This window comes from Atractosteus spatula, chromosome 16, assembly GCF_055471065.1.
Source record: "Atractosteus spatula isolate fAtrSpa1 chromosome 16, fAtrSpa1.hap1, whole genome shotgun sequence".
NCBI classification, from domain to species: Eukaryota; Metazoa; Chordata; class Actinopteri; order Semionotiformes; family Lepisosteidae; genus Atractosteus; species Atractosteus spatula.
Window position 1 is genome coordinate 12,218,910 of NC_142721.1, and position 72,089 is coordinate 12,290,998.

At 37.9% G+C, this 72,089-nt stretch overlaps 1 protein-coding gene across 1 annotated transcript; it reads right to left on the minus strand.

Moving 5' to 3' along the window:
* Positions 1-2,728: 2,728 nt before the first annotated feature.
* Positions 2,729-47,548, minus strand: large2 (LARGE xylosyl- and glucuronyltransferase 2). Its single transcript, XM_088934597.1, has 15 exons — positions 47,305-47,548; positions 25,328-25,508; positions 19,343-19,620; positions 15,279-15,361; positions 14,466-14,589; positions 12,379-12,550; positions 12,161-12,265; positions 11,673-11,785; positions 10,773-10,898; positions 10,178-10,333; positions 9,882-10,045; positions 9,377-9,655; positions 8,550-8,696; positions 6,736-6,931; positions 2,729-6,411 (listed from the first exon to the last, which is right to left on the minus strand). The coding sequence occupies exons 2-15, from the start codon at positions 25,425-25,427 to the stop codon at positions 6,214-6,216; spliced, it is 2,241 nt and encodes a 746-aa protein (XP_088790723.1). The 5' UTR covers positions 25,428-25,508; positions 47,305-47,548; the 3' UTR covers positions 2,729-6,213.
* Between the last annotated feature and the right edge of the window lie 24,541 nt (positions 47,549-72,089).

A 72,089-nucleotide genomic window follows, 5' to 3' on the forward strand; every position in this document is an offset into this window, starting at 1 on the left:
ACAAAATATGTCTTGACAGCACAGCACTCAAGATTGTCAATCACCAGTAGTGTAGCAGTTGAGAAAGCTGCTTCAAAATGAAATATTTCCTGCTGGTAATTTACAGTTATTTGTGATATCAGACATGCAACAATTAATCAAAGACATTGTCTAGAAATGTGGTAGACTGAAGCTTCTATTTATTTCTCACACAGCGAATCATATACCTCTCAGAAGTGACAGATGTAGCAGAATTACCACTGGAGCCATTTATCACCTCAACCGTTATTTCAATAACAGAATCCATCATCTCTGGGCTTAGTGAACCAGCAGTACAGAACAAAATGTTTTAAAATTATACACTACGCCAGTTAGGAATCGTAGCTTCATGCCTTGCATTACATATAGTAGTGCCTTTATTCATATAACCCATGCAAAACTAGGCGCTCACTTTTTTTTCTGTTTTTAAACTGGAGCTGGTTCCAATTATGCCTGTTGACTGAGCTAATAATCCAATCAAGCTAATCATATTACCTTTACTGTATGTAGCAGGTGTAACAATGGCAACAAAACCAAAAGCTCATGCACAATCTAATTTTACATTCCTTTTCAGTGAATTGCACCTATTTTTTGGGGGGAAATTAGGGATAGTAATCTGCACAGCAAGTTATCCTAAACCAAAGCCTTGACCAGCAGACACCCTGATTATAATTGTTGTGCATCACAAGGCTTTCAACAGAGCCTTGCACACTGTGGCTGAGCTGCAATCAGACATGAAGTAGCAAGTATGTTCTCACGCATAAATGTTTTTTTTAAAGGGTTTTCATTAGAGCATTCACTAAATAATCCAATGTGTGCATGGATTCAGACAGTTGCTCCTCTTCATTTATGTAGTCTGTGTGTAGAAACGCATTCATGCTGTTTACAAAGACTGCGACGCTGTGAGGTTAGTGCACCTGCACCCCAGGTTTTTACACAGTAGAAATGGGGGGGCCCTGCCCTACAAGGCCCTTGCCCACGTCAGGCAGAGCTCAGTGTGGTGTACAGAGACAGCAGTTTCTGCTGGACAGCCTGTTCACTCCAGATGAAAGACAGGCCCCGAGTACAGTTCAACTACCATATCTGAACCATAGTGTAAATGAATGAAGTGCTTAATTTAAACCATACCGTGACACTAATACAGAAATGTTACAGTTTATATACATGTTTTTTCCTGAGCTTGTGCAATCCCAAAAACTCAACTTTGCTTTTCAAACTGGGTACCGATAAATATTTCATTTCTGTAATTGCATTACATAACGTCAAATGGAATGTCATCAAGTGGAAAAGATTACAAAAAGGACTTCATTGTACTTAAGCAACCCTAACAGCATGCCCCATTTATTTATCTATCTTATATTTAAAATCTTTTGTGTTCTAACAGAACCACACAAAGCTGATGAGATGCAATCTGGTAACCCATACAAATCATATTTTTGATCAAAGAAGAGAACATTATCCAGACCTTAAAGATGTTATTTCAAACCTTAAGAGAGAAACATGTTGTCAGGTCTTCTTGTCAAGAAATCAATGAGAGTTAATGATCATATCTTTAAACAACTTTAACTTATTCCTTGTTTTAAAATAATATTTCTTGTATCTTTTCTATTTATTATTAGGTTAAAATCTTGAACTTAGAAAAATTAAAGTGGTCCTCCAGCTAAAAACAAATCTGTAAAGGCTGTGCTATTTAAACTGCCCCTTTGTACACAGACAAGGTATACACAAACATTTCTTATTACCCTGGTGAAGAATTAATTTCCACTGTTTGTTTTACAGTATGAAACCTCATTCTTCCTCGCGGCACCTCACAATACTTTATAGTGAAATGCAGCACCTATAAAAATAACATAACTTCACTTTGAAAAGGTAATTAGATTTTGTCATGCAGCATTATTTTCACAAAGGTGTTCAACAAAATGAACACTGCTTATTTAAACTAATACCATACTTGCTAGAACCGTTGTATCTTAAATGATATTGCAAAAGTGTAATAAATCTCATACTATCCCAGGATATGAGACTTTAAGCAGTAGCTTTCTGATAATGTCAGATGTGATTAGAATGCACAGAGAGTAACAGAGCCTGAGAAAAGTAATGTGTACTCCTGTGCACTGCATGAAAGGCTGTTTAGCCAGAAATTACTTCTGAGCAGGCACAATCAAGGCTGTAGTGGTGAAAATTTAAACACCTACGCTACGACAACGTTACACGTCGTGAACATTGTTGGTGGGTTTTTTTTGTTTTTAGTAATCTTTTTGTGTTGAAAACTAATCAAACAAGTAATAAAACAGATTTTGCAGATTTGTAATGTCCATTCAATTGTTTTATTCTAAAACCTTTGTACTATCGTATCTAATGAGGATCAGGGGACTGTAAAACCAACTCATGCATTAAATAGTTCAGGGGCTAAAGCAATGATACTGATGTAGAAAATTCAAATGCCTGATGTCCTACAGCAGTAGCGCATATTTCAGTGCCCTCTGATGTGCAATAGGACATGACCGGTTGCACGTTTGAGGTAACTTGTGTGACAGCCAAAATCCCTATAATCTTAATAACACTGAAGCATTTTTATGGGTATATTATCCTCTGTTGGAAGCTATCATAGATCACATTCAGAAGCAGTGACAGTTTTGCTCATTAAAAATAGAAGACGTATTCACAGCAAAGCCATTGTTAAAAAAAAAAAGAGAAGACGCCTTTATATGAAAGGGCAAATTTATTTAAAGCACTTTTTTTCCCCTGGATAGAAAAATAAGTTTGTTTTAACTCAACGATAATAAATAGAGAACCCGCCATTTCTCAGGCTCCCACAGTACAGTAGTACAATCAATACCCAGTTTCACAATACAGCAAAGGCACTCGCATCACCGAACTCAGCACACTGGCAGGAAAGGAGAATTAGACAACCCAGAGGTACACAAGTCACACTGTAGTCACGAGGTGGTGGTAATATTTATACACCATCTTACTGGCCTCACCCAAGACAACATGACAAGCGACTAACGCAGTATTCTTTTCCTTCTACCTCCCTCCAGTGCTTTATCCTCCTTTTTTGATGGTATTTCCAGGAGTAACACTGCTTCATGACCAGAATTGATCCTTTGCCATTGGCTTTAAAACAATGGCCCCAGTGATAATGGCATGTGTGAAGAGAGGGGGATCTATTCAGGTTGCCAACCCTCCAGGATTATCCCGGAGTTCTGGAATTAAGAGAGTAATCCCTAGGTCTGGGCTGGGCACAATCCATGAGCAAAATCATGTGACCAGAACCCCAAAGGGGGAAGTAACTGTCGGGCGGACAATCACCTTCTTCCAAGAAATCACTCTCCTTAGACACAAGAGGGACCCTCTCCAGGACCTCACTTTCGCACCCTCCCCACAAACCTTCCAGACCAGCTTCTGGCTCAACTGGCAACCCCAGGCAATGACATCAATCATAATACCCTTTTCTTGGCGCAAACTCCGTTTCAGCTGTTTTGAGTCCTAAAATGTAAAAATTCACACAGCCTGTTTATTTTTGTCTAAAAGACAAATTCCTTGCCTAATATAACTGAGCTCAGAAACTCACCACATCAGATCTGGACATACTTCCAGTGAACCGTTGATTCCCAGGATATTGCAGACCTTCTACATGTTGTATGGGAGGCGTGACATTTGTGCACATTTCTGTTGATAATGTTACACCAATGTATCTATATTTTCCTTCCTTCATTAACAGGCTGACGATTTACATGGCATTTTTACCTTTTTCCTACATTTGTTTTCCTCTCAGGTGCTAATTGACAACTACTATGTATATTTCTTTAGTTAACTAGATATCAGGTGCTTTTACAAGGTAAAACACGAAGGTGTAACACTGGTACTCTGGGGATTTGTCCAAGTATCTTGGGAACACATCATAGTTCTGAAAACAAAGTATGTGTGTTATGGACGGATATGCAACTGCAACAGTTTTTCCTTTTAGCATCTAGCAGGTACAATACACATATACTGTGGTTTTAACTTTAGTATATCAAAAATATTACTTTAAAAATTAATCTGGTCCTTGGCTGCATACACAAAATGGAGACAATCAACAAACATGCAGTGCAAAGTTTTCAGCAGCCTTTGATATCTATTCCAAAAGCTTAAACCACTCTACAGATAATTAAATAGCATGAATGTGTTTAGCTATTAAGCTCCCTTTTTTTGCTAAGAAAGGGATATTTAAGTTGCTTTAAGGCTAAATATCAATTTTGGGAGAATTAGATGTCTACTATCAATAAGCTCTAACCAATATACTGTACTTATGACAGGGGATCAGAAGGTTGTTTTGGTCCAAGGTATAAACAGTTTCATGCAATGAAGGTCTACATTTGTAATGCATTTTGTCTCTAAGGAAAAAGGAGAAATGAATGCTCTTCTTTTCTATGCATTTGGAAATGCAAATAATACAAACCCCTCTGCTGCTAGTGATTGATTCCACATGCATCGTAAGTACCCGTTTGGCATCTTATGTAATCTGGAATTTCAGCTGATTTAATTGTAAACTAAAAGCTTGAACTAAATAAATTGTTATAAAAACTATGATTGCTGTGATTTATAGGGGATATCACAGTGCAATAATTCTTGACTTAATTTAGCCCTAAATGTACTGTACCTACATGTTGGTGTCTTTGAATGCAGCCTATCATCTGGAAGCAACACAAATTTGACTAGTTGTGCTGTATGTTTTAAAGGCAGTAATGAATATACATGAAAAATGAAAGCTGTAGTAATAAAAAAAATTCTCATTTTTTTTTGCATGGGTTATCTTTCATCATCTGAAGGACACTGAGCTTTCAGTCAAATCGGATACCAAAAGCTAAAGTAATAGATACATATAATTCTCTGAAGCTTCTGGCCCACAAATATAGTGTTTAGTAACTACATCATGCCAAATTCCATTCTAAGCAATGCGTTTCGTTCTGATTGTGAATTTGCTAATCCTTCATCAGTTACTTGATGAATAAAGGTTTGTATTACCTTTTAAAATGTATGTGTTGTGCTGTACCTCTACTATTTTATGTGGATTTTTATTTTTTAATTACATTACTGGCTCAATGGCTAATAGTGCAAATCATTCAAATGCTTTTAAGAAGTTCCTGTGAAAGGAAAGAATCCTTCCAATATTGTGGCATCAGATGAGTCAAATATAAACCAAAGCAATTCAGTTGTTCTCAGATTTAACATGAAAGGTGTGCTGAGAGCATTCTAAACCATTTTGGGCTCTTCCTGTACAAACACTAACCCTTGATTACATTTTCTTTGAAAGAACAGAATAGAGGAATACAAAAGTTACGCAATCATTATTTAACAGTAATTAAAAAGGTGTACATCATTATTTTATGAATCATTTACATCTAATAACAAAATAGCTTAAATAATTTAAATATCAAGAAAAATAATAATAAGGCTAAATATGTTTTTTTTTCCAGTGATTACTCTTATGTATCCTGCTCTAAAAGAGCAACTCATCAATTGGTGAAAACAGATCCACAGCAGGTCAAGAAAATGCTTACAGGAGTTGGCTGTCTTTACACATCTCTTACCCTAATTTCCTATTAGCACTTTTCATTTCACAGCTTTTCATCTGCTTTGGGTGCCAGTAGAAAACTTGAAATCTTTGCTGCCCAGCAATACCCCCAGACGGACGGACTTGCTTTATTCATTTGCCCTTGTTGGGGAAAAAAAAGATCCTGATTGTCAAAAAAACTTTTCTCCACCCCTCCCCCCACCCCCAAATTCCCTAAAGTTAAGGATCTCTTTAAAAATCCAGCCTTTTTGTCGGCACATGTGTGCTGTCATTGGAAAGTTTGGTCACGGACTCCAGGTTGTCCCCAGTCTGTAGTGTCTGTTCCTCTTGTGTGCTGTGAATGCAGTTTGGGAAGCAGCAGAGAAGATGGAAGGACACTCCCCCATTTCCTGTCGGCTCTGCAGCTGTATTTCGTGGTGGTTTTGAATAAGCATCCTGGGATACAGTTTCAATTTTTCTGAGCCTGTCATAATTCTCTGTATCTTTCTTCAAGGGCAGTAGTAGCATCCCAACTCCTAGAGATTACATGGTATAATTCTGAGGCAGTTTTGAACCTGCACCAGCTAAGCTGTCCCCTCAGCTGATATCAGCGTCAGGCAGGTAACAGGCCAGCAGACCGTCTGGCAAAGTTTGCTTTACAGGTTCCTCTCTGCAGTGAGGTATTTCAGAGCCGCTGAGCCATACTTGCGGGAGAGGTCCTGGTGAAACTCATCCTTCAGTGTTGTCAAGCAGTTGCGGTAGCTGGAGCTCGATCTGAATTTGGAGATATCAAAGCTGGGTGCATGAGGCATGTGAATCATAAAGGCATTGGGCAGCACCACCAGATCAAACTCCTGGAGGGAAACACAAAGGATACGAAGCATTTCTATTTACAGCTGTTTGCTAAAAACAAAACTTTCTGCAGCTGTGATTCAGCTCTTTGAAGAGTTGAAAATAAGTATCTTAAAGCTGAGCCTACTAGGGTTACAGTTCAGTATAATCATTTCTTCTTATTATATAATGAGATTGTATATCATATTATTACAATGATTATTCAATAAAAGAACGAAAATCCAAGCCAGTTTTTAAAGTGACTCTTGGTTTTATGGCTGGTTCCACTAAGAACGAAGCTTACAGTAAAAATGTTCATGAGAACAAACACCTTCCATTTCTATTACCTGTGCATCGAGCTCCATGATGTGGGACACTTTGTTCCAACCAAAGCCAACAAACCTCTGATCGTACTCAGGGCAGTCCCGTCTCACGACGACATAAGGCTCAAAATCGGATTCCCACTCCACCTTGTAGGGCATGGTCGCTGTTCTCCACTTGGCGTAGTTCGTAGGGGCATGGCCCTTGGTCCAAACATGGTACCTTGCAGACACAACACCAGCATTACTTTTTTTTCATTTAGCATCTAAAATGCACAGCTGCGAATAAAGCTGTGAGCTGCTCGGGGCAAAACAGCAGAGGATGAAAAAAAAGTGTCACTAAGGGCTACGAAACCATATATAACCATTATCTATAAAACATATAATACATAACCAAGGGAGACCACAGATGGTCTTTGTAAAACCAATCTCAGGACACCAGTATTAAAGATCTGACCTAGAATTATAGCCTCTGCCAGACCATCCTGGGTAATGATTCAGCCTTATAGCCTTGGTATGTCGATTTCTTCATAAAACATTGTGTGAAGACTTTGCCATCCCATATCAGAAATGCCCCTGATTTGATTTTGAATTTACAGGAAATACTTTTTGTGATTTACAAATGTATTTTCTGCATGTGAGTTTGTTTCACATAGACGCCTTGATGATCTCCTGTTCTCCATCAACTTTTTTAACCCAACAGGTAATTTAGATGGACCATTCTTTCTGTACTGATTGTGCATTGACCTTGAACATTAACATTGAAAGGCTCTGATATTTTGTATTGTAAGATGCATTCAGAACTACTGTACATAATTCTTACAAAATCTGTTGGGATTACATGTCATCGCATATGATTTTATTATATGTATGTTATAATGCTAGTCAACATAATTCCCCAATAGAAGGAAGAACATGATGTGAACAGCAACATTATCTATTAGTTGGTTCTGGGTTCAATTTGGGTGCATTTTGCTGTTTTTCATGTTTAAATGTACCTTGATGTTTATGTTACTTTTGCATATGCATTGCTAATGGCTACATTAAAAAAAAACTAAATTAAAGCTCCCAAAAAGTCATAAGGAATACGTAACAATAGCATGTAAGGATCTTTAAACTAAAAAAGTAAGATACAGTATTGAACAGGGTTGGAGTCGCATTTAAAAATGATCGGCAATTTTAGCAGAGAATATATATACTACTGTTTATTTACAATACACAATGCCTGCATGAAGAAGATATTTAATGTTTCCTTAATTTTTTTTGTTTTATTTGGGCAATTCATATATTTGCTGAATTCTCCTGGAGCTTTCCATGAAGGGCAATTAGATTGTGAGAACTTTGTCCAGCAGGTGGCAGTCATGTCTAAATATCTAGGTATCTGCAAATAAATGCATTAGACTAGAAGGGTTTTCTGTGTATCTCCACAACAGAATGTCCTCCCATTTCACTTGGTGTTCGAATTCAGACATCAAAATTACTGTGTTCATCACCTGTAGCATTGAAACTGATGATGTGTGTCTGTGCAGCACTACAGTAGACAGATTGTAGCAGTTACCACCAATGTAATGTATATTTCCCATTTTAAGATGATCGAAATGCAAACAACAATAATGCATGACAGCAAAAGAGAAAAATGCATTAGACTGAGAATTTCAACATCTGACTGATTACAGAGTTTATTCGTAATGACAGAGATAACTTGTCCTTGTGCGAAGAAATTACTGCACTTGAATTTTAGACTCAGTCATCGTTCTGCCTATTCGCTGTACAGAGGCACAGTGCTCTGAAGTGAGGCAGATGGAGGTGATGGACAGTGATTTGAAATCTCCAGCCCGTACCTGAACGTGTAGAGTGTCCCCATGTCCAGCATGGAGAGGAGCTCTGCTTTGGATTTGGGGAAGGACAGGCGATACCGTAGTGTTTCAAACGCTGGGACCACCAGCGCTTTCTTTGCATGAGCCATGTCCAGCTGGATGATGGATTTTCTGTAAGAAAGGCATCAGTGTCACACCTACATCCTGCCTTTTCTAACCACAAAACTGCATTAAAATACGTCTGCCCAGACACTCTAGCAATGAATGCAAAACAAAGGTTGATTTAGAGTATGTAAAAAATGCGAAGGCAACAGTGTCTTTCTGGGAACAAAAAGGCTGGCGAATTTTAAAGGTTTTTCCCCTTCAGAGATTTTGAAAAAACAAAAGTTATTCAACAGGAATTATAAGTCTACCTTGTCTGTAAAATCAGTGAGAACACTGAACAGAACAATGCCATTATCACTGGTTGATAATGAAATCGCTGGAGCAAGACTTATCGCTCACTCATGGTTTTAAGGGCAGACTAGTAAATTCAAGGACACTGATATACAACACACAGATTGAGGTGTCCTGGTAACCTTGATCCCTGGGAACTGCTGAAGATTAAGCTACACGAGTATACACTAAACAAAAATGTAACAGCTCACAGATATTCACCTTCATGCCTAAAAATATATTTTTGTTTTTGACTTTTGTTCTTTAGGTTGATCATTTCTTAGATGCCTGATTCTACCAGCTTTAACTTGCTTAGTTATTGATAAATTTGCACTTTTAAAGTTTGGGTTGGCTAAGTGAGGATGATACAACTGTCACGCAGACCCCAGCTTGGCAAAGAATGTAAATCACTTCACCTGAGGTAATCGTAGAGCCCGTACATTGGCAAAAAGTCAACGTCTGCCAGAAAGACGTAAGGGGTGTTGGCGTGATGGAGAGCGATGTTCCTCAGGAGGTTGACGGGGTAAAACTGGCCTTCTTTGTAGACGATGTGATACCCGACATTTTTGCGGTTCTTCAGCACCTCAGAGGCCTGGGCGTAACGCAAGAACTGCTGGGCCTCTGCATCAGACATATACAGAGCAAGGCTGATGGGTCCTTCCCAGTGCTTGCAGATGGCCTCCAGCATCTGTAATCTAAGACAAGGAGGGGAAATAAAAAAAACGATGGTCGCACAAGACAGATCATGGTGAGGAAAGAGACTGAGCCCATAATACAACATAGAATCTCTTAATTCTTAATTGTATTCTCCTTTTCTCCACTGAAATGTTAAATACTGTTCGGGAATAATTTCCAGTAAAGGAAGACTTTGGTTCTCTCAAGCTCTAAAGGCAGGTGAATACGCTGGCAGCCAGCCCCTACCTGTCCATCGAGAGCTGAGCCACAAGCGTGATATCAGTCTCATCCTGCGTGGCCATGTACTCGTACTGCAGGAAGTATAGATGAATCCGGTGAACCATGATTCGCTCCCGACGAAAATCGTAACACTGGTCATCCTCATCCAGCTCCTCCAGAGCTGCCTGTAACTGGAGCACAGGAGAGTCCTGAAACAAGCTTGGAGTCGATGCCTATCTTCAGCATGGTACACGAGAAGTAAGGCGCAGAACCATGTATTTCACACATGTATGCAGCCTTTCGAGACTGTGGTTGGTACTCACACGAATGCTCTCTGTGCTCGGCTGACTTGGGCAGCCAAATAGTTCCCTTCGCAACAGATTGCCATCATACTCCAGGAAGGTCAGGTACAGGTTGCGGAAGAACTCCACGTGCTTGTTCTTCACTCGCAGCTTCTTAGGAGAATTCCAGTGGATGACCTGACAAAGAGAATTAAATCATCACAGTCGGCGGCAGGGCATTTTGCACACTTTACAGGAAAGCGAGTCCTATGTACCTGCCAAATCTGTTGATCTGTTGATTTTCAAGACCCACATTGCACAGTCATTGCACTCACATTTCTCAGTTTTCTCACGTAGCGATGCTGTTTAATGAAGGGGTTATTTAATAATGTATGAGCTCAAACAAGATTCGGGGAAAAAACATATAGATTTGAAAAACAAACGACCTAAAATAAGATGGAGATGTTGAAAGAGTGCTTAATGAATTGAAGATGTTTTTTTTCTAAGCTATGGATGTTTTTGCACAACTCTACTGTCTTATTAACAAAAAATTAATTAGATTTATTCTATTTAAATTAGAGATATTCCTCTGGGACATTTGAACCAAACATCGAACACTGGACCATTAATTGCTCACCTTGAGGTCAGACACCTCCGTGTAACACTGCTCAGAGCGTGTGTGATCTGACAGTTGCACGTTCCAGAAACAAGGAAGCTGGTGAATAAGGACTGGGTTCTGCTTTATAACAGCATTGAAAATGTCCTGCAGATAATACAGGGGACACATGTTATGCATATATGTGACAACACTTACTTGTGATGCATAAAACAGGAGCCACAAGCGTGCTCCTGCCTTTTTCCTAATGAGGAAACGTTGGAAGTTGTAAGGCATCACATAAATATTTCAGGATGTTAATTTAAGAAATTTGAAAACAGTTTCTGTCTAGAGCTTGTAACATTTAGATTTTTTTCGCCTTTAAAAAAAAAAACAAAGTATAATACAAAGCACTTGATATATTGGGCTCTTTCTGTACTATACAGCAATCATTGAACTGGACAAAACCGTTTTGTGTGAAATGCACATTTGATGAAGAGGTTTTCATAACAATTAGTCACCATTTGACGTTTAAAAGAAAAAAAATGTTTAAATTCAAAACAGTCAAGCAGTTTTCCTGCTTTTGTGCTATCAGACTTTAAGAAATACATCACAATGCACATGACAAATTTTAGATGTACTGTATCACTTTACAAATGTAGGAGCCTAAGGTTTGGTTTTCTTTAAACAACATTTTAGTTACTGAAAAAGAGCTTCTCTCTCCTGAGAGCCCTCCCTCTCTGTGTCTCCTCCTCTTGCTTCTTCTTACCCTCTGTCCCAGTACCATCAATCCGCAATTTGGTCATCCAGACCAAACCAATTATTCATGCACGACCATGTTTTAGTTGAACATCAAGGAGACCCTTTGGAGTATGTGAATTCCAGCATTGTAAACTTTAACTACTGCAAAAATCAATTCGTTGTGAAGGGTGTGTCATTGACCTGATCTGCCAGCGAGGTAGAGAGCATGCTCATCAGCTCCCGCTCGGCCGTCAGCCTCCACATCTGCTCCCAGCCTATCCTGCGCAGCCTCTCTAACAGCAGGAGGATGACACCTGAGGCGCAGAAGAGAAACACAGGCCTTCCTCTGAGCAATGCAAAGTGTGATTGGGAATAGCAGGCTGGCTAACAAAGATCTACCAGTTACAGATCTTAAATTCACTGCTACTGAAATAAAAAGAAAGACAAAAACGAAATTGCTTAGCCAGCCAGCAATGTGGGCAATGTCTCTCTATTGCTGGTGCCCTCCAATTCAAGTTCAACCCTTCTCTGACTTACCACAGGGCAAACAGGGATTAGATCCACAATTCTTCCTCATTATTACTAACTTTGACTTACTGTGCAGCGGACTGACTGATTCGTGTCATGACATTGATTAAGCCCTTTATGTAGATCTGAATTGTCTGATGACGCGTGGATTATGTGCTGACCTGTGTTGAAGCCTCGTCCCAGTGCTGGCCAAGGTTTATGATTCTTCCAAAGGTTTCCCAGATACCAGTCACTCTGGTTTTCTACCAGGCCAATAGCCTGTTTATCTGAAATCACAATGACGTTAGCAGTATGGCAACCATCCTCCAGTCATCTCCATCTACAAACTGATGAGCACCCTGGTAATAGAATGGGGTAAGTGCATATGAGACGTGAGTACCTGTGAATTTCCTAAAGATAGCCCACAACTCTGCGATATCGGTGGCAAAGGTGATGTCAGTATCCAAGACGATGACCTTGGTGAGGTCAGAGGGGAGTGCTTTGGTCAAAGTCAGTTTCATCAGACCATATATTCCTGAGTAGTGCTTGTTAGGAATCCAAGCTACTTCTGACTGCAAAACAAAACAGAAGCCAAAGGGATTAATTCTAATACTTTTTTCCTTTTCACAACTGGCAGAGCAAGTGAGAAATAAAAACCCTTTTAACCCTGAGGTCTAGTGTGACACTACCCTAACGCATTAAAAACACAAGTCAGTATTAGAACCAACAGCTTTTTTATGTATTTGTAATTCTTCTCAATATATAACTCATTGTTTTTCAAGAAAAATTAAATTCACAGGCTTCTAGGTCAAATATAAACTTTAGAAGGTCTAAAATATTTATTACAAAATAAATATTATATTTATGATGAACAAATATAAAAGAGTATGTGCTACTCTGAAAGAAGGGCTGCACTATAATTATAATAAAAACAAAGTGAAGTTTTGTTTTGTTTTTTAAATTTTAAAGCAAAACAATTAACATCTACAATTTGTATTTCAGCTGATATGCTGGAGATGCTCTCCAGAAAACACAACAAATTTGTTCCACAAGGATGTATTAATAATTGTATGTTTTTGTTCCCCACAAAAACAAACTTGAATTTTCAGACTGTCCTTCATAACAATAACACTTTTCAACAAGTGACACTTAAAGGCTTTTCAGAGGAGCAGTGAAAAAACAGAAGTGATTTGATCTTTCATTTTTATTCATTATTGAATTAATAATTATTGAATTCTGGTGTGTGTCTAAGGCAGCAAGTAATTGCTTCTTTGATGTACTGATGCACAACAAAAAACACAACTGCTTTGATATTTCCATCAGCTATTCACTTGTGAATGTTACTTATATTTTAAGAAATAATCAGGTAGGTTTGTTGATTAGTTCAGTTATATTGTTCCTTGGTACATCAAAATCAAAATATTGAGCTCAATATTGTGCATAAAATTGGGATAGAATTGCCCATATTAGTTGATTGAGAATTTACATAAATATTGCCAATCAGGTTAAAATGATGCAAGATTGCTGAAAGATACTTCAACAACCAATAGATGGGTTCAGAGAAACCTTCTCATCCAGGAGTGAAAGAGTCAACACACCAAACCAGAAAGCTCACATCTGTCTGATCTTCATAATGTTTTCCAAACCACAGTAGTCACAACACAAGACATTCCATTAAGATATAACACGGGCTAGGTAGAATGATTTGCTCATGATTTGCTTCTGCATAAGCAGTCCGGGAGAATCGTTATTAGCTAAGAGACCAGATGGTCATCCTCTGTAGGCCAGAGAACATCTGAGGTGGTAGAGGGAATGTGATGACAGTGTTTAACTCACCAATGAATGTCATTTTGTCCTGGATGTAACATGACATAAGACAACATCAAGTATATGGAAATATCAAGGTGAGTGTTATGCCAAATGTTATGGTGGTCAAATCAACTGGTGGGATGAAGAAGGTAAGAATGCACTTAATCTCTCAGCAATAAATTGATGAAGGGGTCATTGAGTCGACACCTTTTCTGTTTCTGCAGGTAGGTCTGGAAGTGTTCTAAAGGGCAATGGCACAGCCTCTGAAAAAAGGTCTCATCATGGCAAGTGTCTTCTTTGGCATGAGTCGACCAATATGCCTTTTACCAGTACCGCCAAGACATCTGTTACCTGGTCAATCTTTAGCTTTAGCTTTGCCAGCTGGCTGCACAGAAACACTTTCAAAGGCTGACTGGGTCTGTTTCACTATGTTTCACACTTGCAGGATTGTGTTAATGCTCTGAGCTGCACCCAAAACTAATTTTGGCATGATGTAACAGTGTGTCATGTGTCTCTATTATTGTTCAGATTTGAAGTTTTTTATTTACTTTCTATATTTAAAGTAAGTGATTAAGTCCATTAGACCTCAGTATTATGTTTCTCTTGTACATCAGTATAGATCCTGGTAAATGAGCTCGCCAGACATTCTAAAGAGAATCTAACAATTGAAAACTTTACCTTCAATTCATCTGCATCGTAGAAGCTGACCTGTACCGAAGGTACCATCCACGACTGAAACAGGGAGCTCAGAATCTGATGAGCCACTGCATCGGTGATGAAATGGAAATGGAGTGGATTTTTCCTGTGATGGAGGAAGGCAGCAAGGTCAGAATGCATCAGCGAGGCAAGGATGTAAGGGGATTTACACCTTTTCAATAATGGTACAAATGTGATTATACTTCTTTCAGAACACACGGATAAAAACGTACATCTCTTGAATTAAACGTTTTTGAAAAACTGTTAAATAAACTGTAAAAATTACTGACTTTTTCTTTAATGTTGGAATTTCAATTTTATCCATAGCATTTTTAACCTTCAATTTAATGTGAATAGAGAGACAGACAGACAAAGATCAATACACTTTCTCTAGAAGTTTATTTGGAAAGCTGCCACAGAAGATTCATTCTGCCAGTCAGCTGTCCCCACCTCCAAGCTCTTTTGCCTTAGTCAGCAAGCTCTGATTCCCTGGCATTCACTCTGAGCACAATGCCTAAGTATCCACAGAGCACTTCTGAATATAAATGACACGCTGACCTGATGTGAGTCAGGATTCCTGGAGCAATTTCACTCACCATGAGTGCTTCCTACTGCCTTCTACAGATTACTGGGAACAAAAAGGACATTTTAGGAAGGGTGTATGCATGTTGTCAGGAAAGGTGTTGGAGTCAGAAGTAGGTGACCTAGCTCAGTGTACTCCTTAGATACTTGGACCAGTCTATATCTGGGCATTCACCTCTTTAGTCTGTCAGCTGCACAAATGGAATCTCTTACCTGTGAAACAGAATGGACTTCACCAGGGTAACCACATCACGGCTGGCGTTGTGACCAGCACACACGCAAGCAACGTGGATAAGCTGAAAAACAAAAGACGAGAGGAGAGAACATGTCATTGGATAATACCAGAAATGTGCTCCTAAGTGATTTGGTTGTGGGGAAAAAGACACCAACCTTTCTGATTTTGTCTGGAAAGAAAAAGATGCCTGCTAAAATTTACAGTGTGCTGTTTTCTCAAAATATCAAAAGGTAAACTGAAAATTAAGATTATTTAAAAAATATTGAAATTAAAATGTGCTGTATCAAATCTTGTTCTTCAGACTACAGCAGACTCACATTTTATATGTAAGTTAGGTAGTGATAAGGACTGACTCTTGTCCAGTCAGGCACTGGGCACATGCAGATTATAAAAACAACTATAACTTCTTGTGAATACATGGAACATATTGAGTTGAGTTGATGTGAATAGTGGGGTACCCCAGGGATCTGTACTAGGACCACTGCTAATGCCAGTTCATATCAATAATTTAGATTCTAGTATAGTTAGTAAATCAGTCAAGCTTGTCACCTCTCTTTTCCAAATTAGAAGAATCCAAAACCAAAAACACTGCAAGAACAACAAATGAAATTCAAAAAGCTTTAGCTATGATTCAAGACTGGGCGCACAACTGGCAGATGATTTATAAGGAAGGCAGATAAACAGTGTTGCATGTGGGTAGCAAAAACAAACTAAAATGGGAAACACTGAGCTAGAAGAGGCTACTTCTAACACATCATTTAATTACTCTACACATTGTAGGGAAGTAATTAAAAGGCAAAAAATGTGAGGTCATACAGTTACAATTGTAGATTTTGCACTCAAAAGGCTTTATTTAGAATATTGTGGACAATATCAGTCACCATGTTATAGAAAAAATATAGCTGTTTCTTCATGCAGAGACATCATTTAAGATATCATTTTTTACAAGGCAGATAGTCCTAGATTACTGTCAGGTTTTGTGCATGATGACATGCTGTGCATACAGTATGAAGAATTTAACCTAATCTTGACACAGAGAAAAGAATTGAACCAAGAGCTAAACCTTGAGCTTTGGACACCAGATGTGACCAAATTTACAAAGTAGGAACATTGCCCAATTTGAATGCATTGGTTTGTATCATTTGCATAAGATTTAAATCACAACAAAGCAATAATTACTAAACCACAACAAACCTAATATTATTATTCCACTAATACCAACAACTCTCTCTCTCTAATAGTCATATACTGGTATTCTTCTAAATGGCTTTTGTTCCCAAATGAAATGTAAAAGCTACTTATTAATCTTAATGTCTAGGGGAACAGATGTTCCACAAAACCTCATTTGATAAGAAAAAATTACAAAGAGAATAAACATTGAGTGTTTTAAACATTTTTAATTGAGTAGAAATACTAATTGTTATCAAAACGAAGACTTCAATTATAATGAATCCCATCATTTGCATGCTATCACTAGACTGCATTTATTTTTCTACTATGGAAAATTATACATTAATCATAATTAAACTTCTCTGACTGTTAACAGCTATAATGAAATAAGCTCCTGTTTAATACATAGCATTTTACTTCCACTAGATGGAACTCTAAGGAACTCAAGGAATTCAGAGATGAAACTCAAACAAGCAGTAAGAAACCAACAAGTGATTACTCAAGAAAGTATCCTCATAATAAAGAAAGCTGACACCCAAAGAAACATAATTCACATTTACTTTCGTGCTGAGCGATGAGTAATGCTCTTGGCCAAATAATAAAATCTAGTTTCTATAATAGCTGTATAGGTATAGAAATGGAAAAGGCAAAAAAAAAAAACGAACACTAATATGTGGTAGTTGAAAGCATTAAAAAAAGAAGAATGGTGACAAAGAAACTTCTCCAGGTTGTTTCCTGAAAGATCAGAAGCATTAGCAGCATCGGTAATTAGTTTACTTGACAGAGTCAAGGTCTAAATACGGATACGTCATTACTTACTGTAGGAAATGACCTTGCACAGCAAAAAGGTAGCATTTACTGGGTACACTAACAGACAAACATGAATATGAAACTAGGATTAAAGACTATGATGAAAATGTTCTATAAACGTTATTATTAAGTAGCCTTTAAGAGGACCTTGCAGAAAATAGCCAGAGACATGTAACAAAAAATGAATGCGTAGCAGGACATTCATATTTGATTGAGAAATGAATTATTAAGTTTTCAGTCAGGTTTTCTAAGAGTGTAAATCTTGTCTCCCTCACCGATTTTGACGTCCAATCATATTAAAATTCCCAGAAATCAACCCCAAGGAAGCCAAGAGCAAAAGTGCGTGTTACGCAAGAAGCACTTCTCTTTGGGGAGTGGAGAGGGAGCGAGCACAGGATATCTAGCAAAATATATAAAGAGAGACTGCAACAAGGGGATAGAGAAAGTGTTCAGAGGAAATGTAGGTAAAGAGAGGCAGAGGGAAAAGCAACCATCACATGTTCTCTTAATCCCTGGTGTCTAAGAACCAGCCTGCTGGTCCATTCCCTGCATTCCCCAATCAACAATTTCTCCATTTAATAGACATTTTTGCATTTGAGGTGAATGCCTTATTCTAGATTAATAGCACCAGCACTGTACAGTTACACATATAAATTAGTTAATCCATTACAACAGTATCCTGGTCCTGGTTTACCACACTGTCTGCTGGATTTTTTTTCCAAGTGGGCCTTTAATCACCAGTAGTAATTGGGGCCTGTAGCTGATCTGTTTGCTGGTTTAGAGTTTTTTCTCAACTCGGTCCTTGGTTTAAAAAAAATACCCTAGTTACATCTTTGGCGTACAGACTTGTCTGTAGTTTCTCCTCAGCTTGGTATTTATTCTCCTTTATTTCTGACTGAACAGCTCTTACGAACAGCTCAGACGATCAACCGAATAAACACAGTCAGATATTATACTGTACTAGACCTTCCAAACAGTGAGGCTGTGTTTTTCTTCTGCTTACATCCAGTCTGTTATTGTGATTGTTCAGCTCACACACCTGAATGAGGGCAGTCCTCAAACTCACCAATTAGCAGAAGGGTCAAACCAGTTATAAAACTCATTCAACTCTTTTTTAAGAGCTGAAAGCAAATTTTAAAAAGACCTTGGATAGCAAACTGAAACAAATTAGGCAATGATTAAGAATTAGGCCAGAGCAAAAACCACTGCACTCCAGCAACTTAATTACCACTAGCTAGAATGAATAACTGTCTGACTCTTATAAAGGGCTCCATCAAAAAAGGAATTCAGTGTGTTCACGAACAATTACACATAGCATGAGATAAAGCAGCGAATAAGCCGTTTCCAATGCAAGGTTCCACTATTTAAGCCTGCAATTGTATCTGCTGGTAGACACGTAAATAAGAGATCATTACATGTAATGTATGTTTAGAAAAACAACTGCAAAAATGCTTCTAATATTTTTAAGGTCGTAGAGCCAACAGCCATATCACCCTGGAACTCAGAACTGGCATCCCACTTGAAGCTAAGGAGGTGTGAGCCTGATCAGTAGCTGGATGGGAGACCTGGGAAAAACTAAGGTTGCTGCTGAAAGAGGAGTTAGTAGGGCCAGCAGAGGGTGTTCACCCTGCAATTTGTATGTGTCCTAATGCCCCAGTATAGTCATGGGGACACTATATTGTAAAAAAGGCACCGTCCTTCGGATGAGACATAAAATTAAGGTCCTGACTCTCATTAAAAATCCAAGGGCGTTTCTCAAAAAGAGTAGGGGTGCCACCCTGGGATCCTGGCTGAATCTCTCATTGGCCCTTACCAATCATGGCCTCCTAATAATCCCCACTTATGAATTGGCTTCATCACTCTGCTCTCCTCCCCACTGAGAACTGGTGTGTGATGAGTGTACTGGCACACTATGGCTGCCGTCTCATCACACAGGTGGATGCTGCACATTGGGGGTGGTGGAGGGGAGTCCCCATTACCTGTAAAGCGCTTTGAGTGGAGTGTCCAGAAAAGCGCTACATAAGTATAAGGAATTATTATTACACCATGTCGGTTGACGTACCTCGCACTTTTCCACCATGGGTGGTCTGACGCAGTCAGTGTGGTTCCCCTTGTCCTCTGCAGTGTTCTCCCCGTCCTCTGCTCCTGTGTCGGCAGATGCCACCCACTGCTGGTTGCCATAGTTCCCATCCTGGCTGGGGCCCTGCGACTGGCCGAGCTGCAGGCGCAGTTGGCGGTTCTCCTCCTCCACCTCTCTGACCCGAGACTCCAGGACGTCCCGCTCCAGGTAGTGCTCCGACTGGTCACCGAAACACGGGGACACCAGCAAGGACCGTCCATCTACGGTAGCAGAAAGTGAACGGAGCTTCAAACCCAGCTACAGAAACATCAATCTCGTTCCACGGACAAGCAATCTGCTAAACGCAAAGTGACAGTTGAAGAACAATCTTAACCATGGGCGTGGTTATCTTTTTAAAGAAGTACCTCATTTTGCCCTGCTGGTGGCCTACAGGAAGGGGAATGGCATCTACTTGCAAATGCTGGAGATGCACTGACTTTCAAGTTACAGCAGCTGTTAGAAAGTATTAGGCTTCTGAGCCCCAAGCCAATTGAAATACATGCGGAATGTTCTCATTGCATTGCAAGCTCACAAAGCGGGTCTGGAGATGCGCGGCTCCTGAAATTGTGAAACACGCAAACGTACCTTCGCTTGATCCCCCTCACTGGAGGATACAAAACGTTCAAAAGAAAAACCAGAACAGATGTTAAGTAAAAGGTGAGCAAACTTCAGTCAGAACAACCTGATTTCAAGGCATGACTCTAGAGTACTCTTTCACACACTGTATATACAGTACCACAGGCACAGCTCCTGCGTAAATACCTGCCACATTGGGCTTATATGAAACATTTTAAAGACTAAAGCATGAGAGCTCAAATGTAATTGTATTTTTTAAACTAAAATAGTCAATTAAACATCTAATTATGTTTCCAGTTAGCCATATATATTTTTTATGAGGTCTTTTACAGTTGACTATTCAAAACAATTGCAACATGACAGAGAAAGTTACCTATAAAACACTTGGGTACTATTCTAAGTGTGGAGCATATTAAATAATTAGGTCAGCTATATAAGAGTTTGCCTGGAACAAAAAAACAGAAGACACCTCTAGGAACTGTACTTGAGAACCCTGGGCTAGGCTAAACCATCCGACAGCCCTCTTGATCTATTTTTAGTCTTTCTTTTTGATTTTGTTCTTATGAAATGTTACTGGCTCAGATTTAACAGGTCTTGTATCCCCCTGTGAACCCCTATTTTTTACCCCACAGCTTAAAACAGAAAAGTAATCCGATGTACAACCTACAATGACAGTTACAAATAACTAGACAAACAATTCTATTTTTGAAAACATAGTCTTATAATAAAGCACAGCAAGCAGAAAGCTCAAGAAATACAATATTTTACATCCTTTAGCTTACTAACTTCTAGTTAATACTAATGTATGCTTTATTGTCCTGTGAGAAACCATTAATCACCAAAAGGAAGAAATCTTGTTGTGTGTGAAATCTTGGAAAAGGATAGAATAACAAATGCATTTCCAGCATGTTATGTCTAGTTTGTGTTTGACTGCTTATGGAAAGTGGTTTTGTTTTTAAAATATAATAGTCCTGTTAGCTAGAAAAACACGAAATGCATCTCCCCAAGAGACCTGACCGAGTCTGAGCATTAACTACACTCTCAGCTCCTCTATTGAGACCTCCCTTTTAATAAAATAGTGCAGGGAAACATTTTCATCATTAATTTTTCATTTGCATTTTAAGTAGTCCTAAAGGATTAGGAAGACTTGCACAAAGGACTGAAGCCCTCTCTGCACCTCTCCCCAGACAACAGTGATGAAATGCGAAGCTAAAGGGAAGAGAATCATAGAGCAGCACAATCCCAGTGTCTGTGATGAGAGAGCACACTGCTCTTTCAGCCAGGTGCAGCTACTCCAGCTACATTCAGCACTTAACAGCAGAACATCTGACCTCTCAAGACCTGAAAGTGACTGTACCTTTACTACTGTCTGGATTACAATTAGGTTTAATTGCCTCTGAGACACAGATGCTTTTAACAAACAATTGTTAAGCTTTCCCATAGACAAACTTCTTGTGTTAGTGTTTGCCTGCATGGGTACCAAATAACCATCCCTGCAAGATTACTACTTTAAGCATTGCAATTTAACTACTTTACGACAATTAATACTTTATTGACAATACCCGAGAGATACACATGCAGGACAATGAGCTTGGAACAGATTCTGTCATATTTTTGTCACAATGTACAAAAGAATCTCCTTCAAGTTTCAGTTCTTACTCCATTTGAACAAAATGTCATAGATGATAGTAACATCACAAATTGTGCTTGAAAAAGCTTTTTTTTCTATAGAATTAACCTCTCACCCCTTCCAGGCTGCTGCCCCTGATTGCCTTTTGTACATTACCTTGCTCCTTAACAGCTCTCTGCTCTTGCACTACTTTCCCTCCGTTTTAAAACCAACCTGCATTACACCACTTTCTCTCTCAAACCTGTGAGCTGGTTCTGTACCTCAGCTGTAGACTTTAATCTTGTAGCACTCGCTGCTCGACACTTTCCAGCCTGGCTTTCACTCAGCACATTCTACAGAAACCACTCTCCTCTCTTAGTGTCTCCCTTCTCCCGGCTGCTGTGGCCTCTCCCCTCCCCCACCTCAATCCTTTTTAATGTCTCTGTCGCCTTTGACACTGTGGATCATTTTACTTTCTCATTACCATGTGTAATGCAGACATTTCTGGCACAGCTCACACCTGTAAATTCTACAACCTCAATGACTACACAAACCAGGTTTCCTGGCAAGACTCAGTCTTCAACAGTGGTGTTCCCCAAGGTTCAGACTTGGGTCCTCTTCTTTTCTCTTCCTCGACCCACTATGTGGACCTCCTAATTTCTTCCCAAGACTATGTAGATGTTTTTTCTGTGACTCATGTGCGAATCTTTCTTGCTTTTCTTCCCACTGACATCGGTGTCTTTTCCCATACCTGTCTGACTGACTCACAGTCATTTTAATCCTAATCCTCCCCAAGTATGACCCCACTTCTTCCCTTCCTCTGCTTCCCCTCTGTAGGGCTCTGTAGGCCTCTTTTCATCTCGACTCCACCACTTACTTTCCTCCTCCTCTGACAAGAACCCTCAGTGTCACTCTTCACCCCTCCCGCTCTCATTCCGAATCCATTTTTCTTTTGCACCATCCAGCCACGAGGACCGATTGCAGAATCTGCTGCTTCCCGTATAACATTATTAGAATCTTTTAAGTGAAGTGTGACACATTATCCAATCCCATTCTGCTATATGATATTGTTTTTGATCGTTGAGAGATAGCCTGTGCAATGGAGAGCCCTCAATATTTCATTTTTAAATCATCGAGTTAAATCACTTTCACATAATCTGGGGAAAGATGATACCCTTTCAGTGCTCCTGACCCGACTGCATCTCTAGTGGTAGTCTACAACAGTTTGCTGAAATAGGAGAGCACTTTTACTGTGTCCTGTATTTGACTGATCGCAAAATTGTATTAATAGGTTTTTTTCAAATTTTTTAATTATCATTAGCAGATGTCCCTTCCCAAAATTCAAAATTTTCCCTTCCCAACCTACTGAGCCATGTGGCTAAAATTTCTTATTGCCATTTTTTTGGCTTTATTAGTATCTATCCATTACAACACATTTTTAACAATTTAAAATGTTATAAAAAATGGCTGAACACATCTTTTTAAGTTGTTCATTACCACTCTTAGTTCTGGGTAATACAGTACTTTCATATTCAGTATATACTTCTTGTCCTAAATAATTTTGAAACAAATTAATCAACATATTTATTACAAATCTGTCTTTATATGATTCCTCCTTTACCCAGCTCATATTTCTTCATTTAATGCTTTATGCATTAATGATTTTTTATCATTACAAGGCAATATGCCTCTGGAAATCTGCAAATAACCTTTCAGTTCATTAAATCTAACCTCTGCTCATTTAAGAACCCTATGTGTCAGGGAGGGCGGCGAGTTAAATTCCAAATAAGCAAACTAGGACTCTTTTTTGAATTACCTCTGCAATAACTCGTGGTTGATCAGTCAAGGAAAAAACTTTGATTTCGCTATTAAGCAAGAACAGCTGTAGCCGAACAACACTATTATTTATGTGGCCCATTTTTTGCAGTTGCTTAGAGTTATTCAGAAATGCTCGGCAGGTTCTCAGTATGTTGTGTTGTCATTTGGGATTAGTTGGCTTTTAGGCAAAAATCTTCCAGCTCTATAGGGCTGGACAAGGGAGGTCTGGTGTTCCATTACGTGAAGGTCAAGTAAAATTTCCTGCTGTAATTTCTTCACTCCTACTGCTTTATTGGGAGCTCTACTGTTATAAAACCTAGCTGGATACTTTTAAAGGCAAGCCGATTATTTCTGTTCTATTTGACAATGAAACAAATTAAAGGGCAGTCCTCCACAAATGAGTTATGACATAGAAAAGACCTTGTTGTACAGATTGTCAGAAAGAGATGCTTTTTTCAAGAAAGTTACAATGTGATCTGTAGGAAATACTGTTTACAAATGCTAACCTTGAAACAAGATTACATGCTAATATCGAATGTCAACTGTCTATCTAATGTTACAATGACCACAATTAGGAATTCCAAAAGGGCACCAAGAAAAAAAATCTGAAAATTAATTCAAGTTAAAAAATGTTGACAAATTAATTATTTCATTGTATAATTATTCATTCAGAAAGAGCTCTTCAAGTAAACCTATTTTTTAGACACAATTGTGAAATCTAAATAATAACACTATCTTCTGTTTTTACAGGATGGTCACACATCAGCCTTCAAGGGATACTGTACACCCATTTTAAGAACAGCAATATGTACACACTAGTAGACATACCTTTTAATAATGAACAACTATAGGAATGGCTTCACCCTATGAAAATGGCTTTACAGAGCACATGGAACAATTGAAGCAGGACACATTTTTAACTGTATTATGATTTATTCATCTTTGTCAATGTTTCTGAGCAAAAAAATGTCCTGATGGAGGCATTCTTGCACTAAATGTTGACAGATTCTAATAAATCATAATGGAGTCGAGAGGGCACATCCTGATTTTTTAATTATTTCTAATAAACTTCCATTGCACAGAACCTCATTAACCTTGGGTATGCATTCTCTTTTTCTCCTTACTGAGTGCACGGAAACCATCGTAATCTCAAGGGGAACTGCAACGTTATTTTTATATTTCGGGGTCGGCATTAATGAGTGCATTTCAAACCACAATAAAAATAAAATGTACACAGTAACTTTGAAGTTACTTTTAAATTGAAGTAAAACCTTCAATTTACACAACAAAATAGACAATTTCCAGGTATGTGCTGTACAATATTAATAATGATAATAATAATAATTGCTTACACTTATATAGCGCTTTTCTGGAGCAATTCAGAACAAGGTAACAAAACTTCCGGCGACATGAAGCAGCCAAATTAAATTACGCTTGTGAATGCTGTGCATCTCTTTTAATCCAATAAAAATATTGCTCTTGACTTCAAAGCATGTTTTGGCGATAAAAGGAACTTAACTTGGAATTTATAATGGAACTTCTCTGCATGCTGACCATGTTGGAAACTTTCTGCGGTGAAATGTCTGCTGTACAACCTACAGCCTGTATTTATTTGCTCATACATCACATTACATCAGTTATTACATTGACTAGTGAGTAGGAAGGGCTGTATCACATCACAACAGGTGTGAACTCTTACTCTCGCCCATGGGGAGACCAGTGGTTTGCAACAAAATAACGACTATGCAGTACTTTCACAAAGTTCACAATTTTTTTCTTTATAAAATCTTACTATAACATCAATGAATTTATTTTCTTACAGAGATTTAATAACTGGTCTAAGAAACTGGGACTGCAGTTCCCCTTTAAAACTAGCAATAATTAATTCCCAGGAGTTTTAAGAAGAGGCTGTGAATTAAACTCACTTTCCAAATTGCCCACCAAGAGGTAGAGCCATGTCAGCAGGAGCACAAACGCCACAGATGCAACCAAAAGCTTCAGCTTCCCACGGCAAGGGCAGGGCATTGTGGGAAGACACGGGTTCAAAGGTCGGTAAAGTTCAGGTGGGGTTCAGTCCCACGCCGGCTAGCTGCAGCATCCTATCATCTGTGAAAAAAGAAAGCAGAACTGGCTTAGAGTCTTACACTGGACCTTTCTTTAATTTCCTGCAACCAAAAAATTTGACAAGACACACCATTACACTGGAGAAGGCTTACCTTTTGCAGATTTGATTACACTTGTAAGTTTAAATAGATCACTCCATTTTACTTTTTACTTGCAGCAAGGTTTTTTATATCAGTATATATATATAAGGAAGCAGATATATTTATTTATAGTTTTTTTGTAATTAATTAATCCCACCTGGGTTTAATTAGATAAATTCTACAGGATGCAGGGCTAAATGAAAATAATATTACTTGCTGTAAATATTAAAATGGGGTCACTGCTTTCTGCTACACATAAATCGGAGTAGAATGAAAGGAATTCATCATGACAGACAGCCTTAAAAACCGTAGAAGAACTAAATGCTATAGAGCCATTACCAATTACTATAGTCAGAACTGCCTAATTAATATCTTCCACAGGTGCTCCTAAATCCTTAAAATTGGAATACAGTACAAAATAGCATTAAATTGCAATTGTTGTATTGGAAATCATTTTCTTTTTACAATAAATCCACCCAACTGCAGAAGACAACGCATCTATTATCCAGTACAGTACCACTGTCTGGAAGAAAGGATGACACAGAAATTCATTTTATCCATTAAAAAGAGCAGCACTTTCCCTGGAAACATGGGAAAGTTCATCCATATGGTTCTGTGACTTGAGCCCATTTGATATATAAAGATATCCCCATTTGTTCATGTCCCTGCAACTATACAACACACTTGCTAGAAAAGGAAATTAAATTATGTTTTAGTTACCACTGCTGTACCTTGGGCAACCACAGCTCCTTCAACACAGGCTATGTATACAGTCACCATTCATCAAATAACTTGTAGATACAATATGATTCTGCTATTTTCCAGTATTTGCTAATGAATAGTTTCACATACCAAGTCTACCAGATTCTGTTTAATTTCACACAAATGTAAATATCAGTAAAATGGAATAGTTTCACATTTGAATCACTTTTGTGGTTCAGTAGAAGCTGGTAATTAAATTCATCCATTTAAAATGCTGTCACAGTTCTGGAACAAGATTTGTTTCTTCATGTTAATGTAGATGGAAAATAAGACTTCACTAACAAAAGTAGATAAGAAATCCACTCATGATCATCTTATAAACAAAATGACAATTTACAGCTGCTTGATTAAAAGTCTGGAAAATGTTCTTACGACAGAACACATTATTTTCGTCACAGCCAGCTTCTTATGGAGCCTAGTGATGCAAAAACATTGTGGCAACTATTCTCAGGAGCAGAGAACACGCTAGTCAGAAATGAATCAAGAAATTCATTGTTTCCCCGAGGTCTGCTTGTTTGCTTGTTGGTTTGAAAATGCCATTCAAGATAACGGGGACAGTTTAAAGAAGCTGATGGCACGCTGGCCAGCTCTGAGAATGAAGTGTGAATTAAAAGGTAACACTCTGTATTTAATGCTCTGGCACTAAACCCTATTTTATGCCACAGCGCCTGGAGAAGGGGAGGCACAGCCCGCGACGAAAGCACCAGACCTCCGAGTGAATACAAAGAAGCCGTGCCGGTCCCCTCCAACGCCGTCCCAATAACTTTCTGTCTCGTCTCATTTCTCTTGCTTTCTCAAACAATTAAAGAAGTCAATTCCAGCAGGCCGGTGGTAAATTGGCAGAAAAACGTGTCGTGATTGTGTTTACTCTTCGGATCTCCCTGCTCTCTCCATCGCACCTAATAGGGGATTGCAAAGTCCTGCTCCCTCTTTGCTCTAACAAGTCACATCTGATTTACAGCGACGAGGCGAGCAGAGAGCAGGCAATTAGGATATGTCATTTACCATCATGTAGCGGTCTGCCTGCCTTCCCTGCTTTCAACTCATTTCTCCACTTGCAGAAAGACAGCTTTCTCCAGTACCAGGGTCTCTGTGTCATAAACACTTAACATTTCTTTTATTTGGGATAAAGTAAAGGGGAAAGGGAAAAAGACTTAAGTCTGCATACTGTATACTCCCCCTGGATTCCCCCACCAATCCACCTGCCCCCACGCCTTGCTTTCCAACACCTACAAGCCACCCAGATAGCTTTCTCACGTCGAAAGACAGCTGCACCTCCACTGTTCTGCTTCACAAGGATCTAGTCATAACGATTTTGAGTCCCCATCCACAGAAAAGGGTGTGTGAGGAATAGATGTCTTATTGTTACAGAACACATGTATAGGCTATCACTCATCACATTTCCTCCATCCTCTTAAAACCCCCTTCCCCATTCACACACACACCTCCTCCTCTTGTTCCTGATTAAAGTCTTGTTGGTGATGCGGTTCATGTCGCACTATCATTGGCATTCCCCCTTTGTAGAACAGTTAAACGATTTCTCTTCAGCCCTGAGAGAGATTAGCATTTAACCCAGACTCCATAAATTGAAGTGCACAATATAAATGATGCCCTCATGAGGCAGCCTGCCCTGATATTTAGGGAATGTTGAGGCCCACAAGCTAAAAGATGGTATAAAAATGAGTGATTTTGTATTCTGGTTTAGAATTTTCCCCAGCTACTTACATGTTACCAGGTGATTTGCTGTGACTTGCCTTTCTGGCACATATTGCTGTAACTATGATTGCTCTAAGGCTGCCATTGGCAGCCCAACAGCTTTCTTATCACTTTTTTAACCCTTACTGTTATCAGGCAGCTTGAAACTGAACAGAATTAGTGAGGCAACAGTTTTAAAAAGCATTTGTTAATTTAAGATGATAAACCGTGATAATTTTTCTACTCGACTGAACTCAAGGAGTATCAATGCTGATAAGTGTTTAGAGAATGCAGGGTCATGTTCGCTGTTGTTCTTTCCCAAAGTGGAAATTATATTTCAACATAATATCAGATCAGTTTATTGTCAGATGCACAAGTGCAATGAAATGCTTATTTGCATGTATGCTCCAACACAAAGACGTTAAGGAAACATCAAAAACAAACACAGAACAGCAGCAGCAGCAGCAACAACAACAACAACAACAACATCAGTGTGAGCCACTGGTAGGGGTAGAGTTCAGTAATCTAACAGCTTGTGGGAAGAAACTGTATCCGAAACTGGACGTTTGTGCCTTTATGCTCCTATAACGCTTACCAGAGGGAAGGTGGGGGGGGGGGGTGAGAAACCAGGATGACTGGTACCCTCAGCGATCCTTCCAGCCTTCCTAAGATAGCGAGTTGAAAAAAACAGAGGGGAGCTGTACTCCAATGATGGACTGGGCTGACCTGATCGCGCCCCGTAACACCTTCCAGTCAGACAACGAGCTGCTGCCAAACCACACTGTAATACCACACGTGAGCACACTCTCAATAGTGCCCCTGTAAAATGTGGTAAGGACAGTTAAAGATAGACCAAATATTTTGAACTGTCTGAGGAAGTAAAGGCACTGTTGTGCCTCCTTTGTAGCTCCAGTTACATGCTGGGACCATTAGCGATGAAGGTACCCAGGAACTTGAAGCTGCTAATATTTAGATAGACACCACTCAGCACATTGATACTGAAGCAGCTGCACTGCACTGCAGAATCAAAGCAAAAGTGTCCCAGTGCAGTCAGATTTGAGAGTACAAAAGCAAGCTGAGAGCCACTTATCCATAGCCACAGATGGCAAAAAAATTAACAAGGCCCTACCCCAGGGAATAAAGATTAACCCCCAAACCCATCTACACAAGCAAAGATCTGCCTGCAACAGCTACACTACCGATCACAGGTTCCAAACCTGCATGGGGATTAAGTGGGCTTACTGCCATCTTACTCCATCACTGGAATGTAAGTGGTTATTATAGATCTTTGAGAGCTTATGTCACTTGCTGAGGAACAGCAGTGATACAGCCTCCAGTGCCCAGCCTCAATTCCACTCAACATCTCCTGTAAGTCGAAGGTGGTGGAGCTAATAAATGCATTACCCCCTTTATCTCTGGAGGTCTGGTCTCAAAACCAGCTGAAAAGAAATAAGGCATGGCAGTCGGCTGTAAGACCTGGGACTGCTGTGAAGGGTGAACAGGACTGGTGCCGATGCGCTATCGCAGCACACAGCCTGGAGAGGAGTGCAGCTTTACCTCCCTTGGGAGACTGAAACCTTTGGATTAGCAAAGGCACATGAGTTCAGCTGCGCAAAGCCACATTGGCCAATACCACATTCAATACAAAACACAACATCCAGCCTGCCGCAGTGGACTGTAACACAACATTGCTGAAATAAGTAAAGAGTTGCTTTATTGAAGGCAAGAAGATACTGTATGTGCAGAGTTCCCGAGGCAGCCGATACCCTTTGAGGCATACCCACCTGCAGAAATGCTTTCTTTTCCTTCATTCTTCTAGCGTACAAAGGTTATAATCTAAGAGACTTATCAGCAAGAAACCCTGGTATATAGGAAGGTCACCTACTGTTGAAATTCATACACAAAACTCGGAAAACAAACTTGGAAGCTGCCAAAAACAGTGCATAGCAAATGCAAATTGTGAGGCCGACTGAACATCAAGTTATATTACTGCATAAGCGTCAGGTGTTCACCTCCAGAGATGTCTTGATGGGAATCCTGCTAAACACCGTCATCTGTATTTCCATTACTTCATTGTATTTTTTTTCACCTTTAGTCAGAACAAAAGAAATAATTGTATATCGAGCCACTTTCGTTATCTGAGTGTCAGTAGTGTATAGAGCTATTCACCTCTAGCCCAAACTATTGTGACTACAAGTCAATTCTATTCAATGATTGCACCTGTGATAAATAGGTTTCAGTACATTTGCTAATTTACAAATGTGCCCGGCTAGCCCTTGGCAATTATGAACACATTAGAGGGCAGCTCCACAGATCCTATCAATTTCTTTTCTGACAAGCTATGAATTTGTGTATGATTACAGTTGGGTGTTTAATATTCTTTACCTAAAATGCATTGTCAAATATTTCAAAATCTGCACTGCAGGGACATATTCCCCCATTCATTATTTGCAACAATTTTCTTACTGTGCACATCAAGTACTTGATGCAGGTTTGCACTGAATGTTCTTTGCTCTAAACTGGTATTCCAAAAAGAACTTAAGTTTTGTCAACTGTGATTTGTGGTAAAATGTCCTTTTCATTTTGAAATGCCATTTTAATACAAACTGCAGCTTAATAATACTACAGTCCTGCAGCTAAACAAAGGGAATCGTATTCCACTGGCAGATATAAAATTCACCATGCGGATATACCTTGAATAACCATAAATGGAACAAAAGACCGATAAGCAACAGCAGTCTCTCTCATTTTTCCTTACTATACTATGAAAACTCAGAAAAATTCGTATTATCTTGGTTCATTTTTTTTCCCACATGCTGCGTTTACAGATAAACAAATTTCAAAAGCTCCGGTGTGGTTGAAAAACCAAAAGCGTGCTGGCTTAGTATGAGTTCATTTTTGGTTTCCTGAGTCCTTGAACATACATAAAAATCACTTCTTTGCTTGTTAAAACTCATATTTTTTTTAAGCTGGACTTTTGGATATGAAAAAATTAAACACAAAAAGGTTTAAAGAAGACCTTCATTCACCATGAACTAATGTCAAGGTATTAAATATATTTCAGGGTCACAAATGTGAAAAGGAGAAGCAATTGGATTTACATCAAGCCTTAAGAACAGCAGGTTAATTTACTGTTGAAACTAAGCAAGGATGGGCCTGGTCAGAGCAGGAAGGGAAATTCCTGACCAGCTGGTGTCATCGTCACTGTTCCTGGTGGACCAAACTTTTCACATCAATGTGTCAGTTCCAAATACTCTTGGTCATTAAACATCCTGTGGTGTTTTTCCATGTTTTTACCTTACGAGTAGGGCTGCTAACCCCAGCTAAATTCCAATTTGAATTCGAATAAATCAGCAGCCCCTAGACTGCCGCCATAACTTAAGAGGTAAAGTAGTTCTGACTACTCCACCTGGTCTCCTTCGCAGGAGGGCTGCTCGCACAGAATGGGTAGTGTGTATTACCCAGGTACATGCTGCAAGTCAACAGTGGATCAAGTGACTGCATTGACATATGTGAAATGATTTCTGCACCTTTACACTTTGCAAAAGTCAAGTAATTGTCACAAACTGACCTTCAGCACCAAGACATTATGTTTTGAGAGTAGTAAAATGATTTCTACACCGATCGGGTATATTTACTCTGTTCTCCTCTAGACTTATACGATTACAACCAAGAGAAAATTACACATGTGGACTGACGAAAGAGATGAACAATAACTTCAAACTCCCCAGAGGATGATGGAGGAGACTATACAGTATCTTGGACTAAGATCATTGTGAGTAAGGTATCGAGGAGATGGGCTGACAGTGACAAAGAATACAGAACTAGCAGAGCCAGAAGAAAGGTTAAGCAGCCAAGATTTTAATGAAAAAGCCCTCAAGCTCTGAGGTCCTTCCGCTGAACTTGATTATTTCCCTTTACTCTTGTTCTGTAATTCTGCAATGTAGCCTTAAATCTCACCACAGGATACTTTTATAGTTTACCTGAGCAACAGTTTTCACTCAAGATTCTTTTCTTAGTTAGCACAGCCTCTCAGATGTGCAGTTCATTTGCTGAATATTAACTTACCCAATAACCCCTGAAGTCCCTTATTTGCAACATATATGATGCAAGACTGATTTGTTTATCCCTTAAGAATTACTTGGTCCATCAGCAGCAGCATGATGTGTTAGCATGCATTGTGACTTTTTTTATGAACTGCAAAAGAATAGGGAAATTATCTAAGAAAGAAAGTCTTAAAAGCATCCCATTATAATTCAGAACATTTCTAATATTTACCGAAATTCAACATATCATTTTAAGTGCTGTGAAAGCAGTTTGGTTTCATAATTACACTTCTTTTCCGTTCACTGTTGTTAAGTTTGAGAATGATATTAAACTGGTAGCCTAAAATCATTTATATGTAATGAAGCTGTGACAATAAAGCAAAGTAATGTGAATGAATTATTGCAGTATTTTGAGCCTTAGTCACATTTAAAACTGAAACACTCTGGATACTTGATTTGATCCATTTAAACTGTGTGACCAACCAGTGACACAATACTGTCTATAGTGGTGGATGTTTATGAAAGTGTGATCAGTAACACAACTTTACTACTTTAAAAAATGATTCACTAAATTATTCCCATCACAAAGAGACTAACAAATATTAAAAGCCTTGCGTATTTTTTTACACTGATTTTTGTATGTAATTTTATCTAGGATACCAAAATATGTAGGCTTCCAACTCTCCAGTTTGTTTTAAAATAAAATTTCACCCATTATTGCTACTGTACATATTAGGTTTATAAATATTTACAGGAAATTTGCCAAAGTATGTAGTGGTTTTTGAGATTCAATCTCTCATAGAAGACCACCATCAAGACTAGAAAGAACTTAAAAATAAATATTAGCAGAGGAGCATATTAAGTAAGTCTCTGGACTCATTACTGGAGGGTTTTGGATTAAAAGTCCCTGCTGCACACACTGCTGTTGTACCTTGTACCTTGAGTGACGTACTTCACCATAATTCCTACAGTCCACCCATCTGTATGAATGGAGAGCAGGAATGTCTGGGGATGGGCTCTGTGATTAACTGGTGTTCCAAAGGGAGAGTTGAGTGATCTCTGATCCCTTAATGTCATGGAAACTCAGATAAGCTCTGGACCCATGAGCTGTTGTGCTCCGAAACAGAAATTGCATACCTACATCTAATTAAAAACTTGCATTCATACACTGTACCTTCAGCTAGAAACTAAAATCAAGTATTTATAACAAGGGCTGTGCAGCATAAGCAATTTAAAAGTAGACAATTAGCAAATTAGAGCTTATCAATTAATAAAAACAGGAAAACTGTAATTATTACAACAATTCATCTATAAGTACATGTAAGTCATATTTTGTTTCTGCACCTTTCAGGACTTCACAATACATGCATGGAAAGGATGCAGCTTTTGACCTTTGAAAATACTTTTCAATAGTTTTGTTTTAAGAGACGGCAATGTGAAGTCTACACTAACAGAGCAAAGTAATAGAATGAGACCTGAAACAGGCTGTGGACAAAGAACCATAACTACACTCTATCTTTGGAAAAAATATCAAAACATATATAGATCTAAACGCTATTGCCAAAGGCTACCACTTAATTTGCCACCTAAGATCATTATATGTGACCCACGGCAATCCTTTCTTCTCACTCTGAAGCATCTTAACATCAGTCCTGAGTATAAGTTTCCAAAGAACAAAAAAATCTTCTAATAGCTTCTCAGAGGTTCCAAAATCATCCCTCATGCCTCTTTTTAAAACCCTGCCTTCTCACATTAGCAGGTCTGAAGTCAATCACAATGCACCGAACAGAAGGTTAATCTCCTGCTTCACCAAATGGTTCTGCGATTGTCACGTTCTATCACATTCTGAGGTGGTTTTTCGAATCCTGACAGAAGGTGACCTGTTACAAAAACACTTTCACATAATTAGCAAGGAACTAGCTCATTTGCTTCATGAGGTAATAAATATAATAAAGAATTATAACACACTTTCCAAATCTGTGTTTGCTGTTACGGTTGGAGCTCCTTTGGTCTTTAATTTCCACTTTGACACATGTAACGCATTGTCACTGGTACCCTTGCCTGGCTGTGCTTAGTTTGACCCGTTTTTCATTTAGACTGATCTGAGAAAGGAGACCCTTTCAGCTGTCTTCTCCAGGTGGGTATCAGAATTTGCATTCTCTGCGTCACGCCAGTTGCCAAGGAGAGAGAATAACTGAAAAAAAACACAACTTTTATCATCATTTGAGATGAACAAGGTACAGAAACCATCTCTGCTCTGGCAAACTTTCACTCAAACATTTGGCCAGCAGTACACTGTCCTGGGTGATTTATTATTGAAGGTGTTATGCAGTAAAATAGCCTTATCTCAGAGAGCTGGGGGTCATTCACTCAGACAGAAGCTTCTTAACATTACAAAGCACTTTACACATAGGGATAAATCCAAAGTACATTACGGAAACAATGAGTTAAGGTTATATTCACATTGGCTAATTTCCTTCAATTGCACCCATGTTAACGCTACAACTGGCACCTGGGTAGTCTTCATCCACCTCTGAAAAACAGTTAATATGGGGGAAAAAAAGCTATGTCTCTGCTACCTCAGCAAGTCTTGACTTTTAATGTGAGATCCTATACGGCTGCATGAGACACTACAGGATCGGCTCTGTCAAAACATTTTAATCTCTTGCCAATGAGAGGACATTTTCACTGCCATTATTTATACGTCCACAATGTTTAAAGCTCATGCAAGTGGAGGTTTTGCCTCCACACTCTTTAGGGGGCTGATAAAAACGGTTAAAGAATTTATCAGGGGGACAGAAAAATACATGCTCAATCTGAAACCAGCAATACATCATTTCTCCATAAGGAGTAATAAATCTGAGCATTCTAATATACCAAGGTTCTATAAAAATACTGGATTATTGCAAAGCCAGGCAGTATCCTAAAAATGGCTCCTTCCAAAAGACAAATAAAAGCCTTAACAGCTTTTATAGCTGAAATATTTTCTTTCTGCTTCTTGTGTCTGTGGGAGGTGGGTATAAACTGATATTGGAATACCTGGCTCAAGTTGGCTATTTTAATGAAGCACAAGGCGTCATACAATTCTGTCTTCTACTGGATTTATGTTTTACTACTAACGCTCTAACAGTGCTATGATTAAAAATTGTAATCCACAGCCATGCTTTCACAATTTTATTAAGCCACTCAGTAGTCCACCAATCATCTTGCTACCACTGCAGAGCCTGGAATGTCCAAACGTTTATCTCCAGCAAAGTAGTTTACAATTATGAATACAAACATGAGGATTGTAAGCGGTATTTTATTTAACAAACAATTCTATATTGCTGGGGATGGATTTTTCTTGCAATCTATAGGGATATTATCAACACATGGCTCTGTATTAATCACCCCCATGGGAGGTGGGGGAACACTAATTGGTTAAGGGCCTTGACTGTGCTTGTTACTGCAGTTTTCACACTGTCTGTATGTTCAACTTAATATTCAACGACTCTGTGTACTCTAATTTTTAAAACCCAAGCCTCCACTCAAATACTGTATAATTATATTACTTTTGAAAGTCTGGCATTGTGGTAAACCTTCACTCTGTCTTTTGTAACAATTTGTGCAAGAATAAACACTATTCTGTAATTATCTAGGTAGCATAATTACAAATCAGCAAATGAAAAGTATTTCATATTTTCCAATTTTCTAGTCTGCTTTAAGATCTGTCTCAATTTTACTTTTCAAAAAGGTTTAAAATGCAGTAATATTTCACTCCCAATTATAGTATTTTACGTGTTACTATACAGTAAGTTTTATATTGATGTAGTGTGACAACTGTTCATCATATTACCCATTGTAGAAACTTCAGTGCAAAAAGTCTCTATTATTATCAGGTTAAATGCTGTCAATACTATCTGAAAAATCAACTGTTTAAACATAGGTCTACACTTTCAAATTGATGTACTAACTCACATAGGTCTAAGAAAGTAAAATACATCTAAACGTCATTGTTGATCATGTTCTATCAGTCTTTTATTGAATCTGCTTTAACTTTTATCTTGAATTGGTGGCTTGGAAGTATTGTCAAACTTGTTTAATTAATTCCAAATACTCCCCTCGGAACACAGAGATTTCCCAACTTAAAAACTAATAGGATTAAGTTCTTATTTATACCTGTGGCTATAACCTTGCTTAACAAATTATCCTTTTGTGTATGTACATGTGCATCGTTTGTTTGTGAGTTTTCTTTTTATTGTTTGCTGCTGTAAAACAAATTGCCCCTTAAGAATAATAAAGACTCCCTCTCTATTGCTTTTCATGGCCCCATCTTGTGTCCCATTCTTCTGGGGCTGCCTTGAACCTGAACAGGAATAAGTGGGTTATGGAAGGCTGGATGTCTAATATGTGCCAAATCACAGGATATTCTGATTGATTAACTACAAGCAACCAAGTCAGCACGATGGAACATCCCCTTACATCCTCTTGTGTTCTTCCGATTAAAAACTGTGCTCTTACTGTAGGTAACGATGACACCCACTCCTCCACATAATAAACAGAAAAACAAACAAAAAAGCCAAATGAAAGGTGGAGACTTGAGACATATGGAGCCATACGTAAATGGTCAAATATTCAGAGGACATTATTTTCTCCTTCTCCTGGGTCGCTGTAACTTAGATGTGAGCTCATTTCCCCTGCTCAAATAAATATGGTATCGATCCCAGGAGATAAGAAATAAGGCCAGGCACACAAAGCAGCACTGCAAGAAGAGATAAAAAAAACAGCAGTCACCACGTAACATTAAGCATGACAGCTCTTTAGTCTTAAAAGTGGGTAAGTCAATTACCTCCAAGGAACAGACTTTCTTCAAGGAAAGAAAGAAAAGAAAGATAAGCTGAGAAGCCTTCTCTTTCAAAATATCGGCATGGGCCCAGCTTGGGTTTCATGAAAGGAAATGAAGTAAAGTGAAATGTAATCAATGTTTGAGGAATCTATCTGGAATAGTCTGATACACAAAGGGGGGAGGGGGGTGCTGGGTTATTTCAAAGATCTTACCTTGTTGCAAATACGTTAATCAGAAAAGAAGATTCTGCTGATTAAAAATAATCAGCCTTACACTTTCTCTATTAGTAGAGACTCTGATAAGCTGGGCTGAGATAATGAACTCTTCCCTCATCAGAAGCCTTAAAAATCTTTAATCCCCCACTCTCCCCCTCGCCTGTGCACAGCTGGAGACTGTATGGACAGGAACAGTTGATAATGAGAGGCTTTTTGTTGTCTCAGATTTTATTTTAAAAGATTTGTAGTTTATTTGAATGCCGATGAAGGAACATTGAATGCATTTCGCAAGAAGTGCTCTTAGAAAACTCAATGTGATCATAGTGGTTGTGTTTTTAATAGAACTGTCTTATGACAGCATATTTTTTTTGTATTTTCTGAATTTAATGTTGCATTACGAAAATTTGATCAATATAAGACTGTAAGGAATAAAACTATGTTTGAAGATGTTGGATTACAGCACTGGCGAGATCTGTCAGTTATGAATATGTGATGTTCATGTGATAAAAGAACAAATCAATGCATCTGTAATATACTATTATGTAAAATTGTCAGTTGTGTCACAAAACTGAAATTATTTTATTGAAGAAAAAGTATTGTATTTGGGAAAAAAAAGTACACAAGTCAGTTTGATGATTCCATGCCGACTCAAGATGATAGATTAATGTGATAAAAGACAGACAACCTCTCTACTGAGCTCTGCGGGACAGAAAAATGCTAGATGTCAGTTCTCTGTTTGAACTGACAGTAGGCTAAACACAACTACAGGCACTTGCCACATTAACAAAAGCCATTTTGGTTGCTAACTTTTCTATACATGCATGCTGCGTACCAGTATTGATGACATAGGAAGAGGTAGTTAGATAAGTGAATTAACCAAACAGGACTGAATCATTAGGGGAATTCTAAAAGTCTTGATAAAATAGCAACCTTACAAATTAATCTACTTTAAAAGCTTCAATGTGCGATCAAGTTCAGAAGAAAATGGAAGGAACTGAATCTTCAGACCAAATGGAGAGTTACCACAGATATGTTAGCAGTATAATTAAGGATTTAAGTTAAATTAAATTTAGTAGCATGTTTATGAAACATATAGTAGCATGTTTAAACTCAAAACTACACATATAATTGTGGCATTGCTTCAAAATGTTGTATTTCTACAGTACAGATAAACTAATTAACATTTTTTTATTCTTTAAAGGAGAACTGCATTGCTTAGCTTTGATTTTTAAGTCACCTGGAAGTTAACAGCAACAAGGTCCAGTTCCAAGCCTTATCCTAAATGAACCACTGCACTAATCTTCAAATCACTAAAAGCTCTCTCTCCTTTATCTTTTTTTTTACAGAATTTTTGTGTCCTTCAACTACAAAAACTGGGTTAATCTACTTCCACTAGAGTGTACTCCACTATAAATCTGTCCATCTTCCAAATCCTTCAACCCCAAAACTTTCTGTACACATTTAAATGGAGAAAAGCTATTTTCTAACATGAAACAATTTTTAGGTATATGTTTCCATTGTTTCATATGATACCTTCCTCAGGCAAATCCTTAACATAATCACAAATGACATCATTACATGTTACTGTCCTCCTTCACTTAATATAAACTTGTAGAAGAAAAAAACAAAAGGAAACCAGAAGACTGGATTTATTTTGCTTAAAAAGTAAATCCATTGCTGTTTAGTCTAATAAAGATTTAAAACTTTACCTTCTATAACCATATGAAGTCATACAAGACAATATTTCTACTTTGTAATTATCATGATAAAGATTAAAACTAAGAGATTAATTTGCTAGAAATTGTGTCCAAAATGGGCTCTTTAGCGCTGCTTCACTGTGACCACATATAAAGTAAAAAATGACAGTTTCCCTTCTATCCTTATCTACCTGTGGTGTGAAGTGATTATAGGACTTTTCCCTAAATCAGAGGTGTTCAAAATCACATATCTCCTTATCAGCCCTGACCATGAATCACAAGTGTATGCTTTCTCCCCTCTGTGAACAGCAGCTAGGTACAAGGTCTTCTCTAATTCTGTTTTAACAAGGTCACTACTGGGTAAAAAGAAATAATGAGAGGATTGCAATTCTCGACACGACTGGCAAGTGGGTTAACAGATTAAAATTGGGGCCTCTTTGCCAGTCACAGGCAGATGGTACTGCTGACAGAAAACTAAGAAGGACAGAGTGGATATCACATTGTACACTGGTCTAGCATCTCCATTTTTATTTTGTGTACTGTCATTTCTGGTCCAATCTGGCTCAAAACATTACTTTTGTACTGGAATAATGCATATGCCTTTGTGGTCAATTTTTGGTGAAAGAGCAGAATGTTTTTAGAAATTTTAGCTAAAAATAAAGATACATCTAACTGTACAGAGCTGGAGGTGCTGAAGAATTAAATGCACCACATGTAAATACTCCCAAACAGGATTTTTTCAGAAAAGATTGGCCCGTGGAAGATAAAGTTTTTCTACATTTCTAAGTTTTCCACATTTTGAAACTAGATGGGAACTGGTCTTCATGTGAGCGTCATTATGAATGCTGACATGAAGACTAGCTAACACTGCATTCCTAACTTTCTCCCTATACATACTGTGGCTCAGTGACCTTGTTTCAGAAAACAAGGACTTTCCCAAGTCAACATAAACCCTCAATGAACACAAAAACATGTTTGATTAAGAGTGAAGTCAAGTGAGTGTAAATGTGATGTATGGGACAATACACTGAGTAACTCCTTTCTTGTTTTTAAAATCCTGAGCACAAAAAGGTCCCTGATCAAGTTTAAATTACTTAGCCAACACTTTTGGTTTTGGGTTCGCTCAATGACAACATTTTTCCCATTACTGTGCATTTCAAGAACGGGATCTAGCAAAAGCAGCCTCTTATTGAGAAAGAGTATAATTGATGATATCTCACAAATATGTGAAAACCAAAAGCACATACAGTACATGATCTGAAAAGCTGAAAGAGCATAAAGTATCAATTCTGAACTTTAAATAAAGCAGAACACGCAGCAAAACAATGAAACAATTTTCTGCTGTTACCTATGGTATCTTGGAAACTGCATTTTCACCCTGTTCTGTTTATTAACTGTAATTTGGGACGGAAAGCAACAAAATTATTGACTTACCCCGCAATCTTGCGGGCGAGGTAGTTTGCGGTTTATGAGAGTTGTAATATTAACTGTAACAGAGGCATTACCTTTCGAGACAGGCCAGTGTTTCTTCTTGTCTACACGAATGTATCCCAGAGAGAAAAAGAGAAAATCAATTTGTTGCATGCAATGTTATAAACCACAACCACAACAGTGAGGAACTTGGGTATAGAAGCAATTTCTCAGGAGCCACCCATTCTAGGGAAAGTAGTTACATGAGATTGCATGAGAGTCCCCCTGGCAGAAGTCGCTTCCCACTCACTTTGATTATCTCACAGAACAAGAAAGTGCAAACTCTTCAGGATTCCCGCTGAAACCATCATGTCCAAGTTCTCCTGATATAAATGCTACTCCATTAAAGTCATCACAGTCAACTAGCTTACTCTCAAAGCAGCTTAACCCCCTGGTGCCTCATCACTTGTCCCTCAGCCAAACCAGGGTTTTAGTAATATGAAAGTAGTTTTTTTAAGATTAGACAGGTTTCTACTTTATTACTTTACAATGGCCAGAAACACCATCCTGTTCTTTTCAACTAGATATATGACTTCACAGCTCTGGCACAATCCCCTGGGTGTGAAGCTATATGTTTCATTACAGGTAAACACATTACTACCCCGCCAAGAGTTTTGATGGAAATCCTACTATGGAATGCCAACAAATGAACTCCCTCATTCCTCTGCATACCAGCCAGATTAGTTGCTATGTGTTTTCAGCAACAAAGTTGTACTAAAGTGTTTCATTGCTGGGGCAGCAAAGCAGTGTGGCTGGTGCTGCCACATATTGTAGATCAGGGTCCTGGGTTCAATGCTGTTCTCAGGCACCTGGATGGGCAGAGTTGTCCCGTGTTTGCCTTGATTTTCTCCAAGTTTTCATGTTTCCCTCCACCTCCACGAGACATGAAACATGAAAGGGAAACTGTCCCTTCCTTTGTAGTCCTAAGAAGGACTGACTTCCTGCGTTGTGTCATCAGTCCCATCATGCACTCTAGAGATGGGATCCATCTTTCCACTGCCCTCACCAGAAATTATTCTTGTACATACAGTAATTGCTCATATGCGAGCAGCTGAAGGCACAAACGATCATCCTGTGCTGTTTTCAAACATCTAAGCAGATTTATGTGTGTGTACAATCCCAGTGATAATTCAGCATGGCCAGTACAAGAAAACAAACGCTGGAGTACATAAATGCCTCTCCCTCATTCTTTTCTCACATCACACCACTTATGTGTTTATATGAGGAGCAGTCCATCCCTCCACAGTGCTCTGGTTTATTCAGTCCTTTTTCATTACTATTTGCCAGAACAATTTACAGTGAAGGCCCTGAAGTCACACAATATAATATCCATGAACCCCGAAAAAACAAAACAAAGAAAACCTAAAGGACAACATTAGTTGTATGTGAAATACCATCTGCAGAGTTAATAACTGTTCATCACTCATGCCTCAGGCACAACCAGATATGTATTGAAGAATAAGGATGACAATCTGTGAACTTTGTATATTACGGAAACAAATATAAACTTTATATTGCTCTATTTTGGCCAGCCATATCTGATATACTGATGTGAAGTACTGCATATATATGAAAGTGCCTGCTGTTTTTTTTTTCATAGATGCAGTGCCCTAGCAGGATATGCGATCTGAATCTGGAATCAAGCTTCTTTCACAGGCACACCTCTCTACACCCACTTCCTGGATCCTCTCATCTTTCCCCACATTTTTTGGGATCACTTTCTGCTGCTAAGGCTCAAAACTTCCTCTTTCTTCCCCTCTGAAACTCAGACCTCTTCTCGCATCTAACTTACCTACCTCAAATTTATTTGGATGACAGTTTAATCCAAAACAAATGACATTTGCACCCATTTATTTGTGGTGGTTAATTTTACTAGAACAATTCAAGTGAAGTATATTTCACAACATTACAACAGCAGAGTTTCCTTTGGATTTGTACCCCAAACCAGTTATGAGAACCCTCTGCTCTGTGTTGCTGCCCTAATCTGCATTTTACTATATAGCTCATCTATCTCCACCTAATCGTAATATCATTTTTGTAAACTCAAATCTCACAAAAGCTCTTCTTCTTCCATTCCACTATTTTCTCCTTTTCTTCTCTGGCACATTCCTGTCATTTCTTGAGCAACAGTTTGCAACAGTTACAGAATCTGCTCCTTTTGTCTCAAATACTTCACACAACTGCTAGTCTAAGCCCTGAAGCTGCCCTGTCTGGAGCACTGTTACTCTCTCTTGGCCCATCTCCATCAACTCATTCAGGGCTATGCAGGCTCAAACAAGATATGAACTGAACCCTGGCCAATGGCACTGGATGCAACTGCCAAATGGGTCAGAAAAATGAACTTGGGGGGCCAGACCCAGCCCTGTGTTTGAGACCACTGCCCTAGTCTTTGCCTACTGCTGCCTCAATAACTCTGCTCTCGTCTTCAGTCTCTTGTCTTGCCCTTCCTGCCCTCTCCAATCTTCCCCTTCTGACAGACGTCCTGCACCCCTGCTCTCTTCCTCCATTGTCAGAGTTTGCTCATACTCCTCCCTTGCTCCTTAGTAGTGCTGTACAAGGACAAAAAAAGTCATATTCTCAGGATAAGGGTATTTGCTAAGAAAACAAATAATCTTAAAAAGAGGTCTTGGAGTATGCTGCTCCTTATCTATCAGTTTGGAGCAGTATGCATTTTTGTTATTCCAAAAAGAAATCTTGTATCTTGACTGATGTTGTTTCTAAGCCTTTAGAGCACAGTTAATCGAGTTGATTTCCTTTTGCGTTGAAGCTGACAACCTGCAGACCTCACAGACTGCAGCTCCTCATTAGACCGCAGAGAACCTGAGGGAAAAGATACCAGAGTGTTTTTCATATGCAGCGTTGTTCAACTCTGTGAAATTATCAAATGATATTGAACCATGGTTAAAGAAGGAATGCTAGAATATGACCTGTATTGGTGAACAGCATTATTGGAATCGAAATCTGCCTTTGTAATTCTCAGTGGCAGCCAAAATACAGGCCGGGGCATCAAATTAAAGGGTGGAAATAAGAATATGCTTTAGCTATAATAACGAGCCCACTGAAGAACCCCATAACCACAAATTACATTGATTAAGGAGAGAGAAATAGAACATTTAAAATCTTAGGCCATTGGTTTACTGCAGCATCATCCAAGACAGAAAAGGAAATAAAGTGAACGACTAAAAACATAAAGGGTTCTTGAAGCACTTCTATACACAAAGGATTTCTAGGGTCGTTAACAAACAGCTGTGACTTGATGTTGATGAAAATTCCCTGGGATCCTTCGAGACAGATGAACATGATGCTTGTATTATTTACACTACCCGACAAAGGAGAGATGGACAGAGCAATTCTATCGTTTGTAACTCTTCTAATTTGTGCTCTACCCTGGCACAAAGGGAGACTGAACACTGTTCAGACAGGCAGTGAAGGGACATCACCATGAGATAAACAAGTAGAGGTCAAAGAAAGGGGAAGAAAACACAAGATTTTGGCTGCGGAGTCTTCTTTGGGTGAGGTAATGATTTTTTTCAGATGTAACAGGCTTCTTATACACCATGGACATTGTTTCTCCCCCTTTAACTTGTGACCAGCATCACTCTGTTTCCTGCATGTCATGGTATCAGTTTGTTTTATGCCATAAGACGCTGTCTGCTTTCAGAGACAAACCTTTATCAGACAGATATCAAACCCCTATTCACAAATGCTCCTTATTTACATACACTACTTAGAATTCATACTTTACCCTGGAATTAAACCAGGACTCTATCATGTTTCGTTTGATTTTCTTTGGTGACTAAGAAAGCACTACCCTATCTATTGTATTGTAAATTGGTCATGAATCACGATGTATTTTGAAATGGGATTTGTACTGTTATGGACTTTATTTTTTTGTAATTAATGCAAAGTGCTTTGTTATTTAGCCTTTTGTTAGCTCCATTTTGGCTGTGCAGTGTTAGGCAGAATTAAATAATTAATAATAACCACTGTCTTCACAGATTGTGCCCCTCACACATCCTTTATTACAAACCAGAGCCCTGAGTTTACCCATTACCAGTTTCACAGATACCTGTTCTCATCTGCCAACGGAAATTGCTTTTTTTTGTATAGGCAACTTCATCAGCACTTATCAGCAATGTGCCATACGATTTAAATCTTCCTGTGGAATCTTGATGACCATGAATCACTGAAAAGTAATCTGAATTCACAGAATTCACAATTTCTCTTACCCCTGTCACTTCTGGTCAAGGCCCCCAGTTTCCTGGATAAATAGGAAACAGCAGTTAAGGTATTTAGCAAAATGGGACATTCTTGGAGCTGCTCTTTCCCCTCAGGTAATAATTTAATCTGTTTTTCTCTGTTATGTAGGTGTAGATATCAGAGACAATGTAAAAGCTTTAAAGAGGATGGCCCTTGGAGCCGTCTCTCAGCCAAAAGGTCTGTATCGCCTACCAACTATGAAAGTGCAGTGAGCCTTACTACCCTTCACCTACACTTAGATTAAATGTGGTTAAAAAAAAGCCATTAACGGCACTTGTCTTTGCTCCTGGAAACTTTCCACTTGCTCATTATCCATTGACATTTGTCATGTCTGTTAAACTATTTATGGTTATTTATAGACAGGACATATTAGCAACAGAGGAACAACATCTGAGCGAGAAGACAGTTATCTCAGTCAGTTTGTGCAGTTGTAATTATTTCCTCCCTAATCATACTTTTTTTAGGGAAGGGTGCTGCAAACTAATGGCGTAATTATGATTTAATGCTGTCAATAAAGGAGAAGAAGAAGAAGAGAAAACTTGTGCCCCCCTCCCCCCCGCTCCAAAATAATATGTATTCCCACAGAAATAGGCTGGTAATACAGAAGGCTTTACTTTAATTATTTATATTGAATGACTTTCTTAATAGGCCATTATTTTCTGCCCCATGACCTTCCCCATGACAAAATGAATTTGATGTGTCCTTTAAAGCCAGGTCTGACAAGTTTAAATTTAAATCTTAAAATCTGACACCCTCTGTATCTCCTTAACCTGAGATACTCACACTCTTTGTAGAAATAAAGCTACAGTATATGAGCTACTTAGATCAATACTTTCCAATGTATCCTGCATATTTATTTCCAGCAGCTGAGAGGATCCAGCATAATTGCCACAGATACTGCCTCTCTTTTATGGCTGCAATATCATTGCCAACACATTTTTTAAACAAAACCTTCTTTCTCAAACAATATTAATTTGTCATTAGGACCTTTTTTTCCTATATAGTATATTCATGTTTTACAGGAATTGGTTTAGCTACAGCCATCAAAATCTAATTAAAAAAAGCAAGCAAACAAAGCCTAATTAATGAACCTAAAGGCTGCACTCAGTAATTCAAGCAGGCTTTCAGTACAAACAGAAAAACAAAAACAGGCTGTCACACGTAGCACAATACATAGAAAACCCAATCCCATTGGAAACAGATCAGAAAACAACACTGTCCTAGTTTAAAATGGATTAAGGAAGACAATTTAGGTTTGTACATTTTTAAAGGTTCCATCTTATCCTGCCTTTCATGCCAAAGGTCTTAGTGACCTTATATATGACCACAAGTATCTTTTAGTTCTTTAGTTCTGCTGTTTCTATCCTTCACAAAAAAAGGTTACATTCTATTTGATTGGTGGACTGTAGCGACCTTATAAAATTGTACTGGCAGACTCAGATTCAAAGATGTTGCTCAGGACCCTACCTGCATTATAGAAAACCAATGCGTTTGCATCATAAATATACTTCTTTATAAACATCTTATTCCCTTAGGCATGATGAACGGTTTGACTTAAGAAATGGAAATGCCGCAGTGGACCTTGCAACTTTCTATTGGAAAAACGGAATCAATAATATCCATGAAAGCAAGGTTTTTAGGAATATCTTAATGCGATCAATTAATGGCTCATTACACTGCCATAAAAAAATTCTCAGGCCTAATGTACAAAGCAGCATTTCATATCTGCTCAGATTGTAAATGTTGGTACTGCATTTGCCTTTGACACACTTTCCTTCTAATTATTAGATTATTTCTGATTGCTCTTTTTTTATCATCACCAGAGACATTCAATTAAAACTCAAATCGAACAAAGAACCTCAAGGTCACTGTGATGTAGGATTACAAAATACAAAAAAATACCCAAGATGATCTAATTCTTAGTTTCTCATTTAAGTATAGTAGTATTTGATGTGGTTCGGTTTTGGGACTTCAGCTGTTACAACAACAAAACCCATGCCCACTGAGGAATTCAGAAATAGAAGTAGTTTAAAACAAAAAAATCTGAATTTTAACTAATTTTACACTAAATCTACAAAATGTTCGAACATATCTATAGCTAAAACACTTCAAAGAAAAATAGTTTACCACATCTCTACTTACAGGTAAATATTACATCAGCTGCTATTAGCTGATTACTGAATATTTTTCTTGAATAATGTATAAGATACTTTAAACACAACTGATCTATTGATATTTACAGTTTCAGGATGCTGGAGTTCATAAGGTATGACCCTCCCGTCAACCAAAACAGACAAATTGAGTTGATACTGTAATCTGAGTGCATTCCTCAGTATTGGAAACATAGAAAAACATGCATGTGTTAAACACAACCTGTTGGTACACGAGGGACTCAGAAGCCTACCTCCGCAGAGTGTGTGTTAAGTACAGGTCTACCAGGAACCGAATCCGTACAATTCGCCTAGAAATTACAAGTGCAATCTAAGTGCACTTCTCGCAGAAATGCGAGTCTACGCTGTTAGGAAATCGATACATTGATCTTAATCAAACCATAGTGGACTGGTCATTAAATATGCTGTTTTAAACACCAGAAAGCCCTTCACAGTTCTCTTGATTATCCCTAACACATGCTCGGTTTAAACTGGTGGGGGAAAGCCTGCCGGTGCCGAACACATTTGAACATTGATGGTAAACTGAGATTTTGCGCCAGGACTCTGACCTCTCATACCTGTCTGTTTCCTGTGAGAAGCACCAGCTCTTCCCTCCCACTCTTCTGGCTGCAGGTTAACTTCAAAGGGCACTCTGCTCTCCCCCAGATTACTTCACTGTTACAGAACAAAAAAACAGACAGCTCAGTGCTCCGTGCCTCCCTTCTTTTAATCTCTTTCCTTGTTTTTTGTTCTTTCTTTAATTTTCGTAAGCTTTTCGGCGACAAGGCAACTTGCAGTTTCATAACCTTTCGCTTCAAAAGGTTCCGGTTATTCACTTCAGCAATGACTTTGCCTCCACTGACAAGAAACTTCAAACTCCCTCTGTAAACACAATGGGTGAATGAGCACACACACACACTCACACACACACACCCCTTGGAGACTCAGATTTCAGGATTTTTTTTTTTACCTCCTTCTCAGGAGTAGTTTCTATTTGGTGTCTTCAGATTAGAGACTGTGAGGTGGGGTGAGGGTAGGGAAACTTGCAAATGATTACCCGTCCATGACAAAAGAAAGGAGACAAACTCTGAGTAGGTCTGGAATGTAGGATCTTAAGACTTCACCCACAGAGAAAAAAGAGAGGGGAAAAAAGGTTGTCTTCATTACTGTACAGTGTGACCCCAATGGAAATGATTAACAGTGAAGCATAGTGACAGAATAGAATTAATGAAGGTTATCTGGTATGGAACAATTGAGTACTTACTCCTAAGTAAGAAAGAGAGGAAATAATTGCTAACATGGAATTATGCATATATTTTATCTAATGTCAATGTTCCAATTAAACAGGTCATTTGAATTCCCTTTCTGTGGTATGTTACAAGAATTATAATGAACAAGTATCAAAAAACAAAACTCACATTTGTGTCAAAATTCATAGGCACTTGCACAACGTTCGCTGAGACAATGTGGTAAGCACTGCGAGACCTAGATACAGGGCTGATGCTGTTTTTCTTACATAGAACCATCTGTCTGCTGCGTAAATGTGGAGTCTTGCCTATAAAATCATTCTCTAGCTGTAATTTCACTTGTATGAGGCATTCATATACTGTATATTCTTCACAAACACCACCTTCATAAGCTGGGAATGGGAAAGCTAAGAGTTTAAATGAAATCAGCAACACCTGAGGCCAGTTTGAGAAAAAAGCTATTAAAGTGAAGACAACTAAGTAAAAAATGCCTTTGAATTTGACTTACAAAATAAACATATTTAGTTACACTTTCACCTGTGCCCTTAATATATTAAAATTATCCACATAACATATAGAACAATATTTCATTTGAATCTGAGCAAATTTTGATTAAATAAAAAACCTAAATACCCATAGACAATATTGATTATTAAGGGTACTCATTAGATGTATTTTTGTTTTCTGATCTGAAGTTCAAGGTGGCATTGACAGGTAATTTCCAAATGATCATAATCAAAACACAAACCACACTGCATTCCTCCACAGTACAGCATTCTAAGTAAATAAGTGATAGTTGTAGGATCTGGAGTTACCGTAGCAACCCACCTGTTATTTTCACCTTTACAGTACCTTCCTACATTCCAGAGGCCCACTTAGATTCCTGTAAACATTCCGAGGCTGCATTCTGAACTCCTGACAGGGGCTGCCTTCCAAGTCAAAGTTAGAGCATCCTCTCCCAGCCAGTAGCTCTCAGAGGTTAGGAATACATAATGTTTTGCAACACTAGTAAAGTAAACATCATCTTCTGGCTCACTGCTTTTCTGTTATGAAATGATTTATATCGAAGCACAGCCTACATCACTGTGCTACAGACCAAAAATGTATTACAGGATCGTTCTTACCCTACCTGTATTATAGTAACGAATCAGTACAGAAACAGGCCTGATCCTAGACTTTTAAAACAATGTATTCCACATGTTCCTCTATACCTCTTTTGTCTTTCATGTTTTTTACCTTAGTAGTGATTAATATGAGCAAATAGCTGCACCACTGCTGTGATAATTGATTCTTTCATGGGATTAATTTCCAGCATTTTTTTCAGATTTTCTCCATCAATCATGTTTTAACACTCCACTTGAAAGAAGGGAATATTCAACTTGAATATTAGCATCTGTAAGTGGTGGTGCTACTGCCGACTAAAGAACGCAGTGGGGGGTTCCTGTAATGCAGTCAGGCAAACCGATCCCCACTGACATTCTATCCACACACCGCAGGAGCAGCTCTGAATTCACACCATTGACTTGGTTATTATCTGCAGCTTCTCATAGCCAGAACCTAAACTAGTTAATGCAGAAGTACAGTATCCACTTCGCACTGAAAGCTGTTGTATCCTAGGAAGGCAAGTCCTGGAAGACATTTTGATTTTTTTGTTTTAACTAACCCATACACAAAGGGTATAAGCACTGCAAGAATAAGGGCTAAAATTATTAGAAACTCATTTTCACTTGAGTCCCTGGGTACTTACTGCATAGTTCAAAGGTCATAATATCCCTTATCCCTTAATATCCCAGAGGACCATTTCCTTTTGCACATCATATGAGTTTGGAAGGGTTGTGAGAAAGACTAAATGGTCCTACAGATGACAAAGTTCAAAGCTAGAACACGGTGGCACAAGATATTACTGCAGGAGGTCCACTGAACGGTATTGTTTCCCTGCCTTAAAAATGCAGAATATTTGGAAGAAATAGATTAACACAGCAATGGCAAAATGCTTGCTATGCTCGAAGAAATTTGTTTCTCTTAACTGCCAAATTATCCTGAAGGGAAAAAAAACCCATTAACCTGTTTCACAGACACTGTAAATATTGTTTTCTTCTCCTAACACCTTTTTTTCTTTTTTATCTCGAAAGTTTTAATCAACTCACATTTTATTAAACTTCTGATATGACTGTATAATTGTAATTAAGGAGACTGGGGATTTTGACAATGAATGTCTGAGAACAGGTGAGTGCAATCTTCCTGATTAAAGGGCTATCGAACCATTTAATGATAGCATAAGGCGTTTTCCCCCAGCAGTTCACGGTTCAGGAAGCTGCATTAAAAAATAAATAAATTCAATTGACAAGCAAGCAGGTTATGAATTATCAGGAGGGCTCAGATGTGGATGGGGATGACTGGCCAGGTACTGCATCATCTCGTGAGTTAATGTAGGCGTGTTCACTCAAACAGCTTTTGCTCAATTACAACTCTAATAATGCTAACCCAGAGCTCAGAACAGTCTGTCATCAAGAATAACAAAAAATGGGTTTAATAATGAAAATGTAACAGGGGTAAAAACATCAAAACTGACAGGAAACACCTTCCAAACCCAGCTAGACTGGTGCTGATATTGTAAACCATCACCAGCCTTAATCCAGAGGTATGCAGATGTAAAAACCAACAACCAAGTCACAGATTGAGTAAAGCACTAGGTGGAGGTGTAGGTTACCTCCAGGAAATTTGAAAAGACTTAAGATTATCATTAATCTGGCACAAAAGCAATATGAAAAATAACAATTAATATTAAGAAAATTGATTCCCTTTACAATTCAAAGTATTAACCTCTAATGGTTACTATTTGCTGTAGATTACTATTTACTGTTATGTATAGATACATACAACAGGTGCATATAACAATATTAATTCTTCACATAATTACTGTATTACTCGGATGACTCACTGCAGTGAAAGAGTGGCAGCTTGTACTTTTGGCTGGATGGCAATAGGGGTTTGGTCTTTCATGTGATCTCCTAACATGGACACATTTCCATCTGTAGCAGGCAGGATCAAATGTTATTCACTGGAAAACACAGCCTTGCTTTCATAAAGCAAGCAGAATTTTCTTGTTTTCTGCACTGATAAGAGGCTTAAGCACACTTGACCTGCTTCTGAAGCCCATAATTTATAGCCCTTACTTCATTATTCAAGTAGGAAACAGATGTCCTGTCTGATAGTGGAGGTTCCCCATGATTGGAGCCCCATTAGTGCACCTGCTGTGGTTCACATTCAGCTATAGGCCCTCAAACTTCATTCACTTCAACCTGCTGCTCTTCCCCAGACGTGACTTCCTGTAACTACTGCCACTGCAGAGACACCCAGGAGATTGCTTTGGTGGACATCAGGTATGATGTAGCTTCAGAGCAGGGGTAAAAGCTGGCTTTACAGACACTTTATATCAAATACAGAAGTGTCTGCTTTTTTCTGACACTGTAATTAACTGTACAGTAATTAACATGCCTCTGGTAGATGGTATGGTACAGTATGATGCATGACCACTTGGCATTACATTTTAGGATTAGGTTTCAGGTGTGGGAAGCTATTTTAAAGGTGCTACATAAAAATTATTTATTTAAACTGCAGGTGATGGGTATTCAAGCAAATGCATGCATTTAGATTAAGATCTGTTTAATAGATACAAAGCAAAGTACAGATAATGGACAAAGGCTCTGACTGAAGTGATGTAATTAGCAGAGCGATCTATATTAGACTGTAGACTGTATTAGACTGTTAGTCCTGTTTTAAATCAACGATCTAGATTCTAGCATAATTAGTAAACTAGTCTCAGATCACAGTTTAAAGATGATACCAACATTAAAGTGATTTCTGCAAAAGACATTCAAATATTTAAACAGAATTCAAGATCTAAATCAAGGGAAACATCCCACTGATTTAATTTCATGTAGACATACTGTATACAATATGAAGTGTTACAGGCAAGTAAACATTGTATCTAGATGTACAGTTATAAGTTTAGAATTTAAGTAAATGGATGTAACATTAAATTATTCAATATACTATTAAGGGCTCACTTAGAATACTGTGTACAATTCTGGTTTACAAAAAATATAATGTAGCTCTGTTCTTTAGAATCTTTCCAGGGATGTGTTATCAGGTACATTCCCAGACTCAAAGGAATGTGTTACTGTAACAAGTTAAAAGAACTAAATCTTTTTAGTCTCGAACAGAGAATACTGTGATGGCACCCGGTTCAATTAGTCTAGATCTTCAAATGCATTGACAAAGCTAACCCCTTCAGGCACATTCAGAATCCTCAGTGAAACACAATTAAAACTGAGAAAAGAGACACTTCTTTACTCAAAATGTTTGTGGGAGTCACGTTTTTCCAGCCATGGTGAAGACAATGCTGTTTAATCTTTCAAGATGGCTTGATGAGATCCTTAGATCAGTTAGCTACTAGAACCCAAACAAACTAGCTGAGCTAAATAGCTCCTTCTTTTTCTCAAACTTTAAAAATTACAGTATTAGTATTAGTACACCCTAGCAGAGTTTAAAGCCAAGTTATGCTGACATTCAATACCACTTTCTAAAAAAAAACACTAGCCTTTCAACTTGTTGATCTTTCCATGGGCAAACAAAATAACTAATAATTAGTTATTAACAGCTGACATCATTAGTTATCATAGACCAATTGTTTTTTCATTCTTTTTCTTTTTAAACTAATATAAAGTGTTCATATGAGAAAATTTGCAGTACATTGCCCGTTCAAAACTAAATTATGATGAAGCTGCTGATCCAAATCACAGAAGAATACGAATCTGGGGCCTCTGTAGTCTAACACATGGGCACTGCCACTATAACACAAGACCCATCCCACTCTGGGGGCTTTGGAAATATGCTTAAGGCTGTTGTTATCACAAAATGTATGCAGAACCAAGGCCAAGTAGTTTAAGGGGACTCTGCTGTGAGTGATTTCCTACAGATGGTGGCTGATGAAGCCAGAAGAGAAAGCTCAGGGGAATCAAAGCACCAATGCAACACATATACCTGTAGACAGACTAGAACCACCTCACAAGACAAGACTTCATTCCCAAACATAAAATTTGAAAACAAGTAATGTAGATCTTTTCAGAAATCATCCTTATTCAGGATTTATCTAATTATAAAGGTGTTAACCCAGGTGAATTTGTTTTTCCATATAAATCCCAAGTAGGCAAATCTTACAAATAACTTCCAATTTTTTAATTCACACTATGAGAACTTTCTCTATTTTTTCTATAAGTCATTTGTTATTTCAAATTCCAGCCTGGAGAATAAATTAAGCAGTACTGGCAAGAACAAAAGAATACTTTTCCCAAATGGGGTCTTTTTCTGAAATTCACCTTTTCAGGCTCCCCATCTGTGGTATCTAATGAACACCCTGTCTAACCTGCTACCTACATCATTACCGCTGCTTCAAATCTACTTTCTATAATATAACATTTTTCTAACCAATAATTTTGACTATTTCTTTTTTTTTGGTTTACTTCTCTTACACTTCTTATTTTAACATAAAAATGAAGTTGTGGCCCAATTCTTGTAGGTAAGGGCTTGGATCTGATTACCTGACTGTTCCAGTTACCCACAAATCATTGTATGACATAAGATTTTACGTTTCCAGTTGTGACCCCCTGATCGTGTTGTACTTTGTTTCAAGTCTGAAACATGTCTTTATATACATACTGTACACTTGAATCAAATCTTCACTCAATTTCCTTCATCCTAGACTGAAGAGATTTAGCTCCTCTAACGTATCCATATACGACAATCTTCCGAGACCAGGAGTCAGCCTTGTTGCTCTCTGAACTCTTTTCTAAAACTCCTTGTAATATCCTTTTTCTAATAAGGTGGGGGGAAAAAATAGAACACTATATTCTAAACGAGGTGTTACAGATGTGTTGCAAAGCTTAACTTTCCTGCACAAGTTCCCTTGAATTTTAAATTCCACTTTTTTTGCTATGTACTCAAGCATTTGGTTTGTTTTTTATGGCTTTTCTACACTGTCTTAATGAGGACATAGAAGGACCTGCACAAACACTCTGATCCCTTTCATGCATAGATTCCAGCAGCTCAGAATTACCCATGCAATATGTATAATGCATGATGTGATTTTCCATTAGTATCACTTTCCACTTATCAATATTAAATTTAATTTGCCAAGCATTTGCCCAATCCAGGATTTTTTTCTTAGTCTTTTGGCAAATCCCTTGCCAATGTTTCTGCTTGCTGCTAACCCTATTTTTGTATCATCTGCTGTTTGAACTAATTTGCTAACTGAATCGGGCATCCAAAGCATTGATATAGATTAGAAAGAGCAACAAGCCTAAATCGAATCATTTCTCCAATATATGGGTGTTCCTCTAGTTCAAGTACAACCCATCCTGCTTTATTTAAATCCATTTCTCAACTTGTCCTGTATTTATTTAAATCGGTTATTGTGAAACATTAATTAAACTAATAATAATTAGTCCTTAGATTTATAGAGCACCTTTCATCACCAAGGATCTCACTTTACCTATAGGAGGGGACCCACTTCAGTGAATATTGAAAGGCAGTCCCCACCTGAGAGGTGCACAGCCTCTATTATGAGTCAACACCCCTACTGTATCTTTGTACTTAGTACATGAGATAAGTTACTTATGAAACTATGATCATCTCATTGCACAAACTGTGGTGGTTTTTGTTTGTAGCCTAGTACAAAGGAATATGTTACATATATATTAATATGTTTTACTGAAGTGTTTCACTTTGAAGGATTGCATGCTGTCACACTTTATGCTTTCAGATTTGATCCCATTAAGGCATCTAGTTTAAGTCACTTTTCTTACCAGCCTGTTTCCTGCACTGCCCTTAACAAAGTGTTATTCATCTACAGTCAAGTATAAAAGGAGAAATAACAATATTAAATTAAGCTGCACATGTTTGAGCCATGCAGTTTGATGTGGGATTTAAGAATAAATAAATTAGGTAGGAGTCACTCACTCCACCCCAGTAAACCCAAATAGATAAAATATTTAATGCAAGCTGTGCATTTTTACTACGTGCATCTTGAGTTTGTTTACTGCTTCATAATGCACAAGGAACCTCATAACTGTAAACATAAGTACTTTAAGTAAAAGCTTAATGAAATGTTTTGTTTTTTTTAGTTTTTAAGGAATGGAACATCATTAAGAATGCGAAAGGTCACACAAGACTGCAAGACTCAGAGCAAATTGGATTCTGACTTTGAGGATGCATTAGTTCATCCACAAGACTGCACTAGTCAGATCCTGTATATCAACTGAGCAATGCTTGGCTATCGGGGGGCTGGGTGACTCAACGTGTTAATGCCCCAGACTCTCTGGCATTCTTGAGGTCATTCGGCTTCAAATCAGGCACAAGTCAGAAATGAAATGAGTTTGGTATCAGCAAAGCTTTAACCAACATCTGTACAGAAACACAAATCTTTAGCAACGTTCACAGCTCAGAACAACTTTCAAATGTAACAGGGCTTAGAGCGTGTCCCAGCACTGCAAAGCAAATAATGGAAGTATCTGGAATGACTAATAAGGGGAAGCATACTGCACCCTTCCGTAAAAGAAAAGAAAAAAAACATCTGAAAAATGCTTGAAGCTGTCATTTTTGGCACTGAAAGACTGGTTAAGGTTATCAGGAAGCTGGGCTTTATTCCCAAAGGAGGTAACGTGGGAAAGATTTTTATTAAAAGCTTCAAGCAACATTTTAAAGGGGAATCAATGGAACTGCTAGATCCCATGAAACACAAAATTCTCTTTTTCTTGTCTGCCTTTTGCTTCACTTTATTAGAAACCCATCCTGAAATTTGTTGTCCGAGAGAAATCAAAATTGAATTTCTCTATTAGAAAGTGGAGCACGATAGGCTGTATAAAATGGTCCTGCAGATTTGAATCCGTGGCCATTCAGACATTGCTGGCTGCCAGGAATTTTAAACCGCCTGTAGTCGATATCCTTAGTTGTATCAAGAGAGGGACCAACCTGACAAAGGCTTTAAAATTTTCACATATTTATGCCAAAGGTGGGGACACTGGTCTAACAATAAGATAAGCATATTTCTGTAGTTTATATATATCATCAAAGCAGTCACAACAGTGAAAAGAATTATTTTCTATGAAATGGCAGACTTCCCCAAATGTGTGCAGAACATTTAAATACCACCCAGGGGAGAATACCACACATCAGAAATGGAACCACGTGAACATGTGAGAGCCTGAATCCCCTATTTAAAATCTAATCATCCTCTCCCAACTCTATATTGTATTTACAATTTTCATAATACATAGATAGCTACAAAGTTGCCACAGACTTAAAGTGATCTTTTTTCCCACATTGAATATACAGTAGTACATGGTTTAGTACAGCTTGTCTAAATGTATTTCTTAAACAATCTTAAAGAATCCTACTGAAATCACTCTTTTGATTCTTGAATACTAATGTTTAAATTTAATCTGAAATATGATGGCCCAATTCACAGCATGTTGCTATTCAAAAAACGCTTCTTGCTTTACACTGTTATATTACATATCAGAAACAGAGGAATACACATTTAAAAGTATGCCTGTTGAGCTGATATGATGCTAACAAAGATTAGTTTTCTATGTGTTTACATTAAATTTGACTAAATAAATAAGGCAAAATAAAGAACTGTATTGTAAAAAAAACATTTTAGTGCTATCTTTCTTACTATACCTTGGAGTAGGGGTTAGGGCTCTGGACGTGAGACTGGAGGGCCATGTGTTCAAATTCTGGATGGGACACTGTACCTTTGAGTAATAACTTCACTCAAAAATTGCTTTTGTTGATGTCCTGCTGAGGTATTCACCAGTTCATTATTGTGAATGAGAATTCAGTCACAATTTATGTATTTGGCTGAATACAAGTTCAAATCCATAAAGGTGTGCTGTATTTATTATATGGGAAATTTCTAATGGGTCAAACTAGTCTGCTTCAATCTTCTAAAAGGGGAAATTAACATAAGTACTATTCTTGCATCAGTGTCAATTCAGTAGTGTTGCAGTACTACCTCACTTACAAAGGTTTTTATAATACAAAGCAGTGAGGCAACAGGGAGCCTGTGGAATCTATTCAGCTCACCCACATAGCTATACCATCAAGAGTTAATAGTTCAGTAATAGTGCTTGTCCTATGTGCCAAACATCAGCTTCATAAATAAATAACACAAGTTTCTTTTTTATATACATTATGTGGTAATTGCTATCCAAGTGAAATTGCATGTTAAAGTAAGGCTTTTAAAACTGCACATCACACATGCACATATTGTTTCACTTTATCATGTTCAGCATATGCTTTACAGTTAGACAATTTTTAGGAATTATATGAATAAACCTGTAGATGGACTATAATTGGTGTTAATTCTCATTTGAAAGGGAATTAAGTCCTCATGAAAGGGATGCATTATAACCTGCTTCAATGGCAAACCCCTGCTATTTTGTTAAATGGGTAAAAGAAAACTCACACTCACACTCACAGAAAAATGGATGGTTTAATGGGATTAGAATTCCATGTAGAATGGTTTCATTTGAGTCTTCACAAGAATCACACACAACTCTGCTGCAAGCAAGTGAAAATGACAAATATTAACTCCATGTAATGTAAAAAGAATATGTGCCAAATGGAGTTAATAAGGGGAGTTACATTATTTTTGAATTATGTAAAATAAAATTGTTTACAAAAACGTATAAATATAAGGACCATATAATAGTGGATAACAGCTATATTCAGAGTATATTCATGTATACTCTTTACTCAGGCAAACCAGCATAAAACCTTGAATTCTGAATTTGCTTCTAATTTTTCTTTTCAAAATAAATCCTCTGTGGTCTATTTTGGGTTGAATGTACATCCCATTAAAAGCTGAGATCTGCACATTTCTGTATAATCTAATACGTGCTAATAATACGTGATAATGTCTGATGTAAGAATAAACATTATGAAATACAGTAATGCATTTCACTTAACACAAGGCTTGTAATTAACAAAACTAACACAGTCTTTTCGGAAAATTTCAATTGCAGTGCATCATGCCTCCCATTACCTAATGACACCATCTTCAACTACTCTTCTAATGTAGCTATTTTTTTCAAAGGATACGTAAACTCATTCTCTCTGTGTATATTATGTATATCTCAAGAATAGATATAATAAAAATTACTGCAACCAGTCATTATAGCTGAGCTGCTTGTTTTGCACAAAGATGAAATAAGGTCAGGTGAGCAGAAAATGGAATTAATACAGATTTTCCCTCTTTCGCAACAGTAGCATGTTGTCTAGTCCTCAAGACACAAATTCATGGATCTGTAGCTTGATTTTGAGAACCATCCTTAGAACAGGGGATGTGCTAATTTTTCTTTCCCAGCTTTGCTAAGTCTTAATATTTTCAATTTTTTTTTAATTTCCATGACATTAATTTTAAATCCTACTTAAGCAGAAGGAAAATAATGCATATTTAACGGTCAACTGAGTTTGTGCAACATGACAACCTGTGTCTTGAAATAAGAATAGGTTCTGTTCTCTGGAGAATGAGACACACAGCAGTTGGATATTTCTTCAGGGGATTTGAATTATTTGTATTTACTGAATTCAGGGACACACGGGCATATAATTATGTACTCCTGGGCTAACAGATTCCTGCAAATGCATGTTATATTTTCCAGTTGCACTGGACTCTCGCCTGCAGACAGTTTGAAATTCAAATGACACATAAAAATTCTCTGAGGTCATGGTAGAGGTCTTGTTACTTTTATTACAAATACTACTCTCTGGCATGGTTAAAATACATATTATTCACTGTCATTTACGTGTGACATATTTTTTGTGGCTTCATAATTTGTCTATATATATGTACATATGTCAGCGTAATGCAAACAAGTCTTTAGCCTGTAGGGGGATATAAAGTATTAAAGAGGATAATGATGTTTTTTCATCACACGCAGTATTGTGGGAAATTTTCAAACAATATCTTAAACACTGTACACTAAAGCATTAAAAGGCAGAGCAGAAAACGTGATCTGTAATGATCAGAATTAAATCATAAATAATAGTGAAAAGCTGAAATATTAAGACAATTTCTTATAGTCAGAGCCCTGTTAACTATTCAATTTTGCATTCAAGGAATTTCTGCGGTACCATTTAAAGTAAATTCCTATAGGCTACGGAATTTCAAATCCTGAGTTAAGGGAAAGCTTGGATTTTATAAAAGAACTTTATATTGGATTCCCCCCTGCAATGAGTATAAATGAATATATAACTGAATGATGATCCTACCAGTTCCTTCAGGCTCTTTTCTGTTAATATTTTAAACACAGGCTGTTGCAGAACGGCACTCAAAGTTTTCAACTGAATCCTGCATTCTTGTCTGAGTATGATAGCTAAGCTTCTGATTCCCTCAAAGTAGTTAGGTTTCCTGTTGGAAAAGGGGCATAAGTCTCATTGTTCATGAGCTACGCTCTTAGATTAGGCTGTATTTGAAAATGAGAAATGTGGTTGGTCGGTTAACATTGGTCTGATCCTCATGGAAGGAGTGATCGGTTATGTAACCACAGACAAAAAATCTTTTTAATAGAAGGTCAGTAAGCAGGGCAGAGGTGATGGCAAAGGTGACCCCAGTTCTCAGTTCTAGAATAACTAACTTTGACTTTGGAATGCAAAGCTTTACCCCAGTGAGTTTAATTTATCTTCTATTGTGTTTCTTGTCAAGGACATTCAGTGCAGCCCCCCAACAGGCATGTTGTACAGCTTCCTTCCCATTGAACTAAAACACCTTAAACAATGGCAGACAGACCTGTCAGAACACATCGATTAAAAACCAAACACACATTAAAAACAGGATAAGCACGAGAACTCCAGAGATTTAATGTGTTCCATGAACAGGGAACCACCATTAATGTAATCATGGAACTAAAGTATGAGGTTAATACAGTGTGGGGGCACAGTGAAGTGTCAGAACACAGCAATATGGTTAGGCAGTAAGCAGTTGTTAGGGTTATGGACTCATAACTACAACTGGTACAAGCGTACGGTGCTTTGTATAAAAACATCAACCAAATGAATTAGTAATTCAGAACAGCTCTTTTTATACCTGGAATATCCCAAGAGTGCCCCAGCAGACAAAAAACTCCCACTTTGCTACTACAGATCCAATCATCCATTCCTCAGCAGTTTCATATAATGCTAGGATCTCCACAAATCTAGAGAACATCAGAAGGACACAGGGGTGGTGCCATTCTTTGTCGTCATATTAACATTAAATGGATAACGTGGCAACAGGTTCCTGTGATTGCCTGAAAGCAGCAGCTGATAATTAGAGTGCTGACATCCACTGGAAAACTTTAATATTCAAAAGTGAAAGGAGCATGAAACAATGTGCATGGGGAAGGGAAAGTACAATATATTCAAGAGCACAGAGCTCTGAAGAATTTCAGGGCCTCCATATAAATGGAGACTGCAGTAAGAGGATTAACTATAATAGGATGTTCAAAACCCAGACTCACACCGATAATAATGTGCAACTAAAGAGTTTAAATTGATTACCAAGGGGCTAGAGTCTCTGCATGCTTACATTAGTGTACTGTATGTGTGTGAGTGAAAATGTCTCAGACACACTAACTACATCATGGAGAATTCACTTCCAATTTAGAGTGAGTCTAAGAAGGGATGAAACCACAAGCTGGCAAAGGAACAACATACGTACCCTAAGGGAAGACACTTGTCAGAACCAATCTTAACGGAACGTACATACTGTATATCCCTTCATGAAAAAAAAAAACAATTTTACAGTTACTTACTAGACCCTTTCCTGAAATCCGTCTATAAACACACCAGCCAGATCCACAGCTAAGCAGATGCTGTTATTTCTTGCTCACCCTTCTGCCTATCCAAGAAAGGGGGGAAAAAATTGAAAATCATTTCAGCACAGTCAACAGGACATGTTTTTACATAACAAAAAGGTGCATGTTATCTAACATTTGGTTCACATCTCCCCTGGGCCTGGAAAAAAACAGCAAATGAGTTTGCTAAACTATTCTCTCTCTGCCATCACTGACTGCAGATACAGTTTCACGTTATGACAATCAATGCTTTGTGAACTGCGAATTCCAAAAAAGGTCAGGCTCATTGGCTGTAGCCTTGCACAAAGCAAAACACTGGCTATGCTGTTGTGGTCCGAGAAGAACATTTATTCTTTCAGCGCTGTCTGGGTAAGACTGTCAATTATAAAATGTTTTGTTTTCACTCTGTACTTACAGCACATCCTTTGATGCATCTAAAGTCTAAAACATACTTTATCTGCCTCAAGGGATGTTTGTATCTCTAATTTAATTCTGATAACAAAGTACCTATTGTTTGAAGACGTTATACTAGCCAGGAATGTGATCCCTTGGCGATAAACAGGCTTAAACAGTTTGTGTTTGGTTTTTTTTTCCCAGTGATAATGGCACATTGTTATGAGCAAAATTCCATTGCCTGAGGTTCTTAGATTATCTAGATTAAAACAAATTAATGTGTATATATATAAAAAACTTTCAGGCTTTTTTAATGAATAAAGCATAATACATTATCTTGCAAGCAAAGGCTGCTTAAAACAATAAAAAGAGATGGTTTATATTATTGTGGAAAACAACTGACATCCAACAGAACTGTTCAGGATACAATTAAGGTGTTTATATAAAAATTATAAAATAAGTGGAATAAAAGGAAAAACGTTGGGGTCACGTCAAATACAATTTAAGTACATCAAAAGCGCTCTTGCACTGAGATAAACACTTAGTATGATGCTTTTATGTTATTTACTGTTGTTAATTGAAACTCTAAAGAATGCTCCATCTACAAACATAAATACAGTCGCCCAGAACTGTGTGTTTAGATATTTAGCGCAACACGGAAGATTTCAAGGCAAACGTTCAGCTTTTGAGCTCAGCTGGTAATTAAAAATGACCTTTTGAGAAAGTCATCAGAGGGTAAAATGCAATTAAAAACAAAAGTGAGGAATTATAAATGGTTACTAGGAATCGATACCAATGCCATTAGGTGTATAACAGGCCTTTCTGAAACCCATTATCAACACAACTTATGAAAAAAAGCATGAAGTCTTTGCAGCTGTAACATTATTCCCTTTCGAAACTTGACTAGTGCAAAGAAAGCAAGTCTTGTCGCACAAAACACTCAAATTATTATTATATTCTAAATATACAAAATCAATTCAGTAACTGAGGAACTTTGAAATGACACAGCAGTAACTTGAATACTGGGAACCAGAAGAATACAATTTAAAAAGAGCCGCATGAACTTCTCCCAGTACAACTCGGTGACAAAAGGGCACAAACAGCAGGAAGAAAGGTTTTGTTGAAGCTTTTTAACACAAAAAGATTACTTTTAAAGGAACTGTGTACTGAGCTATTAAGTCAAAGCTGGTCAATCAATCTGCAGTTCCACAGAGTGTTTTACAAGCCAGTCCAACAAAGGACATCTAATAATGCCTTTCAGACTCTCATGTAAGTACTCTCTGATTACAAAGGGAAGATTGTAGTGAAACCAGTCTCCTAAGAGAAAATATACCTCTTTATTGCATAAATATATTTAAGAATGAACATGTATGGATTTCAGAAAAATAGAACACAGGGATAATGTATACAGTCTCCAGACAACAGTTCTCAATGCAGCAAAGCAGCAACCAGTATATCATTTTTTTAGATGAAGAACACACACGTGCATTCTAATGAAATCTGATGATAAAATGTTTTAACTTTAAATGAATCAAACACGGTAACAAGCTCCATTATTTGCAAATTATTAAAAAATCATTAAATGGAACACGAATGCAGGAGAAAGTCTAAAAATAACTGCAACTAAACCCAGTATGTCACAGGTTTGTAAAAAGTGCATGCATGGATTTTCATCTGAAGGATTAATATATTTTGAGTGAAAATACTGTAAACATTTCAAATATAAAATAAATGCACATACAAACACAATATTCTACACAAGGAACACTAACGGTAATGTTGTGATATTTTGTTGTTCTGTGTTTATTATACTACTGTATAATATGTATATGTTACCTTAGATAAAGAAGTCTACTAAACAACTTTTACTTAGATTATAATGTATTTTGTGACTTATTCTATATGGAAAATGACATAAGACAAAAAGCCCTCTCAAAAGCACTTATCTTCGAAAGCACTTTTGATATCACTCTTGAATGTGTTCTGGGTCTCGGGAGACAGTGGGTGCGCCCTCCCTCCATTGTGGAAGACATGTGGGGAAAGGTGAAAGCTTCAAGAGTATGGTGGCCCAGAGGTGTTCCAGCTCTAGAGCAGGGGTTCCCAATCCTGGTGTTGGGGGACCCCACCCCTACTGGTTCGAAAACCAACCGAGAACTCAGACAACTGAATCTTTAATCAGCCTGATAATGGGTTCAATTTGAACTCTAAAGTTTTCAGTTCCTAAGCATCTAAGAGGATGCCTAACTATTGTGCATCTCCACTAAATTAAAATGACTAATCTCCTGAATACAAAAAAAAAACTTGTAAAGCACTCTGCTGGTTCTGTCAAGGACTTGTTTAAGTACAGAGCTCAGCTGCTCAGGGGATAGGGATCGCCTTCTCTAGGGGGACAAGAGCTTAACAAGACTTCCAACACCGAGATTTGCAGTAAGGCAAGAACAATATGATAGGCATGGCCTGCAATAGTAGGCTAAGAATAGCTATAAATACTGTTTCCACCTTAGAAAATCAGCATACAATTGTAGCTCCTTAGATTGTGTAAAATCTTATAAATCAAAAATCCAGACATTATGAGTCAAGACTTTGAAAGTGTCACCACTTAGGTAGTATGAGTAATAGATCTGACTCCTTCAGGTAAGTCTGAAAAGTACAGCATTTTGCCTGTTTTGTCAATGGTTTTTCATATTCTGAATTCGGAACAAAGCAACATACAAACAGCAACATACAAATGTTTGCAAAAAGCAAATTTCCAATAGTAGTTTACAGCACCATACAGCTTTGATAGCAGCATTCCAAATTGTATCTGTCCACTTGTCTGCATTAACATAAGAGAACCCTTGCCTATGAAAGTCACAAAAATCTTTTACTTAACTTCTTGAACCAAGAGAGCCCATTTTAAGTCCAGTGCCAGAATGCAAAAGAAAGAGCCCAGTCATAAAGGCATGAAGTTTGAAGTGCAGTAGTTGGCAGCCACATCATGTACCCTTGCTCTCAATGGCATCTTGAGGGAAGTTAATTAAATAGGCCTTCTCTGGATCTAATCACAACACACCACAAGACAGATCTGATTCTGGGTGGTGAGAGATTTGTAGTGCTATAGGACAGCCCTGAGTGGATGCACAACACAACCATGTTCTTCCGAGACAGTTTAATCAAGTTTTAATGAAGCTAAGCTGAACAACTTTTTGGTCGATGCAGCCTTGATTTGAAAGGCTGACTTGGCTGATCTCAAATACCTCAACCCTTAACTCTTTCACAGAGGTTGTCTCATAAGCCACAGCCAGCTTCCTCTCCTCTATTCAGACACAACACTGATAAATGGCAGAATCAAAGAGGGCAGACACAGGCATCAGACAGCAATACAGAAGAACTTCATTAGGAAGATTCCACAAGGATAAAATAAGCAGAACCAAGATGTTACATGCAGACAAAATCCAAAGAAGCAATAGAATGATTCACAGCTGAAAATATTCTTAATCTGAAATTTAAAAAACACTATTTTGTCAGTTAGTTATTAATACATTACAAGACTAATGACAATATATGTTTTATATGGCTCAGATAGCACTGTTAGCAATGTCCAAATACTGTACATTGAATAGATTCAATGGCCAGTTGTTAACTGAACTCTGCCACCTGCAATTCTGCTCAAGAACGTTTCTTAGCTACTGACATCGACTACTGCCAATACTAAACCTAAAAGTGAAATATATGGTAAGTGTGTGTGGTGAAGAAAATTTAGAAGGAGCCATGAAAAGCTTACAAACAGTAGCACTGTCTGATGTAGAATAATTACATTATTCGATAAAGAAGTCTCCCTCTTCTCAAGACCTGCTGCAGTAATGGAGACTCAGGAATACATTTTCAGCTTCACTGAGCTTTTCTGCGGCACCCATTACTATTGCTCAGGTTCTTTTCTGTGTAGTAATGTCTTTTTTAACATTAAAACATCCCTGAGAGATGGAGAGTCCTCATGTGGTGTTATGTCTCTGAATGCTGCCGGCCTAGGAAACTATGTGCTTCCCAGCAGGTATTTGACCTGCCAGCCATCTTTCCTACAAATCACTAAAGCAGTATAGCACTAAAGACTAGTGAGTTAGTGGAAATCATGCTATTAGACTGACCAGTCTTCAAATACAACAGAAAGCATTTAACAGAAGGCTCAAAACATGAAAGAGAGGTCATGATGTATCAAGTCCTGAGAGACATTCCTAATTAACAATAGTAGGAAAACTGAATTAAACAAATAGCTCCATAGGGGAAGTTAAAGCAGGGCTGAAATACAATTAAAAGATGGTCATTATTTAAAGAGCCTCATTAAAATGTTGTGAGGGTTATGTGTAATGCTTCCTTTTTCTAATAGTCTAATGGCAAAGAGTCCTGTACAGGTTTCAAAACATTGATGGTCCTTTCTGTGCTATGTGGCATTAAACTAAATATAATGAAAATGAGAAAAGCATTTTAGAATGCAGGTACTTCTTTGTCATACCATTATGTCATTATCATTAATATCTATGTCACAAACATTCGCTCCAAAAAAGGGGCATCATTGTAAAATTATCTTTAATTAATACTTGCCCGCAATTAAAATTAGGAAAGAACATTACCCATGCCTCCATTTGATCAGGAGATCGCACAAAATTTCACACATAGACGTTACTTATTTTCATCAGGATCCAAGTCTTCTAGTAGGACAATCTAACATACCAGAGTCTTGCAGTATTGTTATGGATCTCTTCAAATACCCATGCCATGCAGTTTTGCCTCAATTCTGTACATTTAGTCAGCTACCAGAGCATTTCATCGACAACAGTTTTCCTTTTCTGAGGTGCTCATAAATGACTTATTAGTAAACTGATTATGTTTCAATTTTATGGAAATGTTATTTAACTTTGAAAAAGGAAAGGATGATTAAGTCAGGCAGTATGAATACAGTTTGTTAGGAAACTGCAGTGTAAATTTAAAAGCCCAGCTTTCAAATCACAGTGGTTTCCAAACCAATAAGGCATCATTTAAATTGAGGGCAGAAATATTACAAACAGGAAAAAAAAAACACTCTGTTTTACAAATGCACATATTGTTGTGAATGTATATCCCCCAAGCATCTGAAATCAGAGGCAAAAACCAATATAACTGTTTGTTGGTTTCATTGCTTTATTGTGGTATGTATTTACTTTAAACCATTTATGATGAATATGTTTATATTAATATACAGTATTTAATAGATTCATATATTTATGTTTCAGATTTGCACTTCACAAGTTGTTTTAAATTGTAAATTGTGCAGTAATTTCTAATCTAGAAACTGCAAATGAAATGTAAAAAGATTTAGATAGAATTCAAGACTAGACAAGCAGAAAGATTGATTTTAATGTAAAACTTTCAGAGTGTTACATGCATGTTACAGTATCAAAGTATGCATACATAATGCATTTTCCAAACAGAATTAGAGGAAACGCCTTGTGAAATCAACTTAGGTTGAAACAATATCCCTTACGTACTACATATAACACAAGTAGAAAGTAAAAAGAATGAGAAATACCATAACAAATTGACCAAATAACATCACTATTAAAACTAAACTAGGTTTTAAAAACTAAAGCAAAATAAGATTTACATCTTTAAACTTGAAAATGTGCTGTTGCAGTGTCTAATGGACCAGATGTGGTGCTGCACAGAAGAATGTCGTTTCCCATTGTACAGAGTCTAGTCTTTAGCAGGGCAAGAAAGCTCGAATCAGCAGAACTCCCATTAAGTGTTCTACTACACTTATGCAATATGTGTTTAAGACAACCTGGCACTAGAGCATTAAGTGCCTCAATTGTGAGCAGAAAAATCTTAAAGTTTAATCTAAATTTGGCACGTAGGGAGTACACTTGGCATAGGACAGTATTTCATAACAGTGACTCCTGTTTCTATGTCACTGTAGTCATATTTGGGAATTCACAAATGAATATTACATATTTTGTCCTTGCTACTAATATGTACGCTATAATAACTTTACTACCACACTACTTTACTGTAGTAGTTTATGGCAGTGGAACTTACTGGGGAGCTGTCAAAATGTTAATGTCAAAATCTTTTCACTCCTGCTCATTACAATACCATATCAAAACAAGAAAATATTAAATTTTCCCCTTTGTTCCCTAAAATAAAAATCTTAAAGTTGTATGACAACTGTTTGTACTCTAATATACAGTAGCTCAGGTATTCAGCTCCAGGTTCGTTACAGTAAGTATTTGCTTTTTGTATGAAGCTATCTGATACCTTGTGAGAACAAAATGTATAAACAATAAACACTGCACCTGAAACAGTTGTCTGTGAAGATCACATTGCATGAGCAAACATGTAGAGCTGTCACAATACCCACATTCACATGTATTTACATTTTCTCTGTGGTAATGGTATCTGCATGAATTAGAGCAGTTTGTATTGAAAAGACAGGACAGGTATATAAACCTTTGTCTCCAGGCGTAATTACATTATCAGCAATAACAGCAAAAATATGCAGCAACGCTCACGAGGGTGGTAAACAGGTAAGTGCTATAATACCACGTACCCTTGAGAGACAAGGAACCGAGGTGCTCAAAGCAATCAACAAAATGCTGCTGAATATTTGGCAAACTGCCACTATTCAGAGATTTGCATTTTTAATACATTATGGGTGGTGGGGTGAAAATTCCAAAATATTTTATTCCATTATTGTACATTCCTGGCATGTACAGTAGATGTGCTCACCATAAGAGAATACTGTCCTGTCACAATTTCTAGACACAATACTCCTTTTTCCCTGTTGGAAATGAGTAGGTGATGTGCATGTTTAATCGTCATCTATGGAATAAAGTGAGAGCGATATTAAGTTGAGGTAACTAGTAAATGGAAAAGTTTGAAGATACTGTAGTTATGAATTCACTGTTTGCCTGTGAACCCAGTGCTAGACTTACAGGTTTGGTGAACGGTTGACCCTGTATGATTGCGTCACCACATCAAAATAAAACTCCTTCCCTTCTTCTTAACATGGCAAACAGCCTGTTTCTGGCTTTTATCAATCTCCATTCTCAAGTACTTTCTTTCCACCCTGCAGGTAAATTACATCTCGGCCCAATAGCTAAATTAGATCTGCGCCCAACAGCTCCATTATCCATTACCTACTCCATTAAAAAAGATATATTCAGTAATAACTGCTGGTTAGAGTAAATTATTGTACCTGCCTTCCTGGAACCAGCAGCCATAATGGGAAGAGATAGAGAGATTATGGAGTTTTATTGCTGCTGTTTCAAAGATGCAGCCGCCCTCTTAACATTACTAAAGAGCCCAGAAGCAATAAAAGAAATGATAAACAGACTCCATATTGAAAGAGTTTTCAGTCGATGCTTGGAGAATACAGTAACCAGACACTTCCCCAATTCAAGCAACTATGCTCCTGCTTTAAAAAAACTTCCCAATTTAGAATACAGCTCTGCAGAGGTCAGATAAGAACTATACTGGTGCTAAATGTATCTTGACTGCCTTGCCCATGGAAAATCTCCAGGTTATACTACCTTAGCACATTCCAGATTCAACCCTGAGTGAAGATGGTACAATGTGAATATAAAAATAAGCATACACTTTGGAATAACAGTCCATTCGCATGCAGCTTGCAAATTGCTCTCAATAAAGACCATGAAGAAGTAAACAGAAAATATGAAACATCTGGACTGCCAAATAAAATTAAGAAAATGAAATTCCTGGACTACTAATTGCAAGCAAGGGATACACACATAGAATGCACAGCAGTAACAAATATGGCCCAGTGAGCTGAAGTGAACTGCAGGTAACTGGATCAGTGAAGTTCCAAAGTATGAGCCTTCCAAAGAATTTTGGCATGCTGTTATTTATTCTACAAAGTAATATTAATTCAGGTGGATTTGGGGAAAAAAAACACTGGCATTAGACTGCATTTCATAATTATATTGAAAACACAACATACACAAGACGAATATATACAGCCTGATAAGATCATAAACTTCAGCAGGTGAGGCACTAAAGTGCTGGAAAATTACAGTGGCAAAAATGTGAAAGAATTACGAGGGAAAAACTGTCTCAATTTCATTTCTAGTTTTTCAGGTAAATCTTCTGTGACACATTAAAAGAATCCTCTAGTCTTTCATGCACAGCCAAATGCACAGTCTAATGCAGTCTATAGGAATAGTCAAGATTCTATTGTTCTTATTACACTGGATTTTCAAAGCTCCTTGAAGAAGGCGTATTCTAACCCAGCACTAATTTTGTCTGAGGTACGGATGGAAAAATAACAGCACTGTACAATGATGTGTTTCCTTGTTAAGCCCAATATTGATTCTTTTTTTAATCCCACCCACAAGATGAGTATTTAACAGACTGCAAGAACAACTACTATGCAATCTCGAAGAAACTCTGCTTTTGAAATAAAAAGTGGGCTCTTTCACCAAAGAGATAAAAGGCTGTTTGTATTCTCAGGGCCCATTGGGAAGTCATACCCTGATAGAGGACTCACAAAGTCATTTGGAATTTTTCATTCTCTCTGATCCCTCCAAACAAAATACAACCATTTCCCAGAACGTCTTTATAAAATTCCAAATAAATTCTAAATTAATTCCATTAAAAAATTGAAACTCCTAAAGGCAGAAGCTAACCCTTCTTAGAAACATTAACTCTATACTAAAATATACTTGATGAGTCACTCATATGCAATGCTTGCCCTTAAAGTAGAGAGAAACCAGAAAAAAAGAGTTCACAGTAGGTTTTTTTTGTTGGTTCAAACTCTAATGGCTATACAATCATATCAATTGTAACCGGAAAGCTTGTAGACTACTTAATATTACAGTCTCCAAGCCACAGGTCCCAATACTATAAAAATCTTCAAAGAATGTGAACAAAAGACCTCCAGGAGCACTGGCACTGATTTGCCATAGTAGGAGATTCTAACTAAAAACTGTAACCTGAAAAAATATTAGGAAAAAGGTATCCCATTTACTTAAGATTGCATACCGTGTAGCTAATCGTGTTAGATCTGCTCAGCTCAGCAAGAGTAATGGAATCACAGTGTAACTGCAAGGTTGTTATTTTAATGCCATGAATGCATTTCAATAAAGGAAATAAGATCAATGTTTATGAGTCAGTCTTAGTCATAGTCTGTGTAGTCTTTTTATAGGTGCTTCAGTCATATAAATCTGTTTATGCTTTCATATATTTTGGGGGAAATGGTAACTTTTATGTTAAAATATTGAGCACCTCTGTATATACCCTAGTAAAATATTCAAACTTTTTCAAAGCTCAGGCTGTCAGCATGAAGGGTGATGGATTCTTTTCCTTAGTCAGCATCATCATTGCAGTCTCGCGTCCCTTTCTTGTAAAACTCAGCGAGCACATTTTCTTTTATGCTGTCATGCCTCTATTTCCCATCCCACAGTGTTCAAAAAGGTTTTAAAACCGTAATGTAGAACGGGGAGCAATATTGCAGGAGCTAAATGGAGGGAAACAAAGAGACAAACGCATCCTCAATTCCAGTTCTCAGTGTCTATGAGCTCAGGATGAAGCCAGCACCATTATTTCCACAAAGTTCAGAGGTGAACCTTTACGCTGCTAAAAAAAAAAGGTGCAGAGAAGAAAAAAGTGCTGGATAAGACCTGAAAGGATTAACAAAAACAAGAACAAGACGTGGCATCAGAATGACGAATATGGTACATACTGTATAACTGAATCACACTCACACCGGGGAGTTAAACACGGATTCAGCTTCTTTGATGTTGCTTGTGTGATTCTAACATACTTATTATTTTTTCTGCTCATCAAGTAGCAGTCAGAATCTAGGTGGGTTGAAAATATTTTTTTTGGCTGGTTGGTGCGCTCATTTCAATTCTCACGTCTGTAGGAATAAGACCTCTTCAAGATCTGGAGAACTGTATTTAGAGTGGTCACGGGCTGCACCAGATACAGCAGGGTGCAGGCTGCGGCACCACAAGGCCCTCAATCACCCAAGCGGAGTTTAATGTCTTTTTATTTATTTACATTAACTTCTGGCAGGCATGCTGCTGAGTTAAGCTGGCTCTAGAGATGTGCTCTGAGCCTCACTGCCCTGCAGCCCTGCAACCTCCTCTCACAAAACTACAGAATTACACACAAGCATCCTCCCAAAACCATTAATTCCACACCCTGTCTGTTTTCCCCTTTCCTCAAGTTTCTTTTTTAATTTAAATTCCAAAGAACAGCAGGAGAGCTAAGTACTGCAAAGGCCATTAGGACCAGAGCAAGAACACAATGTTTCTCCTGAGAGACACCTGCATTTGCTGTGCTGATAGTGGAGTGTCCTGATAGGACATGAAAATTACATGCAGTGGGTGAAGCACAGCTTCAAGAGGGGCCTGACCCAGGATCCTAGAGCCATAACAATCAAACAGTACAGGATATCACCCGCATCTGGTATACAAATCAGTGCAAAGTCTACAGCAGGCACAGAGAGGAGATTTTTATATGGAAAGGGGATTTAATCTCATAGAAGGAAGACCCATTTAGAGTATAATTGCATGCTACATGCCTCCCCTGAAACAAATAGTAAGCAAACACTGAATGGACATCACCGACACAGATGTCCGTCACGTTAATGAGAGCTGAAATCCAACAAACACTACACATCAGCAGACAGAAGACAGTACTCCAGGAAATGACTAAGCCTTCATGAAAGTAATGACAAGTTGTATGGTTCAATTTAAACAGAACATACATAGAATCGTGTATGTTAAATTAGTTGAATTTCTTGCTGATTGGATGTGTGACCTTTAGCATAAAAGAGAAATTAAATAATTA

Bases quoted from the DNA above. Each gene is read 5' to 3' on its own strand.
- large2 (XM_088934597.1), bottom strand. From the start codon at position 25,427: ATGCCCTGCCCTTGCCGTGGGAAGCTGAAGCTTTTGGTTGCATCTGTG. The intron at 19,621-25,327 runs GTGAGTTTAATT...CTGCTACCGTAG, and splicing joins CTTGGTGGGCAATTTGGAAA to ATGGACGGTCCTTGCTGGTG. The intron at 10,334-10,772 runs GTGAGCAATTAA...TCTCTTTGTCAG, and splicing joins CGGAGGTGTCTGACCTCAAG to GTCATCCACTGGAATTCTCC.